Below are 72089 nucleotides of genomic sequence, written 5' to 3'. Positions count from 1 at the left end.
ACTATTTATCTTATGAGAATCGATGCAGATGGGATATTCCGACTGTACTCATCTAAGCTGAAACAGAATGGAAACTGGTCAATTGTATGGTCATCATCGAATGATTCGTGTGATCCCAAGGGTCTCTGTGGATTAAACGGGTTTTGTGTTTTAAATGACAATAAAGCTCAATGCGTATGTCTTCCAGGTTTCGAGATGGAACAGCAGGAGAACCCGACTGCAGGCTGTGTGAGAAGTTTCAATGCTGCAGGCCGTTGCAGTAGTAAGGATGAATACAATCCATACACCATGAGCGAGCTGGCTAATATACCGTTTGGGAAGATATTTCGTATGATGTTTTGTCATTTCCACTCGAAGAAGAATGCGAACGATCTTGCTTAGAGGACTGTAACTGTGAAGCTGCGATATTCAAGGACGGGGAGTGCAGAAAACAAAAGCTCCCATTGAGATACGGGAGAAGGATGTTGACTGCTTCAAGCATTGCTTTCATCAAGGTAGGGAAATCGACACCCGCTGATATGCCAAAAGACAACCAGAAAGGCCTTAGACTGGACATTCTAATTCTTGGTGGTGGAAAAATTTTATCTATAAGAGGGTGTGATATATCATAGTTTAATTAGAAGAAAAAAAAATTAAAATTAAAATCTTATAAATTAAATTTTAGTATTTAAGTGTTATGGATGGATTTTCACTCTTTAGGAGAGCTTGGTTTTGGAATTTTGGTTGTTACTCTCATACTCTCTTAATTTGTACAAGATATTTCCTATTCAAGGGTTATAAAAAAAAAAAAAAATCCAATTTGGATCCTGCCAAAAATAATAGAATATTTCCTGTTAGTCAAAATGACATCGTGTGATGTTTCGTTAAGGGAAAAAACTTATGCTGATGAGTCTGTCCAATTAATAGGCTAAGAATTCGAGAATTTGTGAGCCTCATTTTTTTTTAATTAGAATACGTGTCACTTACACATGCTAGGCATGCATCTAAAATTAATAAAAAAGTAGTGCTAGACGTACTATGAGGTAGTCCAATTCTATCACTACTTTTTTTTTTTTATTAAATTTGAATTTCAAATTTCGAATGTTAAGATTTTTACCTTTTTTTGGTGGTTAATGCCACGTAGTTATATAAATAAAATTAGTATTTTCGAAAAAAAGAAATCAGTTTAAATAGGTTAGCAAATATGGTGAGCTCACTGATCTGCACTCTAGCGAATTCGCATTCAAATATGCCTATATCATATAATTTCCTAAATTTTAGTCAAAATTTTTAACCTCTCTCCATATGGTTGCCCACCGTGGCGGAGTCAGGAATTTAATCTTGGGGGTCAAAAAAAAATTAGAATAATATATATAAAATATTTTTTGTTATACTTTGTACAATTTTTTTATGATATATAATAATCTAATAGGAGGATTTACAATAAAAATAAAATACATTTAATATAACTTATTTATTAAAAAAATATTTGATATGTCAAGAATAATATATCATTGAAATAATATTATAAAAATATTCATACAAATATATTAAACAAAAGAAATACAAAATGTCTAAACTTGTAATTTGCATTTTTTTAAACAAACAAAATCATTTCCAGTATCTGGAGATCAGGAAACTAGAAATAGGTTTGTTAGGCCTCACAGTCGAGTAGGTAAAGCATCTATTTCTTTTTTTGTTTTGATGTTGAAAAATGGAGAAAATAAAATGTGAAGGACGAGATGTGAATTATAATACGTCGTGCCACGTGCCAAAAAAATGCCAATCTGTAAATAGCAGATTGCCGTAAGCCATAACTTGGAGATTGAAATGTTTTGAAAAATCGAAAGACGTTAGAAATACTACTGGTTATAGTTAATTTTTTTTTAAAATTTTTTTTATATGCCAAAATAATTTTTAGAGGAGGGATCAAGACATGATAAATTAATATTATTTTATTAAATAAAAAAATTAACATATATATATTTTCAAATTTTTGGCCTACCCCAACGCAGCTCGGCCACTGGTTGCCCAGAAAGGTTTTGCAATTTGAAAAATGACTTATTGGAGGATTACTGTTGATCCCTAAATGATTTTTTACAAATATTTTATTCTGACCAATGAAACAAATTCTTATCAAGATAGGTAAATCGACTACTGTTACAAGTAAAGATACGCTGAAAGAAAACAGGGAAGGCCTTCGACTAGACATTCTAATTATTAGTGCTTTATTTCTTACTTTTAGAGGTATGATGTTGGTAATTTCAGGAATTGTGTTCTACAAAAATCATTTTTGGTATAGAAAGCTCCTGTTTAATGGAGATGTTAAGCTTAACGACGATGTTGCTCTGCGACCATTTACTTATCTAGACCTTGAGAAAGCGACCGATGGCTTTAGGGAAGAGGTTGGAAGAGGATCATTTGGCATAGTTTACAAAGGGGCAATATTGAAAGGCCAAAAGATTGTGGCAGTGAAGAAGCTAGAGAAAGTGTTGGCTAAAGGGGGAAGAGTGTTCCAGACTGAGATGAAAGTGATCGGGTGAACGCATCACAGAAATCAGGTCTGTCTACTTGGGTCACTTGTAGATATGTACCCTTCACACCAGAAAAACAACCTTGTTGTGAAGAAAGAATGGGAATTGCTTGCGACATAGCAAGAGGAATCCTTTATCTCCATGAAGAGTGCGAGCGACAAATCATTCATTGTGACATCAAACCCCAAAATATTCTCAAGGATGATTACGGGTGCGCAAAAATCTCGCACTTTGGATTGGCAAAGCAACTGAAACCAGACCAAACCAGGACCTTTACCGGCATTAGAGGGGCAAGGGGATATGTTGCACCGGAGTAGCATCGGAAACTGCCCATAACAGTCAAGGCAAATGTTTACAACTATGGAATTGTGTTGTTAGAAATCATCTGTCTACGAAAGTGTGTGGATTGGAGTCTACCAGAGGATTAGATGCTCTTGAAGACTGGGCCTAACACTGTTTCAAGGCTAGCGACTTGGCCAATTTGAGCATTAGCAATGGCCTAGTTGTCTATAATTTAGTTAGAATGTTAACTTTTATCTCTAACATGAACTTTTAGGTAGATTAATTCACATTAGACTAACTATCTTGAAGTCTAAATAATAATAAACTATTATGTATTTTAATAATATTTGAAATTTTTTTTAAAAATATTTTACAAATACACTTCATATTTTTCTCTCAACCTAATTATTCAATAAATATATTTTGCCAACCATTCACCCAAGAATCACATATACAAACATACCAACATTTCTTCTATCCAACTTTTATATTTATAATTGTGGTCTGAAGCTAACAAACATGCCAACAACTTTTTATAACAACCAATCACCATCTACAATTCTTGTCCAATCATTGCAATAAAAACTCAAAGAGATGACTAAAGACTAATTCTAGCACACGAAATTGCAAGCATGAAACGTAACATATCCTGTGATTAATGGCCATTTTGTGCAGGCCCCTCTTCTCCCCAACATCATTGCAAGTCACTAACTAAAGAACAATTTTCTTCACTCTTAAAGCTCCCAATTAGCTGGGATGCTAATACATTGCAAACAAAATCAATAAATAAATCCTTATAAAAACCTCATTGTACGTGATACAAACCATTGTGAGTTTTATAACCTTTGATAATGAAATGAAAATAACAAAAACCTTTTCAATCATAAAATATCCCCAGTTTCAAGTTAAATCTCAATTTTAAAAAATAAATAACAAGCTCAGTTCAATCAACGACCTCTCCTCATTATGCAATGAACATGAGGGAAATGACCCATATACTTTTGAATCTAAGAAATTTCGATTAGAGAATCTTCAAGTTTCTAAGCAACCAAAGAGAGATAACCAACTAATCCCAGATGCACCGAACATGCCATGGAAATTAGAAAGAATATCAACCAGATTGAATTAAAAAATTATGAGTAATTCTAGGGAGCAGCCACTATTCATGCTGCACACCACACACTTATAGGTTTTTATAGGGTGTAAGGATGTTTTTCATAGGATATATAGATGTTTTTTATAGGGTGTGTGGTGTGCAGTGATGAATAGTGGCTGCTCCCAATATTTTCTCAAAAATTATAGCTATTCCTGAAATTAATTACAAATCCCTTTCAAATAACTAAACCAAAAAGTAAATAAACAGGTCGGTTAGGAAAGTAGATCACCAAATATGAAAATCCGTCATCGATGATCCAAGAGATTACCTCAAAATGCATAAACGAGTATCTTGATGGTTGATGCCAGCCCGGACAATCGAAGTTGTTTTGACTCGATGAGACCTAGAAAGAGGAGCGTAGGGAGACTTAGAAAGTGGTTTCAATAGAGAAGAGGGAGAGAAGAGTGAGGAAGAGAGACTTACTTTGGAGAGCACGAAGACGACAACAACTGTTGGAGAAGGCGACGGAGAAGAGCAATGGGCTGAAGAAAAGGGCTTGCGGGTTGAAGAAGAAATAGGCGATGGAGAGAAGGGGATGAAGACAGAGAAAGGTTTCGGGAGAAAGAAAGAAAAGAAAGAGACAGAGACGTGTTTTGGGAGAAAGAAAGAAAAGAAAGAGAAATTAAGTGTTTTGGGAATGAAGACAAAGAAAAACGGAGGGAAAGAGAGAGTGGTAGGTACTTTAGAAATGATAAAATATTAATTTGCTCCGTGTACAATCCCTCGCCAGACATGAAGAGCTGCTAAGAAATACTGTATTGGTTATGTCAAACTTTTCAATTTTAGCCGGGCCGTTACAGATGAATTTTCTAATATTTGCTTTTATTTTAGACTTGCATTGGGCAATGGCGAGGCCATTGCCAATGCTCTTATTTGGGCAGGATGATGAGGTTGACAATAAATAGTTGGAGAGAATGGTTAAATTAGGACTTAGGTGCATTTAGGATGAACCATCACTCCCACTCCGGCACTTGATAAAGAAGGTTTTACTTATGCTTGAAGGAATTGTGGATGAGAAAACCTTACCACCAGTCAGTCTGTTGAAGACCTAATAATAGCCCTCCAATTAGGATGCCATGTAGCTCTTCCATTTCTCATTCCGTGTACCTGTCTACACCGAAACCTTCTCATTCCATTTCTCATTCGTAAAAAACCTTCTCATCTCTGTCTTTTCCTCCTCTCTCTTCCACCGAAACTTTCTATCTCCTTAACTTGAGAGAGACGTATAGAAGCAAACCCACACCATAGAAACCCTGGTGTACATTCCCTCTAATGGCGAGCTGGGTCTTATCAGAATGTGGCTTAAAGCCTTTTCCTCAAATTTTTCCCAGACCCAAAATGGGACCCATCTTGTGCAAGCCCTCAAAGATCAGATTTTTGCATTTGAACAAAACTGGGATAGATCTCAAATTTCCTTATACAAGGATTTTAATTGGGTGTTTAAGAGAGAGAAATTGGGGACTAAAAGTGAGTGCCCTACTGAGGGTTGCTATTGTTGAAGGATACTGGTACACTTCAATTTACAAGAGCTAGCCTAGTTTACAACGACAATATGGCCCGTGGGCAACTTTATAACTTGTTTCGTGAACTTTATTTTATAGTCTATATTTTATACTAAAGGAATGCTACCCAACCTCCACACACCACATTTTTTCAAAATTTTTAATTTTTTAATATTTTAAATTTGTTTTTGAGTTTATTCTTTTTAAACAAATGAAAATTTTCTATTCATTATTCATAGATTAAATATTTGATAAAAGAAAAAAATAATAAAAAAAAAAGTTGTGTGTGGAGGTTGTGTAGATTTTTTTTTTTATACTATTTAATTGGACTTGTAGTGTAGCTGGAGCTATTTAGTGTAATTGGAGGTAATGCCCTTGAGCTATTTAGAGGACTTTTCCTTTCATTGCTGTTTTTAGTGTTGAGCTAGTTAGGCCCATGTAAGGGTCATCATGTTTAAGTAATGAGTGAAGGGCTCTCTTTGTTCTTCGACCAGAAAGTAATAGAAACTTCTTCTTCATATCATCTTCTTCTTCTTTATGAGATTTTTGGAAGTTTTCTCATCTTCAAAATGGGATATTTCATTTTATTCACTATTAATGTGTTATGTGTGTTATAAAGTGGTATAAGAGAAACTTCGATATCTGTGTGATCATGGAAAAAATTCTCATATCCCTTAATAGATTTAAAGAATCAATGGAACGAATTCAAGAAAATCTCGAAAGTCAAGGATTTAAAAAAAAAATTAACAATATAGAGGAACAACTTCGTGCGTTAGTGAAAGAGGAAGAGCGAGCCAAGGAGGATGATACCACTAAGATTCCTCCTCCCTCTATTCTAAAAAATCTGAAATTAATTTCCCTATTTTCAAATCTCACTTCTCCTTCAATGGCCGCACTTAATAAAAAAAACGATGGCTGGGAAAGGAGGATATCCAGCACTCGGGGATGGATCTAACCATCACATACTCTTACGCGAGCGTGTGGCAACGCAATTGTGTTGAAATCAAAATTGTAACAAGGAAGAGGAAAATTTGGCATACCATTGCCGAGAGGGTTGTTTGAGGCCATATAAGCTCTTATTTAATTTGCAAACTTTGTTCTTGCCTTGAACTTTGTAACAAGGAGGTATTTTCATATACAATTCTTCCTCCAAGTCGCCATGTAAAAAGGCGTTATGAACATCAAATTGATGAAGTTTCCACCCTTTGATGGCAACAACGGCTAGTAGGGTTTTTACCATTACAAGTTTAGCTATGGGTGAGAATGTCTCATGGTAATCAAGGCCCTCCTCTTGGGTGTAACCCTTGGCAACTAAACGAGCCTTCTGCCTCTCAATTTTTCCATTTGAATTGTATTTAGTTTTGTAAACCCATTTTGAACCAATGGTCTTCTTCCCAATAGGCAAATCAATAACATCCCAAGTCTTGTTCAATTCTAAAGCCGCAATCTCATTATCCATTGCAATACGCCAATCTAAGCTTTTCATAACTTGTGCATAAGTGGAAGGTTCAGTGTGATGAAGAATAGAAATGGCAAAAGCAGCATGGTTGGGAGATAATTTAGCATGAGACAAGACAGAATGTAAGGGATATAAATGAGTAGCAAGTGAATTACCTTTGATGTCGAAGTTGGGAAGGGAAGTAGTGGGTGCAATGGGAGAATCATGTGGCTATAAAGGAGAGTCTTGCTGAGAAGGTGAGTGTTCTGTAGGAGGGTCAGAGGAGATGATAGGTGACGATACTTGTTATGAAGGGTGTGCTGTGAGAGAGTCAAAGTGCTGAGATGGTGAGGATGTGTTGGGAATATCAAAGTGTAATTGTGGGGACTGGGTGATGGCATCATTACCTAGAGATGGAAACTGAGGTGTAGGGGAGGGTTGTGTAGCGGAATGGGCAGTATTATAGGGAAATATGTATTCATATAAAGTGACATCTCTGAAGTAAAAAATGGATTTGCTGATTAAATCAAATAATTTGTAGCCTTTGATTCCGAATGGAAATCCAAGCATAATACATTTTCTTGCTCTAGAGTCAAATTTGTGTCTATTTTGTTTTAAGGTAGATGCATAGCAAAGACAACCGAAGGTTCTCACGTGTTGATAGGTGGGTTTGGTTTGGAAAAGAAGTTGGAAGGGGCTATGGTTTTGCAAATTGGGGGATGGGGTTCTGTTAATGAGATAGTTAGCAGTTAAAATACAATCATTCCAAAAAGATAAGGGAACATTGGATTGAAATATTAAGGCACGGGGAACATTCAAAACATGTTGATGCTTTCGTTCTACAACCCCATTTTGTTGGGGGCTTTCGACACAGGTTTTTTGGTGAACAATTCTTTTTTGCATGAAAAGAATTAATCATTGAAAATTCATTTCCATTATCAGATCGAAGAGCTTTAATTTTTGTTTGAAATTGTGTTTCAACTAGTGAGCAAAAGGATTGAAGCAAAAGTCGAGTTTGGGATTTATTTTTCATTAAATAGACCCCAATGTCACAATGGATGCGGTCAAAAGGTTTGGAGGCACGGTTATCACTAATAGGTAAAGGTGACCTGTGATGTTTTGAGAAATGATATGTAGAGCATGGAACAATAGAATCTATAGAAGTTCATAGAGGTAAATCTTTTTGTAACAAGGATAAGCATGAGTCATACAAGTGACCCATTCTACAATGCCATAAATTGTAGACATGTTGCTGAGAAGTAATAGAGGCAGAAATAGAAAATTTCTGGAAAGGTAAAGTGTTTAAAATGGAAGATAGGGCTGTGGGAGACACTCTTGTCAGCCGAAGATGGTAAAGGCCATTGACAACCTCACCCAATCTTGTTGCAAGAGAAAAGGTCCTACACATAACACTATTGCACTTTTTGCAAAGTCTCAGGCCATTATTTGGAAAAGTGATTTAAGGCCAATCCGAATCTTGAGAAACCCACGTGTACACACTGTCATCTTGTTGATCACACTGTAGAGAGGTGTTACAAATTACATGGCTATCCTCTTGGCCATAAGCTTGCCAATCGACCCAAAGGCCCTGACCCTTCTGTTAACCAAATTAGTATTTCCAACCAAGAATAGATCAGTGAGAATTCTCAAGCAGTTCTAACAAAACACCAATATCAACATCTCATTGCTTTGCTCCAGTCTCATGCTACACAACTGGCTGCAAATCAGGTTCAATCCATTGATTCATCTCCAGTCTATCCTTCGCCTTTGACCATGTCTAGTATAGCTTCTTGTTTCTTAGTCTCTCATACAACATCTTCACGTTATATCCCTTGGATCATAGACACGGGTGCAATAGATCATATGATCTGCTGCACCTCCATTTATACTTCCTCACCACAATAGTTAATTTTAAAGTCAGATTTCCAAATGGTAATCATGCCAATGCTACCCATAAGGGTACTGTTAAACTCAATTCTGCCATTACTCTCAAAGATATTTTATGCATCCCATCTTTTAATTTCAATCTCCTCTCAACAAAAAGATTAATCTAGGACCTTAATTGTTGCTTTGTTTTCTTTGCTAGGTTTGGAAATGTCTCGGGTGGGTGGGTAATGAGTTTTGGTAGCTAAGGCTAGTGTGTCATGGAGGTTGGGAAGAGTGGAGATCTGCTTACGCTTCTCTTCTTGTTGGATGAGAGCATAAACTTCACTTAAGGATGGAATGGGTTTGAGAAGAATAATCTGAGCTTTGGTGTTGTTGAAGGAATCGTTTATCCCTATAAGGAATTTCATCATCCTGTCATGTTGTTGGTTCTCAAGGACAGGTTTCATGGCACCACATGTACACGTTGGAATAAATTCAAAATTAAGGAGTTCATCAAATAGACTTTTCAACTAGACAAATAAAGGCGGATAGAAAAATCACCTTGGGTAATATTTTGAATGGATTGCTTCAATTCATAGATTCTTGGCCCATTGTTTTGGGTAAAATGTTGTTCGAGTTCAAGCCACAATTCATGGGTAGTTTCAACATAAACGACACTGTTTTTTATTTCTAGGGACATTGCATTATGAAGCCAGGTTACAACCATGTCATTGCATTCAACCCATGGTTCTAACAAGGCATCGGTGGAAGAGGGTTGAAGAAGAGTACCATCAATGAAACCCAGTTTCTTTTTGACTCACAGAGAATGACCCACGGTGCGTTCACAAGAATGGTAGTTTTATCAATAAAAAGATGATTGGTGAGTAATGTTGTCGGACCATCATTGGGGTTGAGAAAATAAGGATTGGCAAGGTCTTTTGGGTTGCGATTGATGAAGGGTGTTTTGTTGGTATCTTAAGAAGCCATTGTTATGGCTTTGATACCATAATAGTTTTGGAAATCCTAATTACTCGTAGGGAAACAGAGAGACCAACAGAAAATGCAGAGAATAAGTTTGTTGCAGAAAACGTGGCTTGCACTATTCGATTCCTTCCTTTACAATATGTTGAGCTACCTATTTATAGTAATTACAAAGAATCAAATAAAGGAATCAAATAAAAGAATTAGAATTGTAACTAATTTGTACAATCCGTATGGAACAGAATTACAGCTCATGGTATTCTAGAATCATCCTTATTATGCTGAGATGGAGCATATGTCTGAGGTGGCTTGCTGTGATGGCATCGCTATGGTAAATCTGACAAAGGTATCGGCTACTACTAAAACAATCTTCCCAAGGATTTCAAACAAAGGGCCACGTTTGGTATGACAACCTCCATGGAAGCCCATCCAAAATCTATGGTGCTTCTTGACACTTCTAATGGTTGAAGAGTACACATTATCTTTCGATTAATATTCCCTACACCAATACTACCGTAAAAGAATTTCCAAATCTCTTTTGGTAATGGACCCAAACGCTTCGCCCGAGCTACCATTTTTGTTCCTTTCCACCAAATTTGTGATACCCCGTATTTACGTGTATTTTTACTAACTAATTATTGCATTTTTTTAGGATTATGAGCTTTCTTGTTTTAAGATGATTTACGTAGTATTATTTTACAACTTTTAATTGTAAAATTTAATTTGATGTGTTTTATTTTTATTAAAATATTGTTTATTATGTAAAATGCTCTTTGTTTTAAATTATGTTATTGTTGGATTTTATTATTTTATTTTACTCAGTCATTGTGTTTAAATTAGTTTTATTTAAATTACTGTTTTGAAATAATTTTTGTTGGATCAATTTTTAGACCCAAGATGAAAAGCTGGATCTCAATTCTTTCCCCCCTTTTTGTTTTTCCTCTTTTTCTATTTTTCCTTCTTTTTTTTTTCCTTATTTCTTTTTCCCTCCCCTGGTTATCCTCTACACCCGACGATCTCTCTCCCCTCTCAACTCGTGTGTCTCTTAGCCCAGTAGTGCCACTGCGCGGCTAGCCCAGCCCTGTCGACCACCTCACCTCCACCCCATCACGCCAACAACCCCCTTCACGCCGAGCCTAGCCCCACGCCTCTCTCTCTCTCTCTCTCTCTCTCTCTCTCTCTCTCTCTCTCTCTCTCTCTCTCTCCAGCACATAGAACCCACAGGTTCTTCAGTACGTTCCTCCGGCATGGCCAATTGCACCACCGCACGACTGCCAACAACCCACCATACCTACCCCAGCTCACCAACAACCTTCCCCTCAAGCCCCTCCCTCTCCACGGCCAAATCGAAGCCACTAGCCCTTTCTTCTCTCTTTTCGGTTTCTCCTCCATACACCGTCGTGCGCCACCCTACGACACCACTGGCCACCTCTTCAGCTCCTCCTCACCCCGACCAACACCCTCAACCAAGCCCAGCCCCTCTCGATGGCTCCTTCTCCTCCGCGAAGCACCCAACCCGAAATGGGTTTTACCTCCTCTCAAGGCTAGATCCCCACTGTGCGCTGCCACCCACAGCTCCAAGCCACCACCTCTTGCTTCCTAGCACCTCCCTTAGCTCCTCCATGCCCCCCATAGTCAGCCAAGCTTCCCCTTCGAAATTTCCAGTTTTGATACCCATAACCATTGCCTAGAAAACTCAGATCCGCCGCTGCTCCACCACTTTTAGTGTGACCTTTGATCTTTCAAAGTGCCTTTCATCTTTGTAAGTATTTTTCAAATAACCTTTAAGATTTAAATATATTTTGCATTAACAATACTTGTGATTTGGTTAGCTGTGCTGGACTGAGTCTGAGGAGTATGAGGGTCGGTTGGATTGGAGGACGAAGTTGTGTATGTGATTGATTGATGTTGGGATTTGTTGTTGTTGGATATTTTTGTATCTTGTCATATGCATTGCATGGTGCACGCATGTTCATGTTTGTAAAAATGAAAATTGGGTTTCCATGTGTTAAATGGATTTTTGGGTGCGTGCGTATCACGACCCCAAGCCGAGATGGGGTATTATCTCGATGGAGCGCCTCTGGTCACTCGGGAGTAGCATATACTGAGTGACGTCCCCTAAGTTGTCACTGGGCGACAATAGGATCGGACTGGATGGTAACGTTCTTGTGCCGACTTCGTGGCCTCTCCGCTGGCAGGGGCTAGAGGATGCTTGGCCACGAACACGCTGGGCGCCAAACTGGGCATCGCTTGTTACAAAGTCACACACATGGTCGTTACTTGCGGTGTGGTTAAGAGAGCATGGTGCATATGGTAAAATGGATAATGGGCATTTTTCTGAAAAAATGACGAGATTTGGTTAAAGGACATGTAGATCATTTTCTGGGAAAATTGTGGTTTTTATGTTGGGTCATTTTCTGGAAAAATGGCGGATGTCTTAATGGGAACGTTTTGGGCCAAAATGGGATTTTGTCATGAGTGGAAAATTGTTCGTTTTGGGAAATGATGATTTTTTCTGGTCTCATGCATATGGCATCGTGTTCATGCATTTTGTTATTGCATGAATGTATTTTTATCTTGTGGGTTGGTTTGGATTATTACTTTTACCTGCGGTACTGTTTCTTGGTGCCATAGTTTTTTATGTAGATGAGGATGCTAACTCTGAGGATGCGGTTCTCCTAGAGAAGTGATTGGGGATCACTTTCTCATGTGTTGGGATTTGTATCCTGCTTTTGGTTATTATCTTTTAGTTTATTTATGTTTTCTTTGGATAACTGTAATATTTTTGGTACGCTTGTGTTTAAACGAACTTGCATTTAAACAAATTCTGGTATTTAGTTGATCGACTTAACTTATCCATTGTCTTTGGTTTTACACGTGTTGCATGTGCACACATTTAGCACTTGTTGTTGGGGTGTGTGACCCGTATTGTCATCATCCCGATACCTCAATTTCTGCATGTTCATACGTGGGAGTTGGGGGTGTCATAAGATCAGACCTCCAGGGCATTCTGAAGGACTAGACCTCCATTGAAGACCACCTTCATAGCTACCTAGAGTCGTTGGGGCGCCATCTGGAACCCTACTGCTCGATCTTTGTTCTTGTAGCTTGCGTAGAGTTCACATCGGTAAAGTCGTAGTTGCTGCTGGTGAGGGCTTCCTTTCTCTCTGCTTAGCCAAAGCTTGGTGGGTCTGTCTCTGACCTCACGGGTGACCCTGCTAAATACCTTGGGGGATTTCTGTTGTTGGCTTTGGCAATTTTGATATGTGAGGCTGCGTCAATCTTTCAACCAATCTCAGATTCCCATTGATTAGCAGCCAAGGCAAGTCCAAAATTCACCAGTGGGTGACAGAAACCCATGGCCATGGTGTCCTGGACTCCACTTATCCTCCTTCTCCAGTTGGTCATCCTCTCAGATTGTGAAGGTGAAAAGGGAGGCACTCACTATGCCGTGCCGTTGAGCTCGATCTAAAACAGGAATAATGCCAAGGGATTTCAGGGATGGTAAGACACTCTTAGAGAGTTGGAATGGTCTATAAATGGCGGCATGATGATCATTTTCTCAATGTTTCTGTCCATAGAGGTCTTCGTGTTTCTCTTTTCTAGGGTGTTACAACCCAACCTTGACACTCTCAGAGGGTTTCTTGCTGTCTTTGCTTCCTTGGTCAACTGAATGTAGTTCTTCTCAAGCTTGTTGGTGGAACAGGCATATGTGGGTACACTTTGAGCTGAGATAATGAGGAGTGGCAATAAGAAATTAGCTAGAGGAAACGTTGCACATGAGTTCTTTGATTAAATGCATCAAAAGACCCTCGCTAATTGGAATTCAATAATCTTTGGGTACTTGGAGTTGGAAATTGTCTCAGCAACTTATGGTGGCATTGCCTTTGCTTGTGATGGACAATCGATTATCCCTAAAAATTCGCTAGTAGAATCTTTGACTGGACCTAAAGGGTTTGACATTGTCTACGAAATGGTTCAAGTTGAAACTGTGGCCCAGTTTGGTGAAGTTTTTCTTTTTGTTATGCTAAGCCTGAAATTCTTCCCAATGGAGCTTCGAGTTGTAGGAGTTGTTATTGTTCTAGGGTGCCTGCTACAAATTTAATTTCATATTTAGGTGCTTGTGTGGAATTACAGCCCAGTTGTCAGGTGGTAAATCTTCAGAGGGGATATTTGTTGGCACATTCCTTTTAATGTCTTCAACGACAGTGGACTGTGCTTTGCGCTTACTATTTGCTTTGCTTCCAGTTATGGGAAGGGCTTTTGATGACCTGCAAGGAGTGATGTCCATGACTAAAGTGCAGGTGATGTTAATTACAATTTTAGCTTTTCTATCAATATTATCCTGTACTTGTGCTCCCTGGTTACTTAAACTAACGGTAAGCCTATCATCACAAACCAATGAACTGTATTAATTGGTGTCAATTGCAATATGCTGGCTTGTAGCAAGTATGATGATAAGCTGGGACTAAGTCTAGAATAAGGCTACTCTGCTGCTAGAATGATAATATCAGCCACTGATCTTGATCAACTTACATTACAACAAAGTCAACCCATGCACCATCTTTTTGGGATTCTTTCCTTGCCATCATTGAAATATTAATCCATGTTCAATTTGTCTAGAATCTTGTGGATATAATGCTAGTGTCTATCATTTTGGTATATGGATGGGAAAGAGGTGAACGTAGGAGGATGGAATTTGGCAATAATAATAAGAGTTGTAAAATGGTGCATTCATTACAGTTGGGTATTGTCAGACTGTCGTTGATGAAATTTCGGAGAGATATTTGGTCTCGTGGAAGGTCAAGATAACAGGATATGTGAAGCAAAGGGATATAAAAGGCTAAGAAATTCTTTAACCTGGTTTCAAGAGAGCTATGGTGACTTGGAATACAATGGAAAGTACGTTGAATGCTAGTTATGGGGTAATTGGGCAGAACATTTTGTTGATGAGGTACGAGTGGCCAAAGACTTTACAGGGTTTCATTGAGGCTTGTTGTCTTCACCAAGCTATCATTCTCTGCCTTAGGTTAAGAAAGCCGCTGCCATTCTCCTCTTCCTAGAGAAATTGAAGAAAGGTTATGAGGTCCTTTATATGATAGATGATACAGATCAAAATATTGTGGGTTAGCTCAAGGACTTTGAGGGTAAGAAGCTAGTCTTAGCTACAAAGGAGGAGCCAAAGCATAACTGCACGTTGTGGGCATGCTAATTTTAAGTCCCAAAGAGCAAGCCCTTAGAGTTTTTCTAACAAAAACAGGGATGGAAGATTTTGCAAAATAGAAGGCAAGAAGGCACCCTAGCCATGCTGATTTTTTAAACATTCATCTTCTAGACGAGACTAATAATTCAGTAAACACAATCTTGACACACATGCACAAATCCATCTAGTCCAGAATCAAGTTTACTCTTCAAATAAACAAATTATATACAAGCTCTTGTAAAAAAATAGATCTCCCTTAAAAAAATTATTTTGTATGAGTGGAATCCACCTTATTATAAAGAATTTATATGAAATTTATCTATTTGAGATTTTTACCTAACTTTACTCTTTTTAGGTTGCTTATGTTTAAATTAATTGGGTTAATGCCAGTTCCAAAAGTATAATTATAAAAAATATTTTTATTGATGAATAATGTGTTTTTAAGTTATTAATGAATAATGCTAAACATTACTTTCCTTCTACTTTCATTCTTTATATATAAAATGTGATATTTTTATTATCCTTAAATTATTTTTTATTTTTTAAGAAAGAAAATCTAAAGGTCCTTGGCCCATGGCTTGCAAATGTGGATTCACAGTTCAAAAGTAGGACGGTATCAAAACCAATATTCTAGGTGGTTTCGCTTTTGGTTTATTCAAATAAATAGAGAATGGTGGGACCGAACCTTTGACCGCATATAACTTAATTCCTTTTTTTTTTTTTTTTTTTTTTTTTGGGATGAGTCTTTGTAGAATTGTCGGTTGGAGGGAGATGGATATTGTTGTCCAGATGATTAACACAAGAGGAAGGTGAATTAAGTTGTATTTAAAAATTAATAATTATAAATCAAATACATAATATAAAATATAAACAAAATACGAAGCATCAATAAATATAAAGAGTAAGGGTAAGAGAGAAACAAATTCAGTATGTTAACGAGATTTGGTCCCACTGCCTACGTCCTCTAGGGTTGAGTAGAAATCTGAAAATCCGACTCCGCTCCGGCTCCGACAAGTCAAAGTCGGAGTTTTTTTCTAGTGGAAGGTCGGAGTCGGAGTCGGAATAGGGAGTCGGAGTCCAGGAGGATCCGACTCCGACTCCGCTCCGATCCGACTCCGATCATCCGCCTCCAACTCTGCCTCTGACTCCGACTCCCTATTTCGACTCTAACTCCGCTCCGATCCGACTTCGATCATCCGCCTCCGACTCCGACTCCCTATTCCGACTCCGACTCCGACTCCGCTCCGCTAATGTACATATTTTATAAAAAAAAATGTGTTTTTCTATATAGTAATCATATAAATATAAATATAATAACATGTAATATTAATGTATAAATACTAAAATGCTTAATAACATGTAACATTGTAATACTAATGTATAATATAACATATAACACTAATATATAAATAATAAATTTATAATAGCATGTAATACTAATGTATAAAAATTAAAATTGATTATATAGATTTTATATAACTATATCTTATATAGTAACATCATTAGTTAAATTCAATAATATACTAGCAATTAGCACTAGTTATTAGTTATAAACTTATAGTAAATAAGTTAATAAATATTACTAATTTACTATATACTAATAGACTAATAGTATTAGACTATTAGTATATATACTATTAGTCTATTAGTATATAGTAAATTACTAATATATATAATAGTATACTATTAGTTATATATATTAAATTAATATCTTTAAGTTATTATCTATTAGTAATTTAGTACTAGTGTAGTGTTATCACATATTATTAGTTACTAGTTATTACATCTAGACTATCTAGTTATAAGTTATTAGACTATAGTAAATAAGTTAATAAATATTACTATATATTAATAGACAAATAGTATTAGTATTAGTGTATTACTAATATAATATATATATAATAGTATACTATTAGTTAATATATATTAAATTAATATCTTTTAAGTTATTATCTATTAGTACTAGTGTAACTAGTGTTATTACATATAATTAGTTACTAGTTATTACATCTAGTTATTTAATATTTGTTATAGACTATAGTAAATAAGTTAATAAATATTACTAATTTACTATTATACTATATACTAAATTACTAATAGACTAATAGTATTAGACTATTAGTATATAGTAAATTACTAATATAGTTCAATAGTATACTATTAGTTGCATATATATTAAATATATATCTTTAAGTTATTATCTATTAGTACTAGTGTAACTAGTGTTATAGACATATTATTAGTTACTAGTTATTACATCTAGACTATCTAGTTTAGGTTTTAATTTTGGTTATGTATTTTTAATTTTAGGTTGTAATTTTGGTTATGTAATTTTAATGTGTGTATTTAGTTTTAATTTAGTTTTTAAGTTTGGTTGCACATTTGAATTTAGTTTTATTTTTTATAGTGATGGATTTTGAATTTAGTTTTATTTTCTAATGTGATAATTTTGGTTTGATAAATTAGAAATCTCAAATTATACTTTAAAAAAAATTGATATAGAAACTCAAATCCGATTAGAGTTGCAAATTGTAAAATTGAAATGTTAATTGGGTCAAGGAAAAAAGTCTAAAGAAAAAGCCCAATAAAAAAGCCCAACAAAAAGCCCAACTCCGACTCTGCTCCGACTCCGCTCCGACAAGTCGGAGTCGGAGTCGGAGTCAGAGTTGGAGTCGGAGCGGAGTGGGGTGCAAGCGGAGTCGGAGTCGGAGGTCGGATTCGGCCTCCGACAAAGTCGGAGTCGGAGTCAGAGGAGGCCAAATCCGACTCCGGTTGCATCGGTGCTCAGCCCTAACGTCCTCGCCTCAAGCTACCCTTTGAGGATCCCCAAATTCACTATTCAACCTACTTCAAGTAGAGATAAAAACCTATTACACCTTTGAACAACAACGCGACAAAGGATCTGTGTAGAACACCCTCTACACTTGCAATCACCTTACACGTGGTGATTCAACTATTCCTTGTGTAGAACACTTTCTATACACACCCTTTTAGTGATACAAGAGTTGATAGTGAGTAGGTTATCAGAGAACACTCCTCGATGAGTGAAATAAGAACAATGCAGCGCAAAGTATATATCTCTCAAAATGAACAAGAGTTAAGGCTCAATGCTTAGATAAAAAAAAAATGAAAGTTTTGAATGAATGTTGTATGCTCTTGGTGTTGTAAATGTGAAGCTTTCAAATGATCTATTTATAGGCATATGAGACTTTATATTCAAATTTAAAAAGATTCACATGTCAAATATAACATCATTTACTTCTCATAAAATTCAAATAAAAGTTTCTTCTTTTTTATTTGTCAAAGACAACATCATTCACTTTTCAAAAGTTTCGAACCTAATCTTTTTACTTTTCGCACATGACAAAATGAGTACTAATTACATTTCAAAATTTTCAAATAAAATCATTTACCTTTTACATAAGTCAAAAAGAGGATCAATCACTTTTGAAAATATTCAAATAAAGCATGTATATGTGAAAGATGACAATTAATCATCTTTAATATTTTCAAAATTTTCAAACAAAATCATCTACCTTTTGCATAAGTCAAAAAGAGTATCAATCACTTTTGAAAATATTCAAATAAAGCATACACATGTGAAAGATGACAATCAATCATATTTAATATTTTTAAAATTCAAACCTTTAATCATGTCATGTACATGTGAAAGATGACAATCAATCATCTTTCAAAATTTTCAAATTGAATTTTCAAAATATTCATGCACATGTGGAAAATGTATTTTAATGCTTGATAATAAAATATTAATTTTGAGTCTTAATCATAATTTCAAATTTTTCAAGAGATGTACAAAATTACTCTATGAGTTTTAATGTGAACTTGTTCCTTTCTTGCTCATGCTTGGTTCTTTGATGTGCTTGATTTCATTGTGTAGACAAATTGAGATTGAGACTCCTTTATTCTTTGAATTCATTTGTTATCATTAAAATCAATGTGTAGATATATAATTACACGAAATTTGAAACCTTGGGTTCAACAGAAATATTCATTGTTCTTTTGGAGTCGTTTAGGCCAGATAAGCAACGTAGGATATTGACTGCTCTCCTAGAGCTGTTTAGGCTAGACAAGGACCACAGGGCTACGAAGCTAGCTCTCTTGTCTCTTGTAGAGAGATTCAAATGCACTACAGGGCAATGAGACTGTGAAAATTTTTTAAAAACTTTGGAATTTTATTAAAAGGATCATCATTTTTCATTTGAAACTCACGAGAGAGGGATATTCACGAGAGAAGAAATTCTCACATTGTTTCTTGATCTTGATTTTGTTTATCCATAACAATATTATGGCTGGATGGTTTCCTTCCATTAATGTTCCCTATTTGAATTAGGAACCGTTCGTGCTTAGCCTCCCATTTACTCTCCTACGGATGTTAATCTTATGGTATGAGCAGAAATGCATTTTTCTGGAATGATTAATTATGATGTTGTTGTAGAATCAATATTTCTTAGTACTTAATATGTTGCTTCTGTTACAACCATGTCTCATATGTTATTAGCAAGAATTAATGAGGTCAACCAACTCAATAATCAAATATCTGAGTTGCGTCAGAAGCTATATGTGAAGAATCGTAAGAACAATAAGCTAAAGCATGAGAATAATGAGCTAAAATGGTTTGCAGAATTGTATGCCCATGATCTTCAGCTACATATAGAGGATCTGTAAAGAGAGGGAGCTCAAATACAGGATCAGTAAAGGCGGATATCCTAAGAAGTCCAAATTTTTACAGAGTAGGGGCAAGCCACATTTAGTTTCAATGGCCTAATAAATAACTGTAGGCTATCTGTGTTTGGCGTATCATGTATCAAGATATGTAATTTTATCTTACTTTCATGATTTTCTCTATAAAAAGAGTATTAAGATCATCTTCATTCGTATCACATCTTTTTCATTTTTCTATAATCAGTCTGCATTCTTACGTTGTAATTTCTTTTGCAATGGCTCAGCAATCTTCTCGTGATCAATATATGAGGTATTCTTTATCTCGGTCACCAGTTGTTTCAGCATTAATTGCCATAGGTGTTATAATGCAACACGAAAATGATCTGACTGATAAGTCAGATAATAATGTTATCTATGAGGTTGTGAGTCTCGATACCTGATACTCATAAATCATTGTTGCATGTTCTTGGCAACTACAATCCAGAGCTCGTGAGGTTGACAAACTCAATGAGAAAATTTCTATTCTTTAACGACTTCTTCATAAGTCCAATATGAAGGTAGGAGCAATAAAACAAGAGAATAAGGATTTAAAATCTTTGCTTCATTTTTCTTTTTGATTGCCTACTCTTTTATACAAGGATGACATGCAAATTTTTGAAGAGCAAGATCATTTAAAGAATAAGGCAAAGAGTTTCAAATTTCTATAATTTTGTTTCGAGATAATAAAATAATATTTCACAAATATTTACATTGTGTTTTTATCTTCTGATAGATATTATATGTACTCCCTTCTATTTCTCTTTCAATCATGCACATTTCTTACAAATCTGTAAGATGAATTTAAAATACTAATTGCATTTAAGAAATGGCATTTTAGTACTAATAATTTTATTCGTCTCTCTCTTGAAGCCGAAAAGATTTCTAATTTAGATTTCAAATACTTGCAGTTTTTATGAGTTCTTATAGAGTCTCAATGATATTTAAATCATCTACAAATACTGTAATAAAAGCTAATTCAGATATTTAAAATATATGAAAAAACTAGATTATTCTCACAAATAGTTTGTTCCACATGCATTAGATTGTTTTAGATCACATAAGGATTTTTGAAGTTTGATAAAATAAATACTTCAGGACTATATGCTTCATGCATTTCATATCTAGTTATATATATAAATATACAGTTAATCATGCATACCCAAACTCTCTGTAATTATCAAGCTAATAAAAATGTCAATGTACTTTCATCCACTTTAGTGGCATGTCAATATATGGTTTCTGCGAGAAACCGAGTCGTAATTTATATATCACATTTTTATTTCTTTTGTACAAGTATCCATTAATATTCAACAAGTATCACCCCTTAGGCGTTTGGACTATAGGTCCATATATATCACATTTTACCAGTGATATCAATTTTGAAGGAATTTTTTTTTTTTTTTTTTGCCAATATTTCTACATCAGTATTTTTTGATATTTTCTTGTTTATTTTTCATTATCACTTCTGGTGACATCAAATGAAAATATGTTGTCAACAACAATTCTTATTTCTATCAAAGAATTCTTCCGTATTTACATAATGTATCGAGATCTCATTATTTTAAGTACATTTTTCTCTTCATGAGATAACTCTTTAGGAGATGCTATTTAAGAGGATTATTCTTTAGGAGTCACATCTTCAGGAGATTTTATTCTGGAAGAATCTTCTACATAAAGTTTGGATGGATCTTATAGTTCTTATAGCATGTTTTGTGGGTATAGTCTCTTCAGGAGTACCGATTTCTTTTCTTTGTGCTTTTCTCTTTCAGGATGTTTTATCATTTGTATCAATAGGTCTCCCACGCTTTTAGGCATGTCTTAAGTTCATTTTACTATTAAGTTTCTTAATTGTTCTACATGAACTTTAATCCTTGCTGGGATATTAGTAGCTAGAATATGAGACTTTTTTATCTTCTTGCACCAGTCAATTGATTTACAATGAATGATCATCTAAAATTTCAGTTCACATAAATTTATATGATAATCAAGATAACGTCAAATTATTTCATTTTACTTGTTTTGGTGCTTCAGGCAATTTTTCTACCCTTCATGGTGAGAAGACTTTGTAGTAAAAAAATCTTCTGGTTCTTGAATGGACGTCCATATGAAAATTATTTGACTTATTATAATTAATTTCGGATGATCAATTTAATCATGAAAAGGCATAAAAATATTTTAAATCATAGTACTTCTGACATCACAATATTTGATTCAATAGTTGTATAATATAATTCCAGAGAGAAAGTTGGCAGTTTTTTCAATAGAGATTCTTGGCCCGAAATCATAGAAGTAATATAAAGATATTCATTATTGCCTTCATTGATGGTTTTAACACGATAACCATTACAATGAATATCTTTAAAACTTTGTAAATTTCTTTTAGATTTCGAAGAATATATAGCATCGTCAATACAAAATTATGTTCCTTCTGGTAACATTATATTAGCTCTTCAGAGCCTTCATTCAGGTTAGATTAATCGAATATTGACTTTATTTAAAGTTAAACATTGAAAGTATTTCATATCCTTAATAATTGTCTGTTATGCAAATATATTCTAGACGCAAATCTTCACTAATAGTTTCAAAATTGATCAATGCACCAATAGAATCCATATATGCTTATAAACAAAATTATGTATAAAACATTATTAATGCCAAACAAAGTTTAACAAGACGTATTAAAAAATAACAACTTAAACATAATATGATTACAATTTAGATAATCTTTTGAATCAATGTGGTTAGCAAAATTTGTCTCCCTTTTTCCTTTTTCTTTCGTGGATGCTTGATATAGATTCACCAAATGTTTGAGCGTACAACAGGTAAGTGACCAATGCCCATTCTTACCGCACCTATTTCTTTATAGCCTTATTCTGCAAGCCTTTGTTTTCATCTCATTTTATCATGGTGTGGTTCCACTTCTGGTGACATAAAGCATTTTTCTTTGAGAAGTTTTGAGTATGCATGCTCTTCTTGATTCCAATAGTTTTTTTTTTTCATGTCCATAACCATTGTTTCATTTATCATAAAAGTTAATTCGCTTTACATAACAAGGTAGAATCGGTTGGACGAGATTGTTGATTTTTTTTTTTAATTTTTTAATTTATTTTTTTTATCCCTACCACTTCCATGTCCATAACCATTGTCTCATTTATTATAAAATGAGGTTTAATTCGCTTCACAAAACAAGGTAGAATCGGTTGGACGAGATTGTTGACTTTTCATTAAAAACTCCCTATTTTGTTCAGCCACTAACATACAAGATATTAGTTCAGAATATCTTGAGAACTTTTTCACTCGATATTTCTACTGCAGCAGCACATTTGAAGTATAAATATGTTATATATTTCATTTCAAATATATCGTCTTTAGTGGCTTTTTTTTTTCTCTACACAATTTCAGATGCGTCAATCATAACAAGCTTTTGGGAGGATCATGGTCTTCTGATATACGTATCAATTCTTTAAACTATTCTATAGAATCAATATGTCTTTTATTGTGAGGTACTCAATAAAATTATTGGTTTAGAGCAACTCTTCAGGAATGCTCCATTTCCTTTCTAAGATTCATTCAACAAGATGAATCTTAGCATTAATAATCCATGATGGATAATTGTTGCCATAACTATCAAGGGCAATAAATTTGACGTTTATTAGACTTGGCATGATCTATAGCAAATATATTAAGTATATAATTCTTATGTAAACTATGGGAATAAAAATTCATCACAGATATAACTAGTATGTAAATTATGAGAATATTAATTTATCACAAATAATAATAATTAAGCAGTATAACCAACCATATGCATAATATAATAAAAATTAAGTATAAAAGTAAAAACCTGTAAATGAAAATACTTACTTAATTGTATCTTACCAGAGATCAAAGATTTAATGAATACTACAGCTGTCTAGAGTCCTGTGCTGATAATATATTATAAAATTAAAAAAAAATAGCAAATAATTTAAAGATTACAAAAGAGAAGTAGGAAGGTTAAGATATTGCAATATACTTGGCTCTTCAAGACTGAGAAGAGCTCAGTATCATTCACTTCTATTTCTTTTTCTTGTGTCTTTCAAATAATCTTCAAGACATCCTTTTGTCCTTTTATAGGCAATTCCATGGTAGTTTCGTAACAACCAAGTCACATGTACAATAAATTATCATATGTATAACAAACATAATAAGGTGTATTTTACATAATCATCCACTAAATACATATATTTATAACACTTAGCGGGCAAATTGATCATTGTGGCTCTCAAGGATTGCTGACCTTCATTAGATGTAAGACTTTGACTAACATATCAATGTATTTTCTTCTAGAAAAATTCTTCTTATCATCCTCATACTTCCCGCACCATACTTATTTTAATTTTTTTTTTTTTATAATAAATATGTAGTGTGTGGATGATAAATAAAATAATTTAATTAGTTTAATAAGAATAAAATGAAATAAAAAATAAAAAAATAATAAATAATATTTTAATATATAAAATGTGTGGTGTGGGATGATGTGTATCATTCCTCTTTTCTTCTAAAGACTTGAGTAAGTATTTATTAAGCATTGGGTCTATTTATTCGACTTGAGTAAGGACGGCTTTTTAAAATTTTTTATTGTTAATATCATATTTATTTATTTATTTACTAAAGTAACAATGTCTCATTTTGAATCCGTCAACTGACCTGCGTGCATGAACCCACAAGTTACAACGTAGTCCTCACGATTGTTATGACTTGTCTCGGTAGACTCGTAATAGTGGACGTTGAAATTAGGGGAAACAACCATTTGTAAACTATACTTTAAAAGTTTGTAAGTCTGTAGACTTCACTCGAAAAGCAATTATTCGCAAAGGAAACAAAACAGGAAAGAACGGAGACATTACAAAGGGTGAGAGCTCATTGTCTCCTTATGGATTCTGTGATCGTTCTATTTCTCGTTCTCTCTGCATTTTTTACTGCTTCAGCTCAACAAATGGAGTCCAAAGTAACCCCAGGCTCTTATCTAACACCCGGAATCAACTCTACGTGGTTGTCACGTTCTGGTCTCTTTGCTTTTGGATTCTATAAGCAAGGCAATGGCTACGCTGTTGGTATTTTTCTTGCTGGAATTCCCCAAAAAACTGTTGTCTGGACTGCAAACCGTGACGAACCTCCAGTCTCCAGCAGTGCTACCTTGCGTTTTTCTAGGGATGGCACGCTTGTCCTGCAATCGACACCAGAGCAAACAATCATCATAGCTGATTCTCTTGGGTCTACTTCAGCTGCCATGCTTGATACAGGAAATTTTGTGCTCTATAATTCCGATCAAGAAAAACTGTGGCAGAGTTTTGAGCATCCGACTGATTCCCTTTTACCCGGTCAACGTCTCTTAGCAGGTATGGAGCTGTTTGCTAGTATATCAGAAACTGATCACTCAACAGGTATCTTTCGTCTTAAGATGCAACATGATGGACACCTTGTTCAATACCCGGTGGACACTCCCGACACCGCTGAATATGCTTATTATGCATCTGGGACATTTGGAAGTGGAGATAACGTAACGCTAAACTTTAGTCCTGACGGCCATCTCTACTTGCTTAACGCTACTGGTGCTAACATTAAAAATCTAACCGATGGAGGATATCCTACAAAGGAAACTATTTATCTTATGAGAATTGATGCAGATGGGATATTCCGACTGTACTCGTATGAGTTGAAACAGAATGGAAACTGGTCAGATGTATGGTCATCTTCCAATGATTTGTGTGATCCCAAGGGTCTCTGTGGATTAAACGGGTATTGTGTTTTAAATGACAATAAAGCTCAATGCGTATGTCTTCCAGGGTTCGAGATGGTACACCAGGGGAACTGGACTGCAGGCTGTGAGAAAAGTTTCAATGCAGCAGGTTGCAACAGTAAGAATGAATACAATCCATACACCATGCACGAGCTGGCTAATACCGTTTGGGAAGATATTTCGTATTCTGTTTTGTCATTTCCACTCAAAGAAGATTGCGAACAAGCTTGCTTAGAGGACTGTAACTGTGAAGCTGCTTTATTCAAGGACAGGGAGTGCAGAAAACAAAGGCTCCCATTGAGATACGGGAGAAGGCGGTTGACTGATGATTCAAGCATTGCTTTCATCAAGGTAGGGAAATCGACACCCGCTGATATGCCAAAAGACAACCAGAAAGGCCTTAGACTGGACATTCTAATTATTAGTGCTGTCTTTCTTACTTTTGGAGGTATGATGTTGGTAATTTCTGGAATTGGGTTCTATAAAAATCATTTCTGGTATAGAAAGCTCCCGGTTAATGGAAATGTTGAGCTGGGCGACGATGTTGCTCCGCGATCATTTACTTACCTAGAACTTGAGAAAGCGACCGATGGTTTTAGGGAAGAGGTTGGAAGAGGATCATTTGGCACAGTTTACAAAGGCGCAATATTCAATGGCCAAAAGATTGTGGCAGTCAAGAAGCTAGAGAAAGTGTTGGCTGAAGGGGAAAGAGAATTCCAGACTGAGATGAAAGTGATCGGGAGAACGCATCATAGAAATCTGGTCCGTCTACTCGGGTACTGTCACGGTGGGCCTCATAGGCTTTTGGTATACGAGTACATGAGCAATGGGTCACTCGCAGATATGCTCTTCACACCAAAAAACCAAACTTGTTGGGAAGAAAGAATGGGAATTGCTCGCGACATAGCAAGAGGAATACTTTATCTCCATGAAGAGTGTGAGCGACAAATCATTCACTGTGACATAAAACCCCAGAACATTCTCATGGATGATTATGGGTGTGCAAAAATCTCTGACTTTGGATTGGCAAAGCTGCTGAAACCAGACCAAACCAGAACCTTTACCGGCATTAGAGGGACAAAGGGGTATGTTGCACCGGAGTGGCATCGGAAACTACCCATCACAGTCAAAGCAGATGTTTACAGCTATGGAATTGTGTTGTTGGAGATCATCAGTCGACGAAAGAGTGTGGATTGGAGTCTACCAGAGGATATGGCTGTTCTTGAAGACTGGGCCTACCACTGTTTCGAGGTTGGCGATTTGGATAAATTAGTCGGGCCAGATGATGAGGTTGACAAGAAACAGTTGGAGAGAATGGTTAAATTAGGAATTTGGTGCATTCAGGATGAGCCATCACTCCGGCCATCGATGAAGAAAGTTCTACTTATGCTGGAAGGAACTGTGGATATTCCAACCCCTCCTAGCCCTACTTCTTTTTTTAGTGTGATCTAGTCTAGGGTAGCATTCCACGAACTTTGCCTCGTAGTTTCTACGTCGAAGTGTAGCTTTATCTACAAGTTTTACTTCTAGGTCACATGCACGAGTCTTTTCATTGCTGCATTTTTCCTTTTCGATGTCAATGTCATGTACTGGACGATGCCTCTATGAGTTGTATCAATAAAACTAGGACCTGTTCATCTGACCCGGGTCCACAAAGTTACTATTCTTACCCGACCCGAACGGAAAAATAAGATTAATAATAATAGTAAAGAGAGTTGAGAAAAGTTGTGAAAAGTTTTGAATAGTAGTGAGTAGACATTAAGTGGGTTAGTGGGTCCCATTTAAAATAGTTTGAAATGTTTGGATGTGTGAAATATGTTGAGTTTTTAACTTTTGAATAGAAAGTTAGAAAAGTTGTGGTCCCATCAATAATTAATTGGTTTTATTAATAATGATAGTTAAATAATGATTTTATTTATATGTTGTAATAATAAACATAATTATTATGAGAAATAATTTCCAACACTTTTTAAAATGAATTTTGTAAGTTATATTTTTCAACAAAATTTATTTAATTTAAAATTGATAAAAATTGTAAATGGCTCGTAAATATTCTTTCAATATTCTGATACCCCCATTTTGTTCTAAACTTTAGGTATATATTATGATGACAACAAGCAGGTTGAGTTATAATGATTTTCACATATTTTTCACTCTAAAATTTATTTAATTCAAAATTTCCAATTTATAATAAATATTTTAAATTATAAAAACAAGTGTGCTCTTTTAAAATTTTTGAAAAACGAAATTACATAATTTCAATATCAAGACATGTACTGTGACGGTAGAGAATTAAAAATAAATAAATTTTCTCATGCCCTTCCATTATCAAGAATTGTACCGCAAGCCAAAGAGAGACAGAGAGAGAGATAGAGGGTTGTTGGGCAGCAGTGATGGATAGGTGGATCCCATAAATAGTTCAAATTGAAATGAGGGAATTGAGATGAGTTTATGTGAAAAGAGTCTGAGGTGTTTGTGTGGGAAAAAGTCTTATCCGTACGAAGTCATATGAGAACATTTGAAATGACTCGACACCCCAAACCCAGCCCTAGTCTAGGGTAGCATTCCACGAACTTTGCCTCGTTGTTTCTACGTCGAAGTGTAGCTTTACCTACAAGTTTTACTTCTAGGTCACATGCACGAGTCTTTTCATTGCTGCATTTTTCCTTTTCCATGTCAATGTCATGTACTGGAGGATGCCTCTATGAGTTGTATCAATAAAATTAGGACCTGTTCATCTGACCCGGGTCCACAAGTTACTATTCTTACCCGACCCGAACGGAAAAATAAGATTCTAGAAAAAGGCACTTTCCGATTAATTAATACCCTATTACGAGAATCGAATACACCACTGAAAAATCAGTTCTTCCAACCCAATCCGTTTATTTATTTATTTATTAAAAATAATTTTATGATGATTACGATGATAATATATATAGCTAGCCATTACAAAGCTGCTAGCTGTTGGAAATTTAATTTATCCTTAGAATTAATTAGTTTAGCAAGTCATGACTAGCAATTTTAATGGACTAAATTGAGATATATATCTTTGAGTAATATTATATATAATCACTTTTACGTATTTTTATACATTCTATTAATGTGATTGGCTGCATTAATTTTTTTAATACATAACTAATTAAATAAATAGAATGTATAAAAGAATACGTAAAATTGACTGAACATAAAATTTTTGTTATACAATTTACCAATTCCAAATATCCAAACTTAGAGAAGCACCAAACAATACAACACCCCGCATTCCAAAAAGGCTGCATAATACAATTTACCAATTCCAAGTATCCAAACTTGGAGAAGCACCAAACAATACAACACCCCGCATCCCAAAAAGGCCAGCAGCTAGGAGTGAAGATGACACAATTCACAAACTCATCAGTTATGATCAGAGTAAGATCCTCTCAATTTCACTTAAAGTAGATGTCTCTATTTTAGGGGTGGCAATATGTTATACTACCCGTTAACACAACACGAACACGACACGATAATAGCAGGTTATGGTTTAATTTTAATAGGTTCGAGTCAAAACGGGTTGACCAATTAAGACACGATTGCTTAACTGGTCGATAATAGGTCAATCCGTTATAAACCGTTATAACCCGTTACCGTTATGACACGATAAGAAAGTTAAAATTACAATTATACCCTTATATCTAAAATAAAATTGTTAGAATTTTAATTTCGATATTTTTATTGTTTGAATTGTTATTTTAGACCTATAGTTAGTTTTATAATTTTTATAAATATTGTAATTTTAACATTTATATAAAATTATGTTAAATTTAATCAGGTTAAATGAATTAATTTTGGGCATATTCAACCAATTTATATAAAAAGTTTGAAACGAGTCGTATTGTATCGTGTTAACCTATTTCATAATATTTACTAATGGGTCAAAACGGGTTGACACGACACGACCCGTTATATTAATGGGTTGTGTTAGGGTTTGAGATTTTGACACGATAAGCTTAACGGGTCGGGTTATGATTGACCTATATAGTATAATATACATATTTTAACACGACACGAACACGACCCGTTAACACGATTTGATACCCCTACTCTATTCAACACAAAACATGAGATCTTTGTTTATCTTACTTTCAGTCCAATACTTTTGACAAACACAATAACCAAAATACCATGATGGTCTAACATTTTCATAAAAGTAAAATATTCTACTGTCAACAATAGCATATTCAATAGATAACTATTTTCCGTAACTATAGTTCCTATATATGTAGTGTAATCTTTCGAGGGAATTCTGGTCCTACTACCAAACCCAACTTCATGAAGATCGCCTTCTTTCCAGCAACTGCAGCCACATCAAAAAAGGGTGGAAGTATTAGTTTGATATTGCCACCTCATTTATCCCACATGAACGTATTGGTTGAAGTAATCGAGTCCCACAAAACAGTAGCAGTCAGCAGTAGAAACACAGAACATTTCTAGCATCAAACATGAAGATAACAGGCAGAACATTTACCTGAAAAAATCCATATTTATCTTAAAAAATTATCTAGTTAAAGAAAATACCAAATAAAGTTCTAAATAAAATTGTGAAACACCGTAATTAAGGAACTTCATAATCACCAAATAAGTAATCTTCAATCGACTTGATTCAAATTGTTAATACATTATACATTATACATAAATTGTTAATAGACTAATACTAATAGTCTATTATATTCTTTAATATATAACTATATAGTCTATTAGTCTATTATAATATATATATATATATCAAACCGTTTAAATTATAAGAAGTTGATCATCCTCTCCTTCATAAAATGCAAGTTACAATCATACTTAATAATCTTCCTTCATCTTAGTATCACATTATTACTTTCTTAATACAAAGTGAAAAGGAAATAACAATGATGTTACTCCCAGTATTTTTTATACTGGAAGAATAAATGACGAATAGGAGGAATAGAGAGAATGAGTCATCCAATTTAATGATGGCTCAAGACACATGTTTTGATCTATAGAAAAAGAAGAAGTGAAAATAGTTTAAGAAAATGAAATGGTTCAAAAAGAGGCCGAATAAACCATTCAGTTCAAAAAGGATGAGCATGAACTATAAGAAAAGTATTGCTTATTTGTGACTAGTTATTTTTTGTAGAAATGACACTTTCCTATCAAAAAGAGTCTATTCTCATTATAAATAGTCATTTGCGTCACAAATAACTTGTCATAAATACTTATTTTTCTTATAGTAATACATTACGGAAAAGAAAAAGAGAGTAAGGAAATTGTGATGAAAATTTTACAATTAATGCTCGTCAAACCAACATTAGATTCTTGGTGGATTGATATGCAGCAACAAGATATATTTGCAGGAATAAAGAACTGCTTGCCAAAGTACTCGAAGAAAAAAAAACATGTGAGAATAGAATATACATCGACAACAACACATATTGCTATGTCTTGGGGCAAGGTACGTGATGCAAATTTTATGTAAATGTATTGGGGATGGTATGCTGTTCTTCAATGTTGATAACTTTGCCTAATTTTTCATAAAATCTTCTATTCCCAAAAGAAATATATATATATATATATACACACACACTAAGGCCCATATCAAACACTTCACTGAAGGCCACCTCTTCGAGAAATATTTGTGATGCCTCTATATCCATTTTATTTCTTGCGAAATCAGCTTGTCTGTACTTTGTAAGCACACATGAGGATGCACGCTGTTTTTATTGTTATATTTTTGTATGAACTGTCGTCGTAGCTTGCAAAATACTAGCACAGTGTGACAAATTAAGCATGAAAGACTTTATGAAACTTAACGCTAGGAGCTCTGTCTCCAAATTGATTTCAACCGATTGGAATCCCATCTTACTTGTCATGAAAAGGATTCTAGATTACAGATAAATTAATTGATCATAAAATAGTTCTGCCTTTAAGCAACCTTTTGTGCTCATGCGACCGCAGTAAATTAAGCCTTAATTCATAGAATGGTCGTAAGGCATGAATCTTGTAGCTTGCGTATTAGCTGGAAAAATGTGTGGGAGGATCTTTAAAAAAGATGATAGATACACTTTTCACTCTTAAACTATCAAGAGTACTAGTTTGTTATTCTACATCTCAAACTATCAAGAGTTTATTTTAATTATGAACTTTAATTTAGGTACAAAGTATCATTTTTAATAGTTGTGAAGTCCCCAACAGTTTGAGGGTGGGAAATCATGTACTTTTCCCATAATAAAATTTTTGTCACATAGTACTAATTAATTGCCGTATCCATCAAGAACACCCAAAAGATTTTAGAATGAAAACATAAGAGAACCAAGATATGAGGATCATAATTCATTCTCTTTATGAGGATCATAATACAGAAAATGACTTTGAATAAAAACAGATTTTAGAATAAAAATCTGTTTTATTGCCATATCCATCAAGAACACCCAAAAGATTTTAGAATGAAAACAGAAGAGAACCAAGATATGAGGATCATAATTCATTCTCTTTATGAGGATCATAATACAGAAAATGACTTTGAATAAAAACAGATTTTAGAATAAAAATCTGTTTTATTGCCGTATCCATCAAGAACACCCAAAAGATTTTAGAATGAAAACAGAAGAGAACCAAGATATGAGGATCATAATTCATTCTCTTTATGAGGATCATAATAAAGAAAATGACTTTGAATAAAAACAGATTTTAGAATAAAATTCTGTTTTATTGCCGTATCCATCAAGAACACGCAAATTAAAGATTTTAGAATAAAAACAGAAGAGAACCAGGATATGAGGATCATAATTCATTCTCTTTTCGAAAGAGACAATGAATTGGGATCGACATTGATTTCCACATCTATGTATACGACAGGGTAACATATTTACTTGTACTTAATTAACGCGTGAACGACTTTGAATATTCAATGCATGAAACTCAACATTAATCAGCACCTATATTTCACATTGATTTAGACCCATTGGACTCACATCTTATGAAAAGTAGTGCCCGCCGAAGGGAGGTCTTAACAGTGAATTGAGATAGAAAATATTTGAGATAAAAATTAAAAGTTAAATAAAATATTATTTTTATTTTAAAATTTAAAAAATTTGAATTTTTTATTGTATTTTATGTAGAAATTTTAAAAAATTATAATGATTAGATAAAATGAAATGAGATGAGTTAATCAACCTTTCTGCTTATGAATTTGAACTAAAAACGCCTAAAATCCACATTAATAAAACCTTCATTGACAAATATATATTTTGACACACCAATAATATTCATTATTTCTAGCTAGCTAAAACGTTCGTCTTAGTTGTGGTATGAATGCTGCCGGCTGGTTGCAGCATAATTTTGCAAAAACAATTATCTAATTAAGAAATTTAAAAAAGAAAATCTGGCTGAGTACTCGTACACGTGAAAGACATTAGAAAAAAGAAACACTGAATAATTTTGAATGTTTAATGGCTAAGTAATGTGGTTTGGATAGAGAGATGTTTCAATCTCATTATATTTTATCTTATTTTAATATCTAAATACTATGAGCACAAATATTTTTTAATTTTTTATTATAATCATTACTTAATTTTTACAATTTTATCAAACTTTTAAATAAAACACAAAAAACAATTTAACTTTTTCAAATATCAAAATAAAAATAATATTAAAAAATTATATTTTAGTAATATTTTAACTTTATAATATTCTTAATCAAATTTTCTCTCATTTTCTAAAACTCCATATAATACTTTAACTCAAACTATTTCTAACTCATCTTATATATATCCACTCAAATAAACAATATTTTCTAATTATATTTTGATCTGGTGATTGATTAATACATCTTTTTCGACCCTCTTTAGTGATTCTCGCCTCTAGAGTGTGCACCAATTAAGAGCTAGAGCTAGCGTTGTAGCGCTAGCTAGTAGTAGATGTGTAATGTATATAAGCGGTTCTTTTAACGACACCCGTGCTCCAAATGAGGACACACCTTAATTTATCTAATTGATGGCCTGGAGTTTGTTCATTTTTTTCTCAACGAATTTGTATTGTGCTCAATCAATCAAACACGCAACGGAATAACTTGGGGTGATTGAGAAATTCTGGATATCCTTTGTAAGATCACACTTCGAGGGGTCCTAAATCTCCCGATTAATTAACCAATAAAGTATGCTAATAAATTAATTGATTCAACATGCAATTATGCCTTTATTATTAACATAGATGGCCTTACAAACTTACAAAAACAGATTTAGAGAAAATCAAACACTATGTAACTTATTTAAAAGATCCATAATATATATCAACACCTCATATTGTAACTTAGCCAACACCTCATGCAGCTTGCCTTTGAATTAATTCACTATATATATATATATATATATCTCATAATTAATTAATATAAGGAGCTTTGCTAATAGTGATTGTGAGAAGATTTCTACCAACAATATTTTTCAAAATATTTTCTCTCATTGTTTCTGTTAGGGTATTAAAGATATACACCAATATATTGCTTACACGCATGTCTTCACTTCCATGATTAAGAAAAATCATTGATCATGGTCAACATTGTTTGTTTTTTGCTCCTTCTTTGGTCCCACACCGGTGGGAAGAAAATAAAGGGCATAGGCCCAGGCTTATCAATCATTTAATGTTTGCGGATGACTGTATTCTTTTCTGTAGAGCCAAGCTATCGGAGTGGGAGAAGCTTCAATCTATTCTTCAAAGATATGAGGCAGCCTCGGGTCACCAACTTAATAAGCAGAAATCTTCCTTTTTCTTTAGTTCAAATACAAAAATTAAAGATAAAGAAGACATTATCACAGTAGCTGGAGGGGGGGTGTGTGGAAGCTATGAATGTTATTTAGGGATGCCAGCTTTGGTGGGAAGATCACAATTTAAAACCTTCCGAGGTATTAAGGAACGTGTATGGCAGAAAATCAGTAGCTGGAAGTCCTCCTTTTAACCCAAGCTGGAAGGGAAGTTCTCATTAAATCAGTCCTACAAGCAATGCCAGCTTATACTATGAATGTGTTTAGATTACCAAAAAAGCTCTGTCACGACATCACAAGCCTAATTTCAAGATTCTGGTAGGGAAGTAAGGAGAAAGAGAGGAAAATCCATTGGAAAAAATGGAGCACAATGGGAAAACCAAAGAATGAAGGGGGTTTGGGGTTCAGGGACTTGGAGAGGTTCAATGAAGCCTTACTTGCAAAACCATGCTGGCGTTTGATGCAGTGCCCATCTTCCTTGGTTGCTCAAGTGTTTCAAGATAAGTATTATAAAAAGAAGCATATCTTGGAGTCCAAACTAGGCAGAGGACCATCTTTGATTTGGAGGAGCTTATGCTTGGTAATGGGTTTATTGAAAGAAGGATTGAGATGGAGAGTGGGTAATGGCCAGCTGATAAAGATTTGGGGACATAAATGGCTTCCATCCCCAACATCTTTCAATGTTCAATCTCAAGTACGGGTGTTAGATCAAGATGCTGCAGTTAATTTGCTCTTCAACAATGATGGTCAGGGCTGGAATAAAGAACTTGTTACAGAAGTTTTTGAGAATGAGGAAGCTGAGCAGATTTGCCACTTACCTATCAGTAGGTATGGACATCCTGATAAATGCTACTGGGGCTACACAACGGATGGGATTTATACTGTGAAGAGTGGCTACTATATGGCTCTGCAACAACAAAGGATGAAGGAGGGAGAATCTTCTATGAAGACTGGTTTGGAAACTTGCTGGCAAAGACTATGGAGATTAGAGATACTTGAGGCAGTGAAACATTTTATATGGAAAGCATGCCAAAATGCTTTATCTGTTCAGAAGAATCTGTACTTGAAACAGGTTATTAAGGATCCTATGTGCATGATATGTAAGGCTGAGGAAGAAACGGTTACTCATTTGCTATGGAGGTGTACTGCTGCCAATGATGTTTGGATGGACACTTTAAGCCCAGTTCAGAAGTGGTGCATGAATGAAAGTGATTTTTTGGCTTTATGGAAAAGCTTATCAGACAAGTTGACAGAAAATGAGTTGCAGTGGGTAGTCATGGCCACGTGGAGGATTTGGCTGAGAAGAAATAAATACTTGCATCAAGGTAAGCTGGACGATCCCAGACATATAGGCCAAGAGGTGGCCGAGTTATTGGTCCAATTCAAAGAAGCGCAAGACAAGATGAAAGGGGCTACTCAAGGAGGAATAGCACTGTCTAGAGTGCAGCGATGGAAAAAACCGAATGAGGGCTGTGTAAAAGTGAATTGGGATGCAGCTGTGGATACAGTTACAAAGAAGATGGGCATAGGGGTGATTGTGCGAGATCATAATGGCGATATATTGGCAACTCTATTTGTCAACAAACCATTTTCTTCTAAACCTGTTTTAGCTGAATGTTTGGCTTTGTGTAGAGCTGTAGAACTTTGTGAGGAACTTAACTTTAGAAATGTTATTTTTGAAGGTGATGCACAGGTTGTGGTAAAAGCAGTGAACACAAAGGGTGAAAATTGGTTTTGGTTTGGACAAGTGGTGGAAGACATACAAGGTTTGCTGCACCAAAGAATTGATTGGAGAGTTTTGTGGGCACCGAGATCAGCAAACAGTGTAGCACATCAGTTAGTTAAGTTAAGTTTTCATTATGAGAGTGAGATTGTAATGATCGAGGAGGGTCCTGAGATTATCTCAGATAATGTCTTGGTAGACAAACTCTGTAATTGATCAATTATCAATGATATTTGATATGTCATTTAAAAAAAAAAAAGTACACCATTTGAAAGATTATTTAGTAACTTTTGACTTTAGTTAAATTCCTCTGTTGGCCTTTTTGTAAAAGGAGAAGAGGTGGGAAGTTAAAGTTTTATTAGTGGGGAAGTTTTGTGGGTGTATTTGGGCTGAGGAGAAAAATTGTGTGATTGTAATAATTTTTCACATAGTGAATTTTCTTCTCTGGGTCTAGTGGTTTTTCTCCTGTTTAGGAGTTTCCACGTAAATATCTTGTGTTGTTAATATTTCTGTATTTTTCTTGTTATTCTTGCAAAGGGTAGATCCTAGGGGGGTGAATTTGGGAAGTCTAAATTCCTAACAAACATTTTGTAGTTATATCATATAAAATGCCAAATTCTATCAAAGATTACAAATTAATAATATCTTCAAGTTGTAATTAATAGCTAGCTAGCTTGTAATAATTCAAGTAGTCTTCAGTGCAGTACTAATCTTATCATATGCACTTAAATCAAATTAATCGGAATAAATAAAAAATGCAGTTAAACTAATTATTAGTTTGAGCAAGTTATGAATAAGATCAAGGTTGTTATTGACCTAGGTCAATAACAAGAAATCGGGGCTATTCTGGCGATTTCATAATCGCCGGAAATAATATCGTTGGCAAAAGTGTATTTTGGCGGCGATTTAAAAATTCCCGCAAAATTAATGATCTGATGAAACCATTTACTAGCCAGGTCTTTATAAAAACTATTGCAACGATTATGAAATCGCTGCCAAAATACAAAATACTTTTCCCAACACCTAAACTACGTCACTTTACATATATCTTTGGGCGCGAAGTCTAAGTTTCTCCTCATCCCGCGCCCCCCTTGCAACCACCAAAACCCACCCCCCGATTCCCTACGGCCTGCTCCTTGCATTCTCCACTCTCTCTTCGTTCCTCCCTTCTCCGAAAGAGCACAGACACCTTTGATAAACCCATTTCAGCCGAACAAAATCTCCATTAGAGCCACACCACCCCCACCCCATTTTCCTCTCACGGAAGTTGAACTAGACTCCATCTGCAGCCTCTTCCTCTCTTGTCTTCGTATCTCTCTCTCTCTCTCTCTCTCTCTCTCTCTCTCTCACTCGTGAAAACCCTCTGACTTCGAACCCTAGGGCATTCAGTTATTTCCCTCTCTCTCTCTCTCTCTCTCTCTCTCCACCGCATATTGATTGTGGGTTTGGTGCTGTACGTGTTGTGGAAGTTGTTGGAGTTCTGAGTTGCCGACCGCTGGTAAGGCCCTTCTCCTTCTCTGCTTCTCTACTTCTCACGGACACACCCACGTTCACTTCAAGTTATAAATCAGATGCCCTATCCTTTTCATTCCCAGTATTGTGCATTTAATTGAAGCTTCCTAATTGAACAAGTAGTTTTAAAATGGGAACTTGAATGTAAAATGGAACCAACTTTCCATTTTGAAACCATCAATTGTAGTTCAATAATGTGTATGGAGCCCGACCTGCCAAATTAGATATAATGGCTTCAGTGTTTTTAAATTTATGCTGCTGGGCTGATGTTTATATTTAATTATCTGATTTTATCACTATGTTCCATTAATTAATCCAGTTTCTTAGTTTTGGCCTATGCAGCGAGTTTCTAGGGTTTTTATTTGAAATCTGTGCTTCTCTAGGGTTGTATTCATCTAATTTTCTCACTTTTTTCCATTAATAGATCGAGCTTCCTCATTTGGACGATGATTGTTGGGTTTTGATTGTTGCTTTACCTTAGGTACAGCTTGTTTGTATCAGTTGCCAGGATTCGGTCCCTGACATTTATGAGTTCTCATTTGTTCCTTTGTATGGTTTATATTTTATTGTTGCATGGATGATTTGTGTTTTATTGGTTTGTTTCTGCCGCCGCCTGTGGTGTAGGTGGTGATGTTGTTGGTTTTGTGGTGATCATTTTTCCTAGCCTTCACTAGATTTAATTTGTATTGTGTTATTTATTCTTTTATTTTTTTCACATAAATAGGTATGATTTTGCTCTTGAAGTATAAAAGAGATAGTATAGAAGATTCCTCTACATGATTTTAGTTTTTATATTCCATACAAATCCATTTCTATGTTAGGATTGGGCAGCGTATCTTTAGTTTATATAAAAGGGGCTTTGAAACTATAATTAAGCATCCTTTATAAATATTAGACGAATATATATATATATATATTTATATTTGAAGTGGAACATGTTGGTGTTAGAAATTAGTTAGTTAGCTGGAAAATGTTCAATTATTTTCCAGCTAGACATTTTGACTACCATATGAGTTTTGGAAAAAAAATGAATGATTACCCTTTTGATTTTTGTAAGCTCATGATCACTAATATGGCTGAGAAGAGTCTTTGAATCATTTATAAGAACTTAGATTAGGAAAAGAGTACTCACTTTAGTTTCATGCATTTAGAACACTGATTCCCCATACATAGACACATAAATTCTATATTTCCTACATTATAATATATTATAGACATTTTTTGTTTTTTTGTTTTTTTTTAGAGTAGGTTACACATTTTTTAGCTTGCAATTATTGCATGCTTTAAGTACTCTATTTCTTAGTAATACTCTAAATATAAACATTGGCAACATTTCACGAGTTAGCTCCTTGGTCATATTGTTGGTAGGAATCTTGGGCTGAAAGTCTACAGCTTATATTTTTATTTTTTGGAAGAAACACACCAGATCATTGATTAACTTAGAGGTGTAGAAGATATATCATGATTAACAGAAGCCTTAACCACCTCGGGTCCATCTTCTAGCCAAACTATTTCTTTGACTTCCTTGATGGCTACTTTAGCTGCTGTATGGGCTGCATTGTTTGGAGATCTCAGCACAAGGGATAGCCTCCATGTCGGGTGAAGTTCCATTAGCTGCTGCATGTTTTCTGTCTCCTGGCCGAGCCAAGAATTGTCTTCACACTTAGACTGTTTGCATCTATAACCACTTTGGCATCACCCTCGAAAATCCTAATCATGATTCATTCCCTATTCAACACATAACTCCAAGGCTCTATGAATCCTTGCTCTTTTTGCTTGAAAGGCTGAGAAGATCTGCACATTTTGGTGCTGTTAAGCAAGCTTGTAGGCCCTCTTCACTATCTCTCACGATAATCCCCATTCCCATTATGTTTGAATCTTTGTCATAAGCTTATTCAAAGTTTACCTTGATAAAAGGCCACTTAGGTGGCTGCCATTGCTGGCTTGAGCTTGCTGAATTTTCAACCCCCACTGCACATAGAGTGCTGTTCTTTTGTTTGATCACTTTGAGCATAGATAGGTCAGCCTGAGCCAAAACTATAATTGTATCGGGACTTTTGAACCAGTCTTGAAAGACTTAAGCATTTCTTCTACCCCAAATGTGATAGGCGAGTAATGTAGCCATTTCTAGATCTGAATGGTTTAAGCTACCAGCCATCTCTTCCCATGCAAGGTGAAAGTCAGAAAAGGTAGTTTTCCACCTCCTAAACTTGTTGTTTGATCCCCCCCACACGTCTGCTGCTGCTGGGCAAGCCCAAAGGGTATGCAATCGCTGGCAGTATCTCTCTTGAACAATATCGCACATGAGTTAGTATCAACATTTCTCTGATTGAACAGATTATCCTTTGTGGGTAGGATATTGGTTTGGCTTTGATTTTTTATCTGAATTAACCTTGCCTGTCACATCTAACTGCCATAGAACCTTCCACATACCATCATTCCCCCTCCCTGAAGAAGAACCTCCTAGATTTCTGAGTGACAGCTTTGTTTTCATGAAAATAGGCACTCTTGACAGATTTTGTTGCCTTTAGAAGATCTTGCCCAGATCGATATTTTAATCACCCCTCTCTTACTGATAGGAAATGAGACTATGAGCTTAGCTTCTTCTTCATTAAAAACTGACAAACCAAATCTACCTTCCATACTTGACTACAACTTTTTTTTATACGTTTGCTATTCTTATATCAACTGCATTTCTTCAATCAAGTTTTACTTCATGACAAATTTGGAAGTGTCAACACAAATTCATAGAATTTGTAAAAATTTCAATCATGTTCAATAGCTAGCTTTAAAACCATGTTGTTTCTTATAAATGGATGGAATATGATATTCTGGAACACAGTTAATCCTTGCTATAAATTACATAACCATGTAACTAATTTAATCACAAGCATCTATAAACTTGTTTTAGTTGTCATAACAAATAATAACTTCTATTACGTGTTTGACGTGAGCTGGTCTCTCTGTTGAGAACGGTAAAACTTTGTCATGTCTTGTTTAGTGTTTGCCAACTCTTGGTCTCTGTGTGTTCCTATATCACGTTGGCTTGGACTGCAATCTGATTTGCTAAGCTAATAAATGAAACTGTCATTTAATCTGGGTTTATTTCCCTTTTTTTTTTTTTTTTTCCATTTTACAGGTTGTGATATCGATCGACAGTTAGCTAAAATTTGAAAGTTCTAGATCCAGCATTGCAGCAATTAGGGTCATTCGATGTTATGATATAAGTTTGGGAAAGGAGTATGGTTACGTTTTGTTTATAGTGATGGGTATGATCTTTTAATCTCAAAACTTATTGGTTAATTACGTTGAAATTAACCAATGCTTTTAAATATGATACATTAAAAATACGTGTTGCTGTGGGTATTAGATGTTTGTGACTCTAGCAGCTCTGATATGGGATTTGGAGTAGCTCTTATCTGGGTTTTGAATAATATGTAAACTAAAGGATAATGCTCCAAAGAAGGGTTGGTATTGGCAATGTTCCTAATTTGCGTATGGTCTTTGATTGTCTTACAACCGTATGCGGTGTAATGATAGGTGTGTAGGAATGCCAATATAAACCAAGTTTTGTGGTTCATTAAAAATTAAGATGGAAGCTAGTATATGAATTCCATCATATTCCTATATTTTTTTATGATTTCATATGTAGTGATATATGATGTACTGTACCTGTTCGTGTCCATATTCAGAAAGCTTTGCATTTTAGTTTCATTTTGAAACCTCCTTTGATATACAGATTTGACAATTAATTATTGTCTATCTCATGTTCCTGCTATCCACATTGTTTATTTAAGAATCTCTAAAGACAACTTGAGCCATCATAATATTATAATGAAGCGAATAACTCATTGGATTATCGCTCATGAGTACTCGTGATGCACTTATAAACCAACAGCGATAAATATTTAATTAACATAGTGCAGAGATTTAACTAGCTCGTTAACCCCTTTGTGGGTTTTAGCTTTTATTTTGCTTTTTATTTTATGTTTTGGATTCTGTAATTGGTTAATGATTACAGATGTCAGTTGAATAATCAGATTGATTGTTTGCATAAGAAAACTCCTTTGAAGAAGTTGTATTAATAATTGGTAGAACTTTAGCCCTGTTTCTTTCTTGGAAATAAATGCACATGTTCCACTTTGCATTTGGGTTTCATTGCAGCAGTAGCCCATGTGCAGCAATAGCCTGTCTAACATCACGCACATCCTGCTGCCAGAATGTTGATAAATAGGTAACTATTTTGTGATTTTTGTTTTACTTTCTGTCTTGATTTGCTGTGAGTGGCAGAAAAGTACAAGAACTTTTTCTTTGAAATCCTAGGCTGTCTAACATCACGCACGTGCTGCCGCTAGAACGTTGATAAATAGGTAACTATTTTGTGATTTTTGTTTTACTTTCTGTCTTGATTTGCTGTGAGTGGCAAAAAAGTACAAGAACTTTTTCTTTGAAATCCTAGGCTCTAAATCAGTGGACTTTGATGACAGGAATACCAGTATACAAAAACTTTTTGGGTTTAAAGACTACCATGTATAAAGCTAGAATCCACTTCATTCAAAATGTTTTTGTATTGTTTGTCTTCCATGTTTAAAGCTGGATTTTGACTCTTACATATACTTCTAAAATAATAAGAACAAACAAATGTTTACACTTATAAATATGACCTGTCTTTTTAGCTTGTTTTTCTCCTTTCAATTCTTTGTACAATGTGGGGTATTGATCGACTACCCTTTAATTAATTCTCGTATGACATATATATGGATAGTAACACATAGAAGTAGCTTGCTAAGAAGGCCAAATAAATGTAAATAATTAATGTATGTACATCCCGCCCTACTCGTTGATTTGACCCAAAACATTAAAAAAAAAAAATTGCTGAAGAGGAAATTTGACTAGGCCGCTGATAATTGATTTTAATTTAAAGGTAATTAGTTAATTTGCAATATTTATATTATAATAGTGTAGGGTTTTAATCAGAAGATATGACTGTGGAGCTTAATTAAAAACCTTATATCCAAAACTACATTGGTCCTATAATAGAAACAAAACAACTTTATGTAACATGCACGATTTCATGAAGGGAAGCTGCTTGTCCATGATCATGAATCACGATCATTAGCTTCTGAATCAAGAATCCCTTAGTTCACCTAACAAAGGTAAAGCGACATTTGGGGGGATCGGAGCAATGCCTCTATGATCCCCCACTTTATAAGGATGCATGCGTTGGCCTGTCTTTCATGACTGCAACAAGCTAAAAAGAAGAACAAAAAACTAGGACCAAGATCAAACTAGCAGCTACCTAGTGAGATATTGAGAAAGGTAGAAAAGGGGTTCATCATCAGCAATTAATGGGTTTTTGGGTTCAGATTCTGGCTCTTTTGGTTGTGTGCCTTTTTCCAACTTTGATCGAGTGCAAGGTTCGCCATTACACGTTTAAAGTAAGTTATACTTATAGTATTTATATATATTACGTACGTACGTGCTGATCATTCTTCATCATTCTCAATATGATTGACACCTAAGCACTGTTTGGTGCTGAGGAAAGTTGTCGTTACACAGCTCAAACCATATATGCGTGCTAGAGATCATGGAAAAGCTGCCAGGCTTCCCATGAACATGCATATATGGTCGGATATCTATATTATAAAGAACTTCTATCGCATTGGGAGTTTTCCTTGATGATTTTGTTCTATTTTCTCCTTTCTCATTTAGTTTAGTTAATGTGCATGATATGCATGCATGACATTGGAAGCGCATGCAATAATTAATAATTATCATACTTTGAGATTTAACAACTGTGCCTGCCTGAAATCAAATTGATTGGCCATTTCTTCCATAGGGTGTTCCACTTCCACACAAGTTTTACGCCTGTGGATTCATGCATTTCTATTCCTTACACATAAAAGACATGAGACTAGAGAGAAACTGAATTCTTACAAGTTCACCTTGTGAAGTTTACTAATTCATCATTTCTTGATTACAGCTAATTTAGGACTATATCTTGAATAGTATCAATTCAACAGACCTGTTCTCTTGCTTGGAATACACAAATAGGGAAGAAATGACAAAAAACTTAGAACTTAAATTCTTTACAATGAACAAATAAACAAAGATTTGATGTGGAAGGATTTACTTCTTTCCTGATAATTATGACAACAAAGAAAATAGTCTTAGAGCAGGTGACCTTTATAGAGAGCTATGCTAAGACATACTTCAGAAACATGATTCCTACAGCAGACTGCACCTTCTGGGTGACATGGCCAAGGTAGAAATTCCAGAGTAGGTGGTTTCATTTGAGATAGATGAGACTCCTCCCTGGAAGCAGATTTCTTCAGGTTTTAAGTAACAAATTATGCCAAGGAAATTGAAGAATCAAGATATAGGAGATACTAGAAAAATAATATTTAGAATAATTTTTTGTCTCGGCATTATCAGTTAGCCAGGGACCAGTAAAATATCATCAAGTCAATAATACTAATCTATTATCTCTCTTTTTTTGATGAATAAATCTATTATCTATCTATTATTACCATATATAATTATGAAAGCGTGTAAACCATTTTTTTCTCTCTTTACTCGAACAAAATTTATGATGTTTTTCATCATTTTTTCATAAACCCAGGAGAGAAAGGGGAGACAAGGTCAAAAGGATGGTGAAAATCCCCTTTCTTTTTCACTATCTTGTTCCCTTCCATTTCTAACTACCACACCTATCATTTTTACATTCTTAACCCACGTTCTTATATATGGAATGTATAAAACTTAATGGCTATCATATTGTACAGCAACCATGCTATTAGTCATGTAACTGAATTCCTTTAAAAGTGATTGAGAGATGGAGTTTTAAAGTTTTATCTTAGTGGTTAGTATGAAGAGAATTCCAATGGATTTTTAGTTGTGCTTTGTAAATTGTTGACTTTCCCTAAGTGACTTGTGATAATGGAAAGTGCTTTGTAGTTGAGATTACCTAGTTGGTTTATGTAGTTCCGATATATATGTAAATCCATTACTCCTTTAATTTCTTCCTTATTATTTTGGCCTGATTTTGTTTTTGTTATATCCTGGTATTTTGTTTAAACTGAAAATTACTTTGCTTCTTGGGTGCAGCTTGTAAAATGGACGTCGATTGCTTTTGAAGTATATTGGCCCTGACCGAGCTTGAGAGAATTTTTTGGATCAGCCATTTCTATCAGGGGTGAGCCAAAACTTGCATAGTTGGGTATTGAAGGTAATGAATGTATCTGCAGCTGCAAATCCTTGTTTTTCGTTTTAACAATTCTCAAAACATAGACTACATCTTTGTTGTCTTTGTACAATGACTACTCCTTGCTTCCTCTTTAGAGCATTAGTAGTGGGCTCAACAAACTTTAGCTAAAATTTAGCTAGAAAGTTCACTTTTACAAATTTTAGCTAGCCACTTTTTACAACTCTAAATAATAGGCTCAACAAATCTTTCACTATTATATTAAAATATTGATTTTGAACTCCGATTTCTGTAATTTTATATGTTCGATTTCAGTACAATATACCACTAGAAATTCTTAACCTCCACAACAAAGAAACACACTTGGAGTGGTTCATCATCTTTGATTTTATCAAATTCAATACACTAAAATCACATTTAGAAATTCAATCAAAGGTTGAGAATTCAAAAAAAATGGAGTTCAAATAGAGATGAATCCAGAAAAATTCCGTCCGGTACCAAAATTGATTCCAGAAATTGCATAAAAAAAAATATTTTACTGCAGCTGGGAAGTAATAAGAAATCGCATCCAGAGAGACTCTGTCTGGTGCGCGGGAGTTGATCTCGTTTGATGCTGCAGTTGGGAAGTAATATTTTACTCCAAAAATAATATTTAGCTAGTCTCTTTGCCTCAATAAATTTGGCTAGCCAAATGGTTGATGACCAAATTTACTGTACATTTATTGAGCCCATTGTAGCACTTTATTTCACATTTTAGCTATTCTTTGGCTATAATTTAACTTTGTTGAGCCCACTACTAGTGCTCTTAGACCTTTTATTCCTAATCTATACGTTGTCTGATCTTCAAGTAATTCTTGATTTGTTGACGACTCTAATATTATTATTATTATTTTTTTGATAAGTAAATGGACAGCTATGAATCGACTCTAATTTAATTGTATGAATTAAACTAGATATGGCTTTTATTTCACTTTGAGTGTGACACATGACTATGTATTTCTTGAAGTCACACACACACACACACACACACACACACACACACACACACACACACACATACACACATATATATGTATCAAGTGGGGTGGTGGACATGCAGTTGCCAGAGATAGTTAATATAAATATCACAATCCACCATTACTTATCCAGTATTGACATGTGATGAATTATCTTAATTCGTTTCCTTGCTCTGAATTGTCATTTTTTAATGCTTTATTATCTATTATAGTCGTACAATTTGTGGAGATGATAGTTTGGACCATTGCTTAGTATAGGTCAGCAGCAATTTATTGTATAGGGGTTTTGTTTTGCTTTTCATAAGTAACTATATAGACAATTAGAGACTACGTTATCTAGTGTCATCTCCGACTTTCTATCACCTTAATGCAGATGATAGAAAGTCGCCATTCCAATTTTCCACCACAAACATTCACATAATGTCATAAACAATCTATTAAGATTTTTAACTTTTCAATTGCCTGATGATCTTCATCTGGTACATCTATGTTTACGCAGCCAATTATCCATGAACCAAAGAATACTAGAAACCTCCCTTGATATACCAGTTATCCCCCGAAAATAAATACACTGCAAGTTAAACATTTATTCTCCATTCATGAGTTCCACACTATGGTTAGTTTAGGGATCCAATTGGTAACTAAATTTAATCACTCAATCAAGATTGTAGTACCATTGTGTGTGAGGCTTCTCCTATACTCGATGTCTAATGTACAACTGCGCGTAACCTCACTCATTCCACTAACTCAAAGTGGACTCATAGAAACTTCTTGTAACATACACACCTTTCTCGTATGACTTGAATTCAATTCGATACACTTGCTAGACCTATGAGGATGAATTCTACACTTCTTCATGTACAAATTACATGTACTATACCCGTCATTCAATCGCATGATGTGAATGGTCATATATTTAGCCTTCATTTTTCCATGTTTGTCAAATGTGACTTCATCAACTACCGATGATCATGGTCTCTGTTTATATAACTCTCTTCCTCACCAATTTTTTTTAGATGGACAAAAGTTGGATAAATGAGTCCGATAGACTTCTATCACCTGCATATGCCGAAGGGGTTAAAAATTTCCTCACACAAGCACAAAACCATGCAAGTGGACGGGATCGCATTCGGTGTCCATGCCGTACATGCCTTAACAATCTGTGGCTGCCTATATTTGAGGTGGAAACTCATTTGTTCATCAAAGGGGTCAATCCAAATTACACCCAATGGTTATTTCATGGGGAGGAGGATACAAGATTGTACGTCAGTGACGACGATATCTCGAACAAGGTTATACCTGAAGATGATCACATCGATGACATGCAGCATATGTTGGATGACATGCGAGCAGGCACCTTTGTTGATGTGCCACAAGAAAACACTGGATCGTCAAATAGGCCACCAATTCCTGAAGATTCACTAGCAACGTCTTTTGACAAGCTACTGGAGGATGCCCGACGTCCTCTTTTCGACGGGTGTACAACATTTACAAAGTTGTCATTCATTGTGAAGTTATTACACATCAAATCAATCGGTGGATGGTCAATTAGATCATTTGACATGCTCCTTGATTTGTTGCGGTCTTCCTTTCCTGATGCACTCTTACCATAATCATATGAGGAGTCAAAGTCTTTGGAGTGCGGGTTGGGTTTCAATTACCATAAAATCCATGCGTGCCCCAACGATTGCATCTTATTCTGGAAGGAATATGCCACTCTTAATGAATGCCCTGTATGTAAGGCTTTGAGGTGGATGCCAAATACACATGGATCACGCGTCATAGCTCAAAAAGTGTTGCGCCATTTTCTGTTGAAATCGAGATTGCAGCGTCTCTTTATGTTTGCGAAGATAGCAGGTGATATGAGATGGCATAAAGAGCAATGGGCAATAGAAGATAGTAGTATGAGACATCCGGCTGAATCTCAGTGTTGGAAGAAATTTGATGAACATCATAGTTGGTTCGTTGCGGATCCTCGCAATGTTAGGCTCGGACTAGCAAGTGATGGCTTTACTCCCTTCAACAACTTGGCTAAACCTCATAGCATTTGGCCTGTGATCCTTGTCCCGTATAACTTGCTGCCATGGTCATGCATGAAAGACCAATTCTTTATAACATCTCTGATTATTCCAGGGCCAAGGTCACCAGGGAATGAGATCGATGTTTACTTGCAACCGTTGCTGGATGAGTTGCTTGAACTCTGGGAATATGGGGTACCTACATATGATGCCTCAAGTAAGGAGATGTCTAGGCTGAATGATGCATTGTTGTGGACAATCAATGACTTTCCTGCCTACGGGAATCTATCTGGCTGGTCAACAAAGAGAAAATTAGCTTGTCCGTCTTGTAATGCTGACACGAACTCCAATTGGTTGAAATATGGCTGAAAACATTGTTATATGGGACATCGACGTTTCTTATAGCTAGATCACATGTGGAGAAGGAGGAAAGGATTGTTTAACAGTAAAGAAGATTATCACATGCCACCAAGGGATATAGGAGGATACGATATTCTAACTCAATTGCAGATGATTGGGGATGTGACGTTTGGCAAATCTCGTAGGAAGGGAAAACATACTGCTGAAGAGCTGAATTGGACAAAGTGCAGCATATTCTTCACGTTACCTCACTGGTCAACACTTCGACTTCGGCATAAGTTTGATGTTATGCATATTGAGAAGAATATTGCCGAAAACATCTTATTCACTTTAATGAACAGTTCAGGAAAAACTAAGGATAATATCAATTCAAGGCGTGACCTGGAGTTATTGGGCTATAAAAAAGAATTACATTTGAGGAGTGAAGGTGATCATGTAACAATGCCGCATGCACTATACACATTACACGGAGATGAAAGGAAGAAGTTATGTGAGTGGCTAGGCGATATCAAATTTCCAGACGGGTTCTCTTCCAATATCTCGAACTGTGTTTCTACATGTGATAGCAAAATCACTAGGTTGAAAAGCCACGACTGTCATGTTTTCCTTCAAAGACTACTTCCAATTGCTACAAGGGGGTTTTTAAGAAGTGACATTGCCTTGGCTTTGACTGAACTTAGCACTTTCTTCAAAGAGTTGTGCGCTCGAACACTGGATGTGAATCGCCTATCCCAGCTCCAAATTGATATCGTCACCATTCTATGCAAACTGGAGATGATATTCCCTCCCTCCTTTTTCAATGTCATGGTCCATCTAGCTGTCCATTTGCCCCGTGAGGTTATACTTGGGGGTCCAGTACAATATAGGTGGATGTACCCATTTGAGAGATATCTAGGCAAATTCAAGTGGTATGTTAAGAATAAAGCCCGACCAGAAGGTTCAACAGCCAAGGCCTACATTCACACTGAATGCCTGACATTTTGCTCCATATACCTCCAAGATGTTGAGATGAAGTTCAATTGAGCGGACTTCAACATTGATGCTGATGAAGAGGAAACTATAGATGGATTCTGAATTTATAACCAGAAAGTTCGTCCCTTGGGTATAGCTTCCAATGTGCAATTAGAAGATAAACTCTTTAAGGTAGCCATCTGGTATGTGCTCAACAATTGTTCGGAGATTGGACCCTCTATGCAGTAAGCATCAATCTCTTTACTACAAAATCTACTTCCATTCAAACTTAACAAGTTTTTATATATGCATGCCCATAACGCCAAATATTTTGCTTTGCGATTATGTGCTCCAAATGTAGGGAACACTACAAGAAATGTAGGGTGCAACACCCAAACAGCATCAATCGCACGCATCAAACTGAGTTTCCAACTTGGTTTAAGCACTGTGTAAGTTCTCCTCCAAAATTATCTACGTTGACATATTATAAATTTATTTGACATGTTTTGGAATTATGGAAATATACGTTGTAAATCTTCAACAATATTGGTATAGATCTAGGAACATCGTACCAAGAATCCACTTGATGTGTCCGCTGATCTGTATGCGTTAGCTTGCGGGCCTGACCGTTGGGTTGCATCATATGATGCTTGCATAATAAATGGAAAAAGGTTTCATACGAAGGATCGTGAACTTCGCTGACGTACACAAAATTTTGGGGTGTTGTTAACTAGAGACGAGGCCACAAATAACGCAGACTTTTACGGTTGTCTTAAAAATATCATAGAGTTACGCTACATGGAGTGGCGTCAGGTGTACCTATTTGAATGTGATTGGTTTGACGTTGGTGATCAAAAACAAGGGGTGCGGGTGGATGACCATATGATTAGTGTCAACATGAACAGGACTTGGTATAAGGATGAACCGCTCGTGTTGGCGAGTTAGGCTGATCAATGTTTCTACATAAGAGATTTAAGGGCAAAAGGGAATTGGGGTATTGTGCAGAACTATACAAATAGGAATGTATACAACATTCCGTCCATGTCGAGGAGTGTGGAAGATATTAATAACAATGGCAAATCAAGTACTAATGAGGGCGATCAAGAAAATGAATCATCATATTATTATGAACCAGTGCAGTGTGATAATGCTGATCCAGTGTCAACTCCACTGGATCGGCTTGATATACCACCTGGCAATATTGATGCACGAGAAGTCATGCATGTGGATGGTCAATGCATAGATTCATCCGACTTTATTAATGATGACATGATTAATTCTGGGTTTGAAGATGCGTGTAGTGAGGGAGAATATTCAGATGAGAAGGACCTATCCACAGACGAAGATGTTGTGTCAGATTTATAATTACAAGCTAAGAAATTCTTTGCATTAAGGTTGGTACAACAGATTAAAACCATTAAGTATGAAATACCTTTTTTGATTTATTTTTTAAAACCATTAAGTATACTTTTTGAAATCTAGGACTGAACTAATATGTAGAAGATCACTTCTATGTTTTTATATTCTTATTTGCTATAAATTTGTTTGACTTATGATGTGTATCATATTATTCTTGATTAGGTGAGGGGAAAACAATACTACGTTGCATTAAGGCTTCACTGCACAGACAAGTTTTGGTAGGAATTGCTTTCTCCTACGAGACCAATTTATCATGCAATCCCATCTTTAAGCTGGTGGCATGAGGAGCACTATTAATTATCAAGGTATATAATTTAGATCGATACCTTGATAGCCTTTGTAAATATATTGCTCATAACGTAAGGGTTAGTCTACTAAGAAGTAATTGAAATTAGTAGATAATTGATCTTATTTCGAACCACTCTCGTATGACGTTAAGATTATTTTTAGGAATGGACCTAACGTTTATTACAATTATTTTGTAATAATACACACGCAAGTGACCGAGCGGGACCCAGTTCTAGAGGCGGAGGGAGGCTCTGAGGTATTCGTGCTAGGCGCCATGTACCGTACTCAGCTCGCCACAACCGACCAAGGGGAGCGAAAATCTCCTCATATCACAGCCCTGAGGAGTGTAATCAATCCTCCTCGGATGACTCCACACAGCCCCCAAGTCCCCCACCATCCACCAACCCAATTCTCACACTAGCGCCTATTCGAGAAGCCTCACCAGTGCGCGAACAATCACCTCCTAGAGAAGACGCAAGATTGGAGGACGCCAGTATACCACAAACTGGTATATTGACTTTTTTGATATGTATTGAATGCATTGACAAAATATATGTGTTTGTAAGTGTAATGTTTCTTATAATTACATACACTAATCTAGTGAGTTTTGAAATACAGTTGCGATGCCCCCACAGAGCCTGAAGTAATGCAGCAACAGAGAAAATGAACTCGTGGGCCCGCTAGATGCATCGAGTTTGAGAAGGTGAGAAAGCACAGGAAAGTGCTTTTAAAGATAAACGATGGTGAGACAGCCCCGTGTTGTGAGCATGCTTCTATGTTCATGACACGAGTATCATGGATTGTTAAACAATATTGTGACATGAGTTATGCACGCTGGACTGATGTCCCAGAAGCCATGAAAGAGGAGCTCATTGACCGTGTTCGGGTAAGTTATTGGGTTATTCCAAGTCTATTGATGAGTTTGAAGTGGTTTATGTTTAATAATTGTCACATTAATACTAGTTTGCTCTGAATTGTAGTCTGACTTTGTGTTCGACTGGGAACAGGAAAACCACCGATTGACGGTGACAAAGGCACTTTGTAAGTGCTTCAACTCCTTCCATCACGATTTGCACAGGATTTACCAATCCTTTGAAAGCCATGAAGAGGCGTTAGCTAGTGGGACAAGCTTGGTGGACCCCCTTGTATGGGTCAAGTTGTGTGGCAGGTGGGGCAGTGATGCCTTTAAGGTATATATGCTCGTTCTCAAATTTCTTGATTAAATCCTTCCATTAATATGTCTAAAGAGGCAAATATAGTTGTCTAAAGAGGCAAATATAGTGGCTGTTCAACATAGGTGTGCATGGTAGAAAATTTCATCTCAAAACTGGGAGAACTGAAAGAAGCAGGCAATTAATCACACATCAGGATGTAAATAATTCATCCGAATACTTGAGCAAAAGGTATGAGAATGCCTCCCAACTGACCGTTCATTTCAATAGACTTGATCGCATTCCGAACCCATATTTCACAAAAAATACGTTTCTCTACATGTGAATCCATTTTCCTTTGCATTTTTGTGATATTATTACCACACAGTTGGGTTGTGGTTGATTTCAATGATGTTGAACACTTTCCATGCACATGTCAGCCACAATAAACTTTTTTGACTTGTAAAAAAACTTCTTATAAGTGTTGCTCACACATGTAGCGCGCTGAGAATGGAAATTTGGTTGACTTCTATAAAGAGACGCGCTGGTCGAAGAAGAAGAATAAGTTTGTGACAGATGTTACAGAAGATACTTACGTGAGTAGTACACATATAGTCCATCTGAGTCTATGTTTCTTTCTGATAATAATAAATGCATAAATAGCAGACATAACGATTGTTAATAATCATTGTTTTGTGGATGTGCAAAAGGAGATGACAGGTAGGTTGGATGGCCTAGAACCAGAGCAACGTAATGATGAGCAGCAGCGACTGTCTTTAGGGAGGTCCTTGGCCATTTACCTGGATATGTGAGAGGACTCAGGGAGACGGTCATCCCCGAGGCAAGTAGACAACGTGACCAACTTAAGATGCAATGCTACCTGTCTGAGATTGAAAGACACAAGAAAGACTCTGAACAACATAAGAAAGATGCTGAAGCGTATAAGAGTCAGCTGGATGAAATGAGATCAGAGATGCAGGCTCTTAGGGAGCATCAGATTCAGACTGACAGATTGCTTCAGGCTTTCTTTAAGGATCATCCTTCATTCACTTAGTCATATCGACAGACTCAGTGTAACGATTCCCCTGACCCATAAGGGGGAGGGGGGTCCTAGGTTTTTTGTACTGGATTGGGTGGTTTTTTGTTAGACAATATGACAACTGGACAATATATATATATAGATATTACTATATCTATATAAATATATCTATCTCAACACCGGGGAGATGAATAATGTTTTGGGTGGCCTCTTTGGGAAAAGTTTTTGAGCATATCTTTACACTACATACCTGAACCTTATCCCATATTACAGTTGTAACGTTATCTAGTGTGGAACTGTAGAGTTGACAAAGGAAGAAGTTGAGGCATTGTTGAATGTAAAGTACAAGGAATTGCCAGTTTGACTTTTAAGGTATGATTTCTGTCCTTAAACTTAAATTAGACTTTATAAGTTTGTGGGTTTCAACTTTTGAGCTTTGAAGTGGTGGTGTTTTGTTGCTATATTTGGCAGGGGAAATTGGAACAAATGAATAAGCATATTAAGAGGCAGACACTTTGCATCATATGGTTCCAACAAAATGATGAAAACCATGTTCTTAGTTTGTAAAAGCTTGAAAGTGTGATGGAAGCTGTTGGAAAAAGTGCATGGTAAGTGGGTTTGGTTGTATGTTTATCCAGGGTAAATGGGGGAAAACCAAAAGTTACTTTTTCAAAGTTCGTTGTGCTTGTTCAAGTGTGTGCATCCACACTTGAACATAAGGATAATATGACTTATAAAGCGTCATAATACTCATTGCATGCTTCAAAACAAGGGGTACTATCAAACTACAGATTTTGTGTAGCATTAGAATTGAACAATTGATAAGCAGCATTAGTTTGCTCTGAAAATCTGAATAAAGTTACTTGGTTTGGTTGGAACTAGTCAGAACTATAATGAACCTTCTGTGTACAGTGACAGTGGACTTGGAGAGAATTGACGATAATTTTTTACAATTAAACATAACCATAAGGGTTTAAAAGAAAGAATTTCATTTTAAACGATGGTGAGACTCCCTTCATTTGATGGACGCCATGATCTTGTGCAATAAAGTATATGTGCATTTTTGAGTTGTTCATCTATTTCATTGTTTTGTAATGAGACTCATTTCTATTTACTTAGAGGTTGAGATGAAAAGCAAGGAGGACTCATACAAGCTTCCATTTCAGACTTACAAAAAACTGAATCTTCTTTGGAGGAGAGAGTTGCAAAGGAATCAGATAAGCTGGAATGGTATTTCTGTAATTGGATTTTTAGTGAACAGTTGATACCTTTATGTTTCTAGATTTTATTTCTTGTGGTCTTATATCATACATTTATTTTTAAATTGTAAGTTATATTACATATTATCTTATATAACAGAACTACTAGCTACTTTTGGTTTTTGTCAATAGAAGAATGTTTCATTTGCAACTTAGGTTCTCTATGCAATAATCAAAGTATTTTTTATTTGATTATATGTAAACTAAATTCTTGACTATTTACTTTTGTATTCACAGAGAGCTATGTAATCTTTGTTGGATGATAAAAGCAGTTAAGGTAATTTATAACTGCTCACCATTATGACAAAGCATATTTATTGAACAAAATTATGACAAATTAGTGAATCCAAATAAAGTTGCTGAGGTGGACTTAACTGCAAGTATAGTGGCTGAAGTTTGTATGCATCTTCTAATTTTCTAGTTGGTTGTAAGTTTGTATTTTATTTGGAGATTGTTATATTGTGTTATTACATATCACATATGCCATTATTAGTTGAAGACAAAGAACCTTGCACCTCATTTTATGAACGGATAATCTGAGAGATCTGTTATTGCAATTTAATCAAATTTATATTATGAAAAAAATGTAATTTGTTAAGATGTAAAATTTTTTGCATTATTATCAAACATTTCTAGACAAAATAGCTGATGACAGTGCTTGAGTAACTATGCAAGAGATTAAGTACTATCTGAATATATTTTTAATGTGTGCAGCCTACAAGTACATTTAATTGTAACTATGCAAGAGAAATCAGAAAAGCAGCTAGTACTTCCGTTATATAAGAAGAAACTCGGCAGGAGAAATCAGATGCAGAAAGTAGGTAAACTCCTTGATTTTTTATCTATGCACTCCTAGGATTACTCAAAAGATTTGAAATTATGAAAAAATGACTATTGTGGAAAACCTTAGCAAATTTAAGTGCCACAACAAGGCATTGCAAGATCAATTAACTGAAATTCAAAATGATGTACAAGAAGGGAAGTATTCATTTATATGTCTTGATTTGCCACCGGTTTCCCATATTGAAGTTAATGATATTCAATAGAGATCAACCATTTGTGCATTAGAGAGGTTTATTGTTTTTTTCGCTCTATTAGTCAACAAAGATCTTGCTTCTTTCTCCATCGAAGGTAGAAGAAACCCAAAAAGTGCATCCTGCAATATCAACTTTCTCTGCTCATTCCACAATTGAGCAGATTTACTAACACCATCGCTAAGATAGTACTCATTAAAGTCACTTGTCAACTTATTCAAGTCTTCTTCTACCATATTAACAATAACTTGAAGAAGCTTTTCCTCTTCAGCCTTCTGGATAAGGAGCCATTGTGCATCATCAAATGCACTCAAGGGCTTCTCGCGCAACCACTTAACCTCAGCAGACTGATGAAAAGGATCTATTGCTGCAAGGCCATTGTGTGTTGGACATGTTGATACCAGAGCATGATCCATAAAATTGCTACACACATGTTTCCTAACGCATGGCTCACGTACAACTGATTTCCACAGCTGCCTGGACCAGTAAAAGAAATTTGGCAGTCAAAATATTTTCCCTATGATCAAGTATCATAAAGGGAAACTGCTACATTGATGACAAGAAACTAACATACCATGTGCCTAGCCCCTTTAAGCACAGCTTGAGGTGTCTCAAACATGGCACATGTAAAGTTTGATGCCATCTCCTCTGGTGTTTCCTTAGGATCCTCCAACTCGTCATTTCTCTACAATCCAGTGAAACAGAACCCTGAGTTTCATTCAACAGAATAACAATTTCAGGTCAAAGTGACTCACCATCTTTTCTAAAGATAGCTGCAATCCAAATTGCTCAGAACTATCGTTCAAACCCACTGCTTGCTGTTGATGCCTCTCTGTTGGTTTATCATGTTATTCTAATTTGCTCGTCTCAACTGTAAGCACATATTCGTGAAGCTAACATCTCTCATCTGTCATTTGCATTGAGCTTGCTGAAGAATTTTACGGGAGGTATACACATCTCCAAGTCCTTTACTCCACATTTTATGTCATTATAGGATGTATGTTGTCAAAAGTATTGCTGAAAATTTACCTATAAAAAAAAAAGTATTGTGAAAAGTAGTTTGGAATGCCCTACTTTTAGATACTAGACTAACTTGTTTATTTGGTTTGAATTACAACAATACTCACATGGGGAATAGAGTGAAGGTAATCTCCTAGCCCATCTAATGTCGCTTCTATTGTTATTTTTCTTGTGTTGAATTTTACTACTAATACTTTGTTATGCATTTGAATGGCTGGATACTTTCATAGGGGCAAGATGTTGCCTTTGAACCTGCCAAACTTTTGTGGCTTATCCAGTGTGATTTTCTATGTAAGTAAAAAAATGCTTTCCTAGAATATGTTTCATTGAATAAGTAATTAAGGAAGCCACAGGGTATCAAGATTTTTATTTGTGCTCATTACCTTTTTCTTAGCTTTCAAGAGTGTGTTGTAGGTTGGATCGTGACAAGTTTTTAGCTTGGGAGATAACCTAAGCATGATGTGTCTCATTTGTTCTATTTAGGTAGAAAATAAGAACTTTGTTGGTGTTTTACAGAAGGGAAGTCTGTGCAAGAAATGGTGGATGAAGCTCTTCGACATGTCCCAAATAATGATGGTAAGTGTTTACCCTGATTGCATTCATCACTGAATAAGTTCTGTTACAGTACCCTCACTGCAGTTTTATAACAAAGTTTTGGTTGTGGTGCACTTGTCGTAATGGCAGGGGACAAAAACATTGAAATGGTAATATCTCTTCCTGATTGCTACTTGCCAATTTTGGTATAGTATGTCCACTCTGGAGTTTTGAGTTTACTCTTTCTGTGACTTTTATCAGGTTAATCAAATTAGGGACTCATTGGCCATTATGGGTGATAACAGCACAACCTTTAGCTTGCCACAAGTATGTCTTTCCCCCCATTTATTTATAATCTCTTTCAGCCACCTTTGGTTCCTCATTTTGATTGCTATTGATAAACCTAAGTACTAATAGACAGCTGGGTTACAAGGCATGTTGGCTTCCTAAGCTTATTAGGTGGAAATGACACTTAAAAATGTGGGAGGGACCCTTGTTGGACATAAATATGACATGGAAAATAGGAAAAGTGATTTGCGGGCTTTGGATATGAGAAGTATTCAACTTTTGGTCAAACTCGTGCCCATTAAATGTGTCTGGCAAAGGGAAAGAGTTTATCCATGATCTGTTTGATGTTTCGTTGGTTGTTTTTGTCATATTTTCATGTTGTATGTGGTCAATTTTACACAAGATGAATCGGGTGAATATCATTTTTTCCTTTTATGCTAGAGTATAAAACTGACTTCTCTGGTGCTCTGTGAATAATGATGCAAATGTTTTTCCCCCCAAAACGTGTATCAGGGCTACTAACTTTTTGAAGCTTTACAGTTTCCAATATGTTAAAACTCCATATTCTGGTTAATTTATTCTAAGAACCAATCTCAAATAGCAGGCTTGTGACCTTTATTGTCATGGATGTTGGGAAAGCACCAAACTTTGACCAATCACGGTCATATTGAGAGAGAGAGAGAGATGTGCATCCGGTTTCTCTTCTTTCTAGCAAAGTTATCAGGTGTGCATCAGGTTTATAATGAAATTTCTAATTTGCTAATAAAGTGTGCATCAGGTTTCTCTTTTTCTAATGAAATTTCTTATTTCCTTTAAGGTCATATGGCCTTGTTTGTTGGCTTTGCTGTAAGTCCAGGCTATTCGTTAGCAAATACAAACACCTGCTGTTGAATTCTTTGCATCTGATGATCTTGTTGACCCCTCGTGTGAACTTTTGAACAGCCCCATCTCCAGCTCACAAAGCCTTGTGACATGAAGGATGGTGAACTTGATCCTATATATGTCATCATCAAGGTTTGACAGCAACCTCCCATAGGCCAGCTTTCACACAGATGCTATACAGGGATTTCCTCTTAGGCCTCTTGTATTGTCCGTCATCAACACCAACTTCACCGGACGGGAAATGTAAGTTAAACATGGAATCAACGTCATCAACCTCCCTTTCCGACTCTGTCGCCTTGAGTGACTTCATGATTGATTCAAAAAGTTGCTGATTTAAATTGAATCTTGTTTCATCATAAACACGCCAAGATTCCTCCTTAAACCGCTTATTATAGTAGACTGAAGGGCACTCTTTCGCTTCTGAAGTAGGAGCCACTTTCTGTCCAAGTCTTGAATCGCCCAAAGTACCTTTTATATATACAAATGTTGGTCACTTATTAGTCTCACCATTAACAACAAATAAATATCATCTCTGCAAGACTTAATACACTTTCAACTGCATGCCATGATTAGTACATTTACCTTGTGCCACTTAAGTGTGGGTGTCCTCTCACTCCTATCCTGATTATCATCATCATCAGCTTCAGGTTGCTCAGGATCTTTCAATAGGCTTAGGCACTCTTCCTTCCGATATCAATTACAAATTGACCATACAATATCGAAACATTCATAAAATTAACCAATAGAGATCAAACAAAGTCATGTTCAGTTGCCTCACAATCATTGATTGTAAGTGGGTTATTTTGCATGGGTAGAACTTTGTTTTTATGGTTTTAGATCTCCTCTTTGATAAGACTATCAAAGCCCCAATGAGGTGGAAATGTACTTTGTTTTGTAGGTGATGATTGTTCTTTCCGCTCTTGTTGGCTGGGCTACTCCAAATCTAAGTAAGAGTCACACTTTTCTTATAAAATTAACTAGTTTTAGTATGATTTAGTACTTTATGCATGAAGAAGCAGTTCAGATATCTGATTAGTGGGTTTTTTTTATTACTGTAATATGAAGGATGTTTTGTGTTATATGCTGAATGTCATACAGAACCTAGATAATAAGTTAGATTTGAATATGAGGTCTCTGGTTATGGAAATTGTAAAGTTTGGAAGCTATTGAAAGCATATTCAGGCATATGGCACTTATAAAAGGGGAAAAAAAAAAGGAAAAAGGAAAGAAAGAATAACAGGCATATGGTAAAACCCTATAGAAGGAAAACTTTCCGGTCTTTTATTTCTTGGTTGTTGTGCAACCAATATATTTTACGAGGTTGATAAAAAAAAGGCTGATATTGATTTTTCTTAGAAATGCGAGTTAGACCAGATTTTCTTCCTATTGGACATGTCTTGTTCACGATGAATAAGTTTCAGCATATAAAATTGTAGCCCACTGCACATAGAGTAAAGGTATATTATCGCATTGGTTTTGGCTTTGTATCACCTTGAAACGCTTTCCGAATCAAAACGGGGAAGTGTTCACTAGTCCAAGAAAGATAAACCTAAAGTACAGCAAGTAGACCTCAACAAATATTCCTTCATATTTTAGAACAATGGTTTATATCATACTCAATACATGTGATACCTAAACAGTTTTTCCCATCAATGTCTCTTGGCAACCGTTCTAGATGCCCAAGAAATTTGATAATTGGGACACCCAATTTGTATATAGCATCAACTTTCAAAATTATTGATTACATTTAAACATGATAGGTTATGGTTTAATTAGCGGTGCTCACCACAATTCTATTTCTATAAGCGAAATTGTGGGACTAGAGTAGCTTAATACTTTTATTTTTTAAGCAAAAGTTTCTCACAACACATGATGTTGCGCTTCCTCTAATTGCTTCTTGAAATCTTGCTTGAACCTTTCCATATCAGTTATGACCTGCATTAAAATATAACAGAAAGTATATGTCAATGAACGGATGCATGTTTTTCTCATACTTGTATCCTAATTCTCTAGAATCTTTTTCCCAATCTTACTAGTCATGCAGAGTATCAAGGTTTTGGGAAACCCAAATAGGTAAATTTTCCCTATCTCCATTTAATGAGTATTGGAAGCCACTTGGAACTGTTACTTCATCATGCTTGAGAGATGGCACTTGAAAATTATTTGATTTTAGACATTATTGGCAATGGAGTTGCTTGCCTTCACTTAGCTCTTGAAGTTGCTGGCACAGGCTTCTAAAGCTGATATTGCAGGCTGGCTCGAAACCAAAGTGTCTTGGTGTTGACACTTTGATTAATACTAAAACACTAGAGGTTACAAAGCAAAATCCATTTATATTTTCTTAAACTAAGTGGGGCGGTGTTTTGCAAAAAAAAAAAAAATGTCTTGTTAATTTCTCAACCCTTTGATTTTTTGAATTTTCAGGTGATAAGGTTTATTTCAAAGGTGCTTTTACTTGCATCAGGGGGGGTTGGACATACCTATCCATCGATGACAAATCCTCAGGTAAATGTTCCCATGTTTATATTCCATAAGGGGGGCCTGGTCATTTAAAAAATTTGACTACATGCATCTTGTGTGTTTCCATGATTCCCACATCTTTGTGGTTCAATTTTTTTTAAAAGGAAACCTTTATATTTCATGTCATTGTAAAATAACTCATTACCTTTAGTAATGGTTGTTCCATTTTCACTCTTAAATTAGGCATCGAACAATTCTACTGTTCTGATTCCATGCAAAAGATCAGAAGAGGATTTGGTATTGGCGGGGTGATATGGCCAACCCCCGATTGGGCTGACATCAACATCAGTTTGCTATCTTCGTGTTCACCACCTTTCTGGATAAAAGTGATATGTAAAACTGTGGGTGGGACTGTTGGTGAAAAGTCCTGAACTAATATGAGATGTTTTACTTGGTAGCTGTTGGTTTTAGTGAGAGTAGAGTCTTCAAATAACTTATACTAGTGATATTTATCTTTTATATAATTACTAGCTCAGTTTATAATTGATATGATTTGTATAATGCACCACCCAGTGTAAAAAGATATTATATGATTGTTGGTTGAATTGACACATTGAGAAATTATTGAATTGAATAGAATGGTTAAGGATATTTTGTTGATGTATGGAAAATTACTTGATCATGTCTATCAGGTACATTTGGACGAATGGAGGAAGTATAAATGAGACCTAGTAACCCATTAAGAATACTGCGTTCCTAGGTTATATAAAATTCGATTTTCAGGTTACCCAGCGATTTTTTAATCGCCGTCAATAGTTTTAAAAAACCACGGAATCCCAACGTTTTGCACATTAGAAAAGCGCTGAATCCTTTGCCAGCGATTACGAAATCGCTGGCAAAAGATTTAATATACATAACCACTTTTACCAGCGATTAAGAAACCGCTTGCAAATGATATTGTAGCGATTTTGTAATCACTGCCATATGATTTTGAAACAAGAAAGCATATAACAGTGATTAAAAAAATGCTTCCAAATCATATAGCAGCGATTTTGTAATCGCTGCCATATGATTTTGAAAACATGAAAGCATATAGCAGCGATTATAAAACCACTGGCAAATAAAATAGCAGCGATTCTGTAATCGCTGCCATATGATTTTGAAACCAGGAAAGCATATAGCAGCGATTAAAAAACCGTTGCCAAATGATATAGCACCTATTTTGTAATCACTGTCATATGATTTTGAAACCAAGAAAGCATATAGCAGCGATTAAAAAAGTTCTGCCAAATCATATAGCAGTGATTCTATAATCGCTGCCATATGATTTTGAAACCAAGAAAGCATATAGCAGCGATTAAAAAACCGCTGCCAAATAATATAGCAACGATTTTGTAATCGCTGCCATATTATAAAGAAACCATGAAGTCATATGGCAGCGATTACAAAATCCCTGCTATATTATTGGGCAGCGGTATCTTAATCGCAGCCATATGATTTCATGGTTTCAAAACCATATGGCAGCGATTACAAAAATGCTGCTAAATGATTTGGCAGCGGTTTCTTAATCGTTGCTATAGGATTTGAAAACGGCAAAGTCCTTTGACAGCGATTTCTTAATTGCTGGATAATGTTTTGGCAGCGATTTTGTAATCACTGGCAAATGACTTTACGGTTTTCAAACAATATGGCAGCTATTGAAAAATCTCTACCAAAGAGTAAGCTTTTTACAGCGATTTTTTGTTTCCGCTGTGTTATTTCTGAAGTGCAGGAATAGTACAGACGAACATCCGGTGATTTTGTAATCGCTGGCATATGTATATAGCGGGGAGTTTTATGGTTTTGCCGGCGATTTGACGTCGCCGGGAAAACTCCATTCTGTTGTAGTCTTCATCGACTTAATTAGCTTGCTTATACTGAAATTAAGCTTGAGCTCGTTTTATTTTTTATTTTTTAACAAGTTCGAGCTTGATCATATATACATATACACACACACAAATATATATATATAACATATTTTTTAATGTTATTAGTATATGGCGCGGCATATAATAAATCTCAAACAATGAAACAACTTTGCTTTTAAAAAAGTGTCGATAAATTGGATTTTTAAGGTATTATTTCATCCGATTAATTCCCAGCAGAAACAGATCACAATACATACCAAACTCCATACAATAGCATACATCCGACCTAGTACTCAATATTAGAGTAGAGCCAACAGAATTTAACAAACGGTAAATGCAACCATTTCTTGCAGCAAACTGCTTCACATATGTATAGAATTACAAAGATATGTATCCTGCATGATCTAAAATCATTTCAACTTCTATGACAAATTTTCTTTTAGACGTTGATGGCATCTTTTGCTGGACGCTTGGTAATTAACCAGTGCGTGAATTTCAACAACAACTTCCCTATCCAAGATAATCGGTGGATTATGTGAACCGCACTAGCAGCCATAAGCACTACATAATAAATGACTGGTAAATAGTCTCCTTCAAAATAGGTCGGGTTCACCACATACAGTGCATTGAAATAGATGAGTGCCATGGCCCAGATTGCAATAAACATGGTTAAGGACAAAAACCATATAAAAAACTTGTTTCTCAGAGGAAATCCACTAATTACCACAAGTAGAATGCTAAGAGCTGCAACAAAAGAGTTGGTGTTGAAATACAAGAAATATTGGTAACCATTATCGTAATCCTGAGATAGAAATATTGATGTGCCTGCTGCATCAGTACCATTTTTAAAATCTTGTTGCCTAACACCACCTGGGGGGTTGAGCCCAACTTGGAAAGTCACGGTTGCAATCACACTGGCCACCAACATCAATGTGCCACGTGTCTCATCAATCCAATTGCCGTGACGCTACAAATGTTTAACCCATTGACACAAATAAAAGTATCTCCACCATTTCCTAAACCTTGATAGAACCGGCTGTTCTTCAATAATGGGTTGAGCTGATTGTGCTTCCTCATCATTTGATGCTGGTAGTAAAGGAGAATTTAGATCCTTGGGTCTTCTAACACCTGCTGCCTTCAGAATGTCTTGGATTTTAAGATATTTGAAATCTCTATGACAAGTTTATGAGACATCCAAAGCTGTCATGTTGCCAATCCTACTTTTGGCATTGGCCTTTCTTTTTAATTCTGGTATCGAAAGTAAGTATTCTATGGTCTGCATGATAAGTACAACAATTCAAAGATGCATAATGCTTTTTCGTGGGCCTATTACTCATGTTTTGCATGATCTCGGAGTATACAAGTGGCACAACAAACGACGTATCGTCTATTTTTAGGTGGTATGAAACTATGACGCCCCCAACTCCCATGTACGGATACGTGAAAATTGAGGCGTTGGTATGACAACCCGGGATGACTTGAGAGATGTGACACATGCTGTCAAGTCTAGGCCGAACATCAAAGACCTGCTGGTATGCTTCTACTTCTCCCTATTCCTGAGTGGAAATGGGACGACACTACTATGGATTTTGTAGTGGGCTTACCGAGGACTCCTAGTGGAAAAAACTCAGTTTGAGTGATTGTTGACCGGTTGACCAAGAGTGCTCATCTCTTGCCTGTTAATAATACTGATTCCTTGGGAAAGTTGACTCGTCTATATGTAAAAGAGATAGTGCGGTTGCACAGGGTACCCAAGAGTATTGTATCGGATCGGGACCCAAGGTTCACATCTCATTTTTGGAAGAGTTTGCAGACAGCTCTGGATACTAAATTGAAGTTTAGTACTGCATATCACCCTTAGACGGACGGTCAATCAGAGCGTACTATTCAGACCCTTGAAGATATGTTACAGGCATGTGTTATGGAATTTCAAGGAAGTTGGAAAAATCATTTGCCGCTTATAGAGTTTGCTTATAATAATAGCTTCCATGCGTCCATCGAGATGGCTCCATATGAAGCTCTTTATGGAAAGAAGTGTAGATCGCCTTTGTGTTGGGATGAAGTTGGAAAGAGTAGGATAATTGGGCCCGAAATAATTCAGGAAATGCAAAATCAGGTTCGGATTATAAGGTATAAAATTGCGACAGCACAGAGTTGTCAGAAAAGCTATGCGGATACTAGGAGGATAGAATTATCTTTTGAGGAAGGTAATTGGGTTTATCTCAAAGTCTCTCCCATGAAAGGAGTTAAGCATTTTGATAAAAAGGGGAAACTTCATCCGAGATATGTTGGCCCTTTTCAGATTTTGGAGAAAGTAGGGCCCGTTGCTTATAGAATTGCATTGCCAGAATATTTTGGGGAAATTCATGATGTCTTCCATGTATCGTCCTTGAAGAAGAGCTTTGGACAACAAGAGCCTCGCTTTGTCAACCCAGAGCGTATTCAGCTACAGCTGGATCTTACTTATGAAATTGTCCCGACACAGATTATGGATTGGAAAGAGCAAAAGTTGAGATCCAAGACGAAACCTCTAGTAAAGGTGGCATGGGGAGATCCGTTAGCTCAAGATTTCTCTTGGGAGAGAGAAGCAGACATGAGAGAGCAGTACCCGTATTTGTTTGAGTAAATGGTGGTAAGTTTCCTAAGCTTGGTCTTAGTGGAATCTTGTGGCTTGCTTTAGCGTTAATGTTTGACCTAGCAAATTTCGAGGACGAAATTTTATTTTAAGGGGAAGAGGATGTGATACCCCTTTTTACGTGTATTTTTATTGAATGAGTATTTTTCATTTAATTAAAATATTGGTTCTTTGTTTTAAATTTATCGAATTTTAATTGGATTTATTTAGTTGTGAAATTTATTTTGAGGTGCTTTCTTAATATTAATTTTGTTTGTGTTTGAATTGCTCTTTAATTTAACTTAGTTTATTTTTGGGTTTTAAATTTTGTTGTTAGTTTTTACTAGTTATTTATTTTATTTAGTTGTGTTTAGATTATTTTATTTAATCTATTGCTTTTAAAATTGTTTTCGTTGGATCAGTTTCTAGACCCTAGATGTTAGGACTGGACCTCATTACTTTTCCTTCCTTTTTCTTTTTTCCATTTTCTTTTTCCTCCTCTCTTTCTTTTCTTTTTTCTTGTTTCTTTTTTTTCTTCTTTCTCCCCCGGTCTCTCTCTCCCCCGCGCCACACTCTCTCTTTCCTCCCTCTCGTTTGTTTTCTTTGCCCCGCTGTAGTGCCGCCATCGGCCAGCCGTGCGTCTCACCACCCCCACCGATCGACTCCCCTCTAGCCGGTGATCACTTCCCTCCATTCCGCCTTCGTCATTCCACCTCTGGCCACCACTTTTTCACCATTTCATCACTGACCTCTTGCCGACCTAACCCACCCATTTCCAGCTCCGATCCGTCGCTAGAGCAACCCCCACGAGCTTAACTCCGTTTTGGCTTTTTTTCACTTCCGCCGCCGTTTTCGCCGCCAGCCACGGCCAACCACCACTTCCACTAGCTTTATAAACACCTCTAAGTCATTCCCTATCAATCCCAAGTCTTGGGTTCATCCTCATTCAAAAGTGGATATTTTACAACCCACGGCCACAGTGTATTTTATACTGTTACGCTGCTTTTCCTCCGCCTTTTGCAGCTGACTCACTCAAAAATGAGTAGCACTAATGCTATCCCAAGTGCAGGAGGATGTCGTGTAATAATTAGGAATAAATTCCTAGATCGTCTCCTCAGGGAAAGTTGCTTAAAATTAAACTTGTTGAAAAAAATGTGAAAAACTTCACAAAGAGAAAATAAAATGATGGTATATGCAATGGATGGAAAAGGGTACTAGTCATGGACTAGATTCATGTCTTTTGATTTTTTTGTTTGTTGGATTGGAATGTAAAGGATTAATAAATTAAACTAAGAAACTAATAAAACTAAATTAAGCATTAAACTAAATTAGAAAGTAATTGACAAAACATGAACTGAAAATTAAAAATGCCCAAAACCAAGATTCTAGATTTCATTTTTGTAATTAAATTACGGATTCTCAAAATAACACATAACAGTTGTAATCACTATTAAATGAAAACTTAAAGAAGTAAGAAAAATAAATAACACGAAATAAGTAAACAGAAACTCAAAGGTATTCTATAAACTTTAAACTGAAGTTAAATAAAATAGGGAACGAAAAGTCTAAACGAGAACGTCCTTTCACGATTCAATTGAAATTCGAAACGAAAAGGAACAATTTCTCATACTTGATGTTTCAGAAAAATTAAAAACAAAAACAAAAGCTTAAAACCAAACATTTCTTGCAATAAATTAAGGTTACACAATTAATGAGAACTTCTAAAGCAATTCTTTATGAAACAAAATAGCACACTTGATTAAAAACTTCTAAAACAATTTCTTTTATTATATGAAACAAACTAGTAATGAAACAAACTAGTAACTTAATGGAAATTAAGGTATTACACTTAATGAAATACAATTCTAGAACAAATATTAATACACTTAATAAAAACTCTAAAACAACAAAGCATTGCAACAAAAAAAACTGCTGAACAAAAACTAAAGATTTCAGCCAAAAAAATGCCGAACATGAGTGGTATTTCAGCCTTCTCTCCCTCTTTGTCTCTTCCCCCACTTCTCTCTCAATGTGTCATCCCTTAACTCCTCAACCGACCTCAATTTATAGCAGAAAAATCAAGAGCCGAAACATCCACTTGCCTCTTGAAGAATTATTTAATTGGTTGTTTTCTCTAATCTTGCACCCACCGGTTGGTCCCTCTCAAATCATGCATTGAATAATTAATCCCAGCCAACTACTCCACTAGCTGCCTCTTGAAGAATCAATCAATTTCCTCAATTCCGGTTCCACATTCCCCTCTCCTTCATCCATTGCTTTATACTCCCTTTTCTTTATTCAATGAATTTCCATCTTTAATCCCCTTTTTCTTCCACTAACTTTGTTGAAAATTCATACACACTCATCCACTCTCCTATCATTTTATTCCACAGCCTTTCTTCTTTCAACTTTTGCACCCACCGGTCCCTCTTTCCAGCACAATTTCAGCAGATCATGCACCAGATATACACACCAACTGGTCCCTCATTCTACACGTCTCACCAGCTCCAAACTCATGCACCGATCGGCTGCAGCAAAAATACAAACACCCACCGGTTGCTTTCTCTTTACTTTCCAGCACAACATACTTTAATTCCAGCACACTCACCGGTTGCACATGTTTCTTCATTCTTTTCTTTTCATGCTTTCCATTTTCCTTTTTCGGTGGTGTTAATTGTTGACTACATCACATGCAGCTCTCTATCTTCCTTCATTTCGGCTACCTCTTCCTTTTTTCCACACATGTTTCTTCATTCTTTATACATGACAAGCCTCAATGAATTTCCACCGATTTCTCTCATCTTATTCAATCGGTTTCTCAATTCAAACCAAGCACCTTTTACTTTTATTTTTATTTTTCTTTTCCAGCCCCACATGTCTTCATGATCACTAGCTATCTCTTGCATTCACACCTCCAGAAAATTCAAACCAACTTCAGCATTGGCAACCAACCGACACCTTTCTTTTAAGTAAGTGGACTAGAGTTTTGTGGAGGAACTTTGTTGGCCGGCAAGTGGGGCTTGGGTTTAATGATGTGTAGGCGAGTGGAGGTAAGCTAAAAGGGACCATGTGAGTGATGGGTAGGTGCCGAATTGTTAAAGAAAAAGGCAAGATGAGTAGGGCTGGTTCTTGGTGAGAGGTTGCCGAGTGGATGGGAATAAATAAATGGAGTTGGGAGTGTGAATGGAAGAGGTGGTGGGGAAAGGGATCACTTGATTATCATGCACATCACAATTGACTTTCCTCCCCACAACAAATGGCGTGCCTTTCCTCTTGAAAATGCAATTCTATTGTCCAAAAGAATTAATACAATGGGTCCATATGTTTCCCACCATTTCTTCTTTTGTCAATAGAAAATACCAATGTCCCCACATGTTGCTTAGCCTTGAAGTGAATGTGCTTTCCTCCCCACGTATTTCTAATCTTGAAGTGAAACTTTGAGAGGTGGTGGATGATTGATGAGAGTGACTTGAGTTGAGTTGGTGGGATGAAGTGCATATGGCACTCTTCAATCTAGAGGTGGTCAACAATTCAATATATCTTTCCATGCCATGTGTATAGGACCTACAAGCCAAAATTCATTGTTTTGAGTCATGCATGCATTAATGACTTTCAATCTATTAAAAAAATTTAACATATGGATCACACACAAAATTTATCTCATACTAAGCTTTCTAAATAAAATATGCATATGAATAAACATTATCCAATTATATCTCAAGTTATAAAATTAAGCATAAACTCATACTATTAATCAATTTAAATCATAACTTGCATTTATTCTTATTAACCATTTTTCCATTTAAAACCAATAATAATGTCATGATGAATTTAAAATACATTGGTTTTAAATAGCTAAAATATGCAATATCTCAGCTCAATCAGCAGCCCCTTGATCCTTCGAAAATTATTATTTAGCGCTGTAAGTATTTTCCAAACTTCCTTTAAGATTTAAATATATTTTTGCTTTATCAATAATTTGTGATTAGTTATTTATGCCGGACTGAGTCCGATGAGTCAAGGGTCGATTGGATTGGAGGACGGAGTTGTGTATATAATTGTTTGATATTGATTGATGTTGGAAATTGTTGTTGTTGGTTATTTTTGGCATCTTGTCATAAGCATTGCATAGTGCATGTAATTGCATGCATTTATATGTGTTGGAAATTGAAAACTGGGTTTTCAATGGAGAAATGATTTTTGGGTATATTTGAACGATTGGATTGACTGGTTTGAGTAAGAGGTACTGTAGGGATGGTGGTAAGCAGGGATGGAGGTAGAGTTCTGCCTGTGATTCTCGCCTACGGTGGACGCGGCGTAGTGATGGTGGTAAGCAGGGATGGTGGTAGAGTCCCGCCTGCGATTCCAGCCTACAGACGGACTTGTAGGGATGGTGGTAATTAAGCAGGGACGGTGGTAGAGTCTCGCCTGTGATTCTCGCCTACGGTGCACGCGTAGGGATGGTGGTAAGCAAGGATGGTGGTCTAGTCCCACCTGTGATTCCCGCCTACAGTACTCTGATGGTTTGGTTAATAGGCAATTTTCTAAAAAAATGGTGAGATTGGATTTTTGGGCCATTATCTGGGATAATGGCGAGGAAATGTTTTAAAGGAAATGTTTTGGGAAAATGGAATTTTGGCGTGTGTGGAAAATGTGGATTTTCGAGACATATGCATATGGCATCATGTTCATACATTTGGTTATTGCATGAATGTATTTTTTATCTTGAGGTTTGGTTGGATTGTTACTTACATGTGATACCGTCTTTGGTACTATAGACTTTGATGCAGATGACGAAGAGACTTGAGCCCGAGGATGCGGCTCTGTCGGAGGAGTGATCGAGGATCACTTGTGGGTTGAGATTTATTTCCTACTTTTGATCGAGGATCACTTGATTACTGGTTATTTGTAATATTTTTAGTATGCTTATTTTTAAGTGAACTTGTATTTAAACAAAATCTGGTACTTAGTCAACTGACTTTATTTATCCGTTGCTTTATTTTTGTTGTACACGTGTTGCTTGTCCACACACTTGGCACTTGGCGATGGGATGCGTGACCCAGATTGTCATCATCTCGACACCTTGATTTCCACGTGTCCATACGTGGGAGTTGGGGGCGTCAAAGAAACCGTACTTTGTAATTTATAAAGTCCAATTTAATTCACTTTAAGAAGTAACTAATGTTGAACTTAACGCTCATGACGATCTTTATGACCTATCGACCAATTTATGTAAGTTATTCCTATTAATTCCCAAAAAGGGACTGGAGAGTGCTACAAGTGGATATAACAATGTTCAACGGTCAATACCATGCATCTCGATCATGTACACGTTGCCGCCTGAGAAATTTGAGCCTGTCTGGTGTTTTCGAAGCTAAAGAAAACCTTCAGCCAAACCGTATCTGAAAAAGTGTCTAAAATCAATTGGGAGAATCCACGCCCAAGCTGCCACTAATATCCTTACAATTGCATGGATAGCAGAAAGGAAGACCATGCGTCTATAAAGCATAAAATTAGAGCCCAAAACCAATGGTCGTGATCTCGAGACTGGTTTACACATCGATTAACTAGACAGAAATAAAATTTAAAAAAAAAAAAAATCTAACCCAAATGATAAGAACGAGAGACAAGGATTGGCTAACCCAAGGAATCTGGCTATGCTCCGATGTCATGTAGAAAATCAAAGAGCAAGAGAAAGTGGAGGCAAGTTTGCACAAGGGGTTCACTACAACAAATAAGGTTATTTGCGGTGACAATCATAGTCACTATTTCGCCACAAGTAAGCATTTTTCAGCTAACAAAAGTTTCCTGAAACTTCCATGAATTTCGAGCCAAGGAAGACTTTTCCTAGCTACCGAAGAGGGCAACAGAAATTTTTGGTTATTGCCGGCGACATTTAGTCACCGTAGAAAGTCCGTTATTTCGCCGCAAATAATTCTTGCCACTTTTTTATTTTTATTTATTTATTGATTTTTATCCACTCAAATCAAATAAGCTTCTTTTTCTTCTTCATAGCAAATAAAATTTTTTTTTCTCACAAGTATTCTAGTATTAATTGAAATTTTATGAATTTCATTTCCAGTAAGTAAAATTTTTTGATCTAACAATAAATTTCTCTACAAAATAAACTCCAAAATTTCTCATCTAAAATCTATATGCACTTCATTTTTTAAAGTTTATTAAGTCTACAAATGATTAGCACTACTATTGAAGTTTGCTACTGTCATTGAGAATGAGAAAAGCAAATGGCCCAAAGAACCCACGAGACCACAAATTTATTTAATGATAAGCATTACTGTTAAAGTTTGTTGATGTCATTAGTAGTGATGAATCTGAGCCACTATTGTCACCATTTCCCCCTTTGCTAGACCACAAGCTAGCAAAGATTTTCTTTGACTTGAGCAGCCATTTCATGAGTTTATTTAACAAATTCCGTCTCATCCTGAAGTGAAAAATGAACCACATGTACAAGAAAATCCAGCAGCTCTAAGACCATAAGCACGCAGCGACCATGACCACAAACTACAAATAAGAAACATCAATCAAATATGAGCTAGCAGAGCTAGCAATTTAGAGAGTTTATAACTTTAAGTATAGTGCAATAGTATTGTGTTCAACGGTTTTCTTCGAGCTCTCGTGAAACCTAGGGCTTCGCCTATGGCGGCGCCCTTTGGCCCCCTGGTGTCTTCGGCATTGGCAGGGTCCGACGGGGGTACGAGTAGTGGTGGTGGGGGGGAGGTCTGGTCAGGATGAGGGGTTGGTACCGAAGTCTTTTGTGCAAACTTTGATGCGGACTACAGGCCAGTCGGACTTCAACATGCCTATGAGGTATCCTGTGGAGGTGGATGGCAAATTGGGCTTTGTGTTTACAGAGGCAGAGATATCTAAAGTGGCGGGGGAGTTTCATTTTGTGCTGGTTTTAAAACTTTTACGTACGAGACCTTCCATTGATGCGGTTCGGTTGGCTATTGTGAAGACCTGGGGGCTTGTGGAGATTCCTAATGTGAGTTTTATGGATGATTACCATGTTCTGGTACAGATGACAAGAAAAGGTGGTAGCCTATTCAGTTTGAAAATCTGGGGTTCTATTGATCAAAGTACAGGCGTCAAGGACACACTGATGTGGTGTATCGTTTGGGGCGTTCTATGGTTCAACGTGCTCTGGAACGAAGGGAGGGGGGAAAGAAGGTTGGGTCCAAGGAA

At 35.9% G+C, this 72089-nt stretch overlaps 1 protein-coding gene, 1 non-coding gene and 2 pseudogenes across 51 annotated transcripts; all 4 read left to right on the top strand.

The window, feature by feature from the left end:
- Nucleotides 1–633, top strand: part of LOC122304548 — a 2941-nt pseudogene extending 2308 nt beyond the window's left edge.
- Nucleotides 634–13534: 12901 nt separating this feature from the next.
- Nucleotides 13535–14550, top strand: LOC122304547 (annotated as a pseudogene).
- Nucleotides 14551–24470: 9920 nt separating this feature from the next.
- On the top strand, nucleotides 24471–27114 carry LOC122303453 (G-type lectin S-receptor-like serine/threonine-protein kinase LECRK3). Its single transcript, XM_043115234.1, has one exon. It carries the CDS (start codon nucleotides 24579–24581, stop codon nucleotides 26895–26897), a length of 2319 nt encoding a protein of 772 aa, XP_042971168.1. The 5' UTR covers nucleotides 24471–24578; the 3' UTR covers nucleotides 26898–27114.
- A 9800-nt stretch (nucleotides 27115–36914) lies between these two features.
- LOC122303450 lies at nucleotides 36915–61016 on the top strand. 50 transcript variants are annotated; one of them, XR_006240714.1, is made up of 28 exons: nucleotides 36919–37428; nucleotides 40582–40711; nucleotides 41607–41676; nucleotides 41766–41812; nucleotides 44550–44670; nucleotides 46679–49440; nucleotides 49547–50385; nucleotides 50573–50715; nucleotides 50861–51206; nucleotides 51317–51584; nucleotides 51706–51888; nucleotides 51996–52101; nucleotides 52350–52445; nucleotides 52560–53260; nucleotides 53360–53496; nucleotides 54008–54118; nucleotides 54385–54424; nucleotides 54862–54964; nucleotides 56320–56326; nucleotides 56432–56492; nucleotides 56718–56777; nucleotides 56886–56905; nucleotides 56997–57062; nucleotides 57628–57747; nucleotides 57966–58148; nucleotides 58804–58852; nucleotides 60330–60410; nucleotides 60609–61016. It is a non-coding gene; the product is annotated as an uncharacterized LOC122303450 (transcript). The 50 variants fall into 50 exon arrangements; XR_006240709.1 differs by having other exon boundaries at nucleotides 54862–54968; XR_006240688.1 differs by having other exon boundaries at nucleotides 54862–56128.
- The last annotated feature ends 11073 nt before the right edge of the window (nucleotides 61017–72089 follow it).

Source organism: Carya illinoinensis, chromosome 3, assembly GCF_018687715.1.
Source record: "Carya illinoinensis cultivar Pawnee chromosome 3, C.illinoinensisPawnee_v1, whole genome shotgun sequence".
Taxonomy (NCBI): domain Eukaryota; kingdom Viridiplantae; phylum Streptophyta; class Magnoliopsida; order Fagales; family Juglandaceae; genus Carya; species Carya illinoinensis.
Note: the sequence above shows the minus strand (reverse complement) of the source record. Positions and strands in the feature narration are given on the sequence as shown.

Bases quoted from the DNA above. Each gene is read 5' to 3' on its own strand.
- LOC122303453 (XM_043115234.1), top strand. From the start codon at position 24,579: ATGGATTCTGTGATCGTTCTATTTCTCGTTCTCTCTGCATTTTTTACT.